Source organism: Euphorbia lathyris, chromosome 1 (assembly GCF_963576675.1).
Source record: "Euphorbia lathyris chromosome 1, ddEupLath1.1, whole genome shotgun sequence".
Classification (NCBI taxonomy): Eukaryota; Viridiplantae; Streptophyta; class Magnoliopsida; order Malpighiales; family Euphorbiaceae; genus Euphorbia; species Euphorbia lathyris.
In genome coordinates, this window is record NC_088910.1 from 116,395,267 (window position 1) to 116,467,355 (window position 72,089).

At 36.6% G+C, this 72,089-nt stretch overlaps 4 protein-coding genes across 8 annotated transcripts; 3 read left to right on the forward strand and 1 right to left on the reverse strand.

Annotated features, from left to right (window-relative positions):
* Positions 1-15,958: 15,958 nt before the first annotated feature.
* LOC136213982 (bifunctional UDP-glucose 4-epimerase and UDP-xylose 4-epimerase 1-like) lies at positions 15,959-18,508 on the forward strand. The gene is made up of 9 exons (XM_066002853.1): positions 15,959-16,358; positions 16,477-16,526; positions 16,714-16,849; positions 17,124-17,225; positions 17,339-17,566; positions 17,644-17,725; positions 17,850-17,932; positions 18,014-18,105; positions 18,213-18,508. The coding sequence occupies exons 1-9, from the start codon at positions 16,170-16,172 to the stop codon at positions 18,298-18,300; spliced, it is 1,050 nt and encodes a 349-aa protein (XP_065858925.1). The 5' UTR covers positions 15,959-16,169; the 3' UTR covers positions 18,301-18,508.
* A 15,916-nt stretch (positions 18,509-34,424) lies between these two features.
* LOC136210747 (DEAD-box ATP-dependent RNA helicase 47, mitochondrial) lies at positions 34,425-38,121 on the reverse strand. Of its 2 annotated transcripts, none has more exons than XR_010678185.1 (3): positions 38,055-38,121; positions 35,823-37,785; positions 34,425-34,733 (listed from the first exon to the last, which is right to left on the reverse strand). XR_010678185.1 is itself a non-coding variant. In XM_066002138.1 (3 exons), exon 2 carries the CDS (start codon positions 37,667-37,669, stop codon positions 35,903-35,905), a length of 1,767 nt encoding a protein of 588 aa, XP_065858210.1. In that variant the 5' UTR covers positions 37,670-37,785; positions 38,055-38,121; the 3' UTR covers positions 34,425-34,733; positions 35,869-35,902. The 2 variants fall into 2 exon arrangements, 1 of the variants encoding a protein (XP_065858210.1); XM_066002138.1 differs by having other exon boundaries at positions 35,869-37,785.
* On the forward strand, positions 34,526-35,713 carry LOC136210748 (CASP-like protein 4A4). Its single transcript, XM_066002139.1, has 3 exons — positions 34,526-34,806; positions 34,895-35,030; positions 35,364-35,713. Exons 1-3 carry the CDS (start codon positions 34,526-34,528, stop codon positions 35,553-35,555), a joined length of 609 nt encoding a protein of 202 aa, XP_065858211.1. The 3' UTR covers positions 35,556-35,713.
* Positions 38,122-50,501: 12,380 nt separating the features above from the next.
* LOC136210750 (probable DEAD-box ATP-dependent RNA helicase 48) lies at positions 50,502-57,719 on the forward strand. 4 transcript variants are annotated; one of them, XR_010678187.1, is made up of 12 exons: positions 50,506-51,648; positions 51,846-51,952; positions 52,294-52,349; positions 52,434-52,658; positions 52,794-53,000; positions 53,100-53,186; positions 53,336-53,431; positions 53,510-53,725; positions 54,373-54,555; positions 54,939-55,228; positions 56,221-56,354; positions 57,424-57,719. XR_010678187.1 is itself a non-coding variant. In XM_066002140.1 (10 exons), the coding sequence occupies exons 1-10, from the start codon at positions 50,615-50,617 to the stop codon at positions 55,167-55,169; spliced, it is 2,442 nt and encodes an 813-aa protein (XP_065858212.1). In that variant the 5' UTR covers positions 50,507-50,614; the 3' UTR covers positions 55,170-55,596. The 4 variants fall into 4 exon arrangements, 2 of the variants coding, with proteins under 2 accessions (XP_065858213.1, XP_065858212.1); XR_010678186.1 differs by lacking the exon at positions 56,221-56,354 and having other exon boundaries at positions 57,424-57,717; XM_066002140.1 differs by lacking the exons at positions 56,221-56,354; positions 57,424-57,719 and having other exon boundaries at positions 50,507-51,648; positions 54,939-55,596.
* Positions 57,720-72,089: the final 14,370 nt, after the last annotated feature.

Genomic DNA, 72,089 nt, shown 5'->3' on the forward strand with positions numbered 1-72,089 from the left:
GATTTTCATCTATTTCTTTTATCCTTGATCTTCTGTTGATTAATTAGAGGCAATCTACTTTGGTTGCTATTCAACGGTTGATACTAAATTAATCTTCCCGTGTTTTATTTCGTGTTTGGGAACTCGAAGAAAAAAAAACAAACAAAAGGGAGAAATTCGTTTTACTACTCCTACATCAGGTCAGTTCATGATTTCGCGGATTCCCGGAGATTGAACCGTCGGATCATCGCGAGGTTTGGACAGGAGCTTCTAGACATATTCTTCCACGTTTCCACCGAAGGGATTGTCGTTCGGAGGTCTGGAAGATCTGTTTCGGATAGGGGAAGATTGGTAGACAGTTTCTATCTCTTTTGAAGTTGTGGGCACTTCGTTTGCAACGGTAGATAGAACTTCTAAAAGATATTTCTTCTTATCCTTCTTTATATGAAATAACGGTTAACGGATCTTGTGGTTAAATGGAAATAGGTTAAAATTTTTATATTTCCGCTGCTATACCTTAGCCTAATTTCCAACAGAACGATCATGATTTAAATTTCGAATTTATCGCTCCCTATCCGTTTGATTTCATCGAGGAAGATAGGCGAAATGAGTGCCTAGGGATATAGGATTAGACGTGTTCACTTTTTCTGACTTTTATTTTGCCGCCCAACTTCCCATGGTAAACCACTTCCTTACTGAACAGGTACATTCGTAAAACTTCACCTTTAGGAAAGGGTGTGAGTTTTACGACTGTGCTTGTTCCCGAGATACTCATTACGGATCAATGCTTGACATAAAGTGAATTTATACTACAATTGATACTACTTAACAAAATTTTGAACATTAAAAATATAATAATTTAAATGCATAGTTACTTGTGCCACAATTGGTGTTTGTAGCGAACACCCTTTTCGCCTCTACTGGCCTGGTGGATCCTGAAAGTGAACTGTGTCGATCTTCCTTGTGTGGTCGCTCTCTAAATATGGTTTTAGTCTTTGCCCATTTACCTTAAAAGGTTCCTGACCTTCCCTACCAATCTCAACTGCCCCATGACCAAACACCTTGCGCACCAGATAAGGTCCCGTCCATCTTGACTTTAGCTTCCCAAGAAACAACCTGAGTCTTGAGTTGTACAGGAGGACTCTCTGACCTTCATGGAATGACTTTGTCTGGATTTTCTTATCATGCCACACCTTTGTCTTGTCTTTGTAATTCACGGCATTCTCATATGAGAATAGCCTGAATTCTTCCATGTCGCACAGTTGCATGCGTCTCTGTTCTCCAACAGCCTGTGTCTCAAAATTTAAGAACGTTAATGCCCAAAAGGCCCTGTGTTCCATTTCTACTGACAGGTGACAAGATTTTCCGTATAACAATCTAAACGGAGATATTCCAATTGGTGTTTTATAGGCTGTTCTATACGCCCAAAGAGCATCATCAAGCTTGTTTGCCCAGTCTCTCCTAGAATTGCCAACAGTTTTTTCTAAAATTCTTTTGATTTCACGATTGGAAATCTCTACATGTCCACTTGTTTGTGGATGGTAAGGTGTGGCAATTCTGTGAGAGACTCCAAGCTTTCCCATCAGCTTCTCGAATTTGGTATTGCAAAAGTGGGTTCCTTGATCACTAATGATCGCTCGTGGGACACCGAATCTGGCGAACAACCTTTTTAGGAATTTTACAACCACACGGGCGTCATTGGTGGGACTAGCCATTGCTTCAACCCACTTGCTCACATAATCTACAGCCACTAAGATATATTTATTCCCAAAAGATGTAGGGAATGGCCCCATAAAATCTATGCCCCAGATATCAAAAATCTTGCAAACAACTATGTTGTTGAGGGGCATAGCATTCCTAGCCGAGATGTTGCCTGTTCGCTGGCACTCATTGCAAGTGCTAACGAACAGATGGGCATCTTTGAAAAGTGTTGGTCAGAAAAAACCTAATTGAAGAACCTTGGCTGCAGTTCTGCTAGCGCTATGGTGCCCTCTAGCTTCACGGTCATGACAGTGGCTTAGAACATCCTGTCCCTCTTCTTGCGATATACATCGTCGAATAATTTGATCAGCGCACAACCTGAAAAGATAAGGGTCATCCCAAAAATAATATTTAATTTTAGAAAAAAACTTCCTTCTTTGATTCGTGGACAGGTTGTGTTGTGTGGCTTGAGCGAACTCGCAAGGTAATTAGCAATATCGGCAAACCATAGCGCAGATTGTGCGGCATATAGATGCTCGTCTGGAAATCTTTCCAGAATCTCTGGTTGTTCCTGGCTGCTTTGGTGAGAGATCCTTAACAAATGATCAGTCGCGATATTTTCAGTTCCCTTTTTATCCTTAATCTCGAGATCAAACTCTTGAAGTAACAATAGCCAGCGGATTAATCTAGGCTTAGCATCATTTTTCGCGAACAAGTAGCGTAGCGCAGCGTGGTCTGTGTGCACAACTACTTTGGATAACACCAAGTAAGGTCGAAATTTGTCGAAGGCATACACAACTGCAAGCAGCTCCTTCTCTATAGTTGTTTAATTCTGCTGGGCATCGTTTAGCGTCTTGCTTGCATAGTGAATTGGCCTAAACTTTTTCTCTATCCTTTCTCCAAGGACAGCCCCCACACAAGTATCGATTGCATCGCACATCATCTTAAAAGGTTGCTCCCAGTCTGGGCCTACCAGTATAGGCGAGTTGATCAGCTTGGTCTTTAAGAGCTCAAACGCCTTCAAACAGTTTGCATCGAAAGAGAATTCGACTTCCTTATGAAGCAGTGCTGACAAGGGAAGCGCAATTTTTGAAAAATCTTTGATAAACCTGCGATAAAACCCTGCGTGCCCCAGAAAACTTCGCAGATCTTTTACATTGGCCGGAATAGCCAGCTTTTCGATTACTTCCACCTTCGCTTTGCCCACTTCCATTCCTTTCTCTGAAATTTTATGCCCGAGGACAACTCCTCCCGTGACCATGAAGTGGCACTTCTCCCAATTTAAGACTAAGTGAGTTTCCTTGCATCGCACAAGCACAGCTTCGAGGTTGTTTAGACAGCTATCAAATGAGTTTCCATAAACCGAGAAGTCGTCCATGAATATTTCTACGGTCCGCTCCACCATGTCATAAAAAATGGACATCATACATCTTTGGAAAGTTGCTGGAGCGTTGCACAGCTCGAATGGCATTCTTCTATAAGCATAGGTCCTATACGGACATGTGAACGTTGTCTTCTCTTGATCTTCACTGTGAATTGCGATTTGGTTGTATCCTGAATATCCGTCGAGAAAACAATAGAATGCATATCCTGCTAACCGTTCTAGCATCTGATCAATGAAGGGCAAAGGGAAATGATCCTTCCTCGTGGCTTCGTTGAGCTTTCTGTAATCAACACAAACTCTCCACCATGTAATCGTTCTTGTGGGCACCAACTCGTCTTTCTCGTTGAGGACTACTGTTGTTCATCCTTTCTTTGGCACAACGTGAACAGGGCTTGTCCACACACTATCAGAGATTGGGTAAATAATGCCAGCATCGAGAAGCTTGATCACTTCTTTTCGCACAACCTCCTTTATGTGGGGATTTAGTCTGCGTTGCGGTTGAACAGTTGGTTTGTGCTCCTTTTCCATCAAGATTCTGTGAACACAAACTGCAGGACTGATTCCTTTTATGTCATCAATTTTCCATGCGATCGCATCCTTGTTTCTTCGTAAAACTGCCATAAGTTGCGCCTTTTGATCAGGAGTTAACTTTGAGGATATGATGACCGGACTTCCGCTGGGTGGTTCAAGGAACGCATACTCGAGGTGTGCAGGAAACGGTTTCAATTCTGGTTTAGTCACCGGCACAGTTGGTATCTCCGGTGGTTCTTGATGAGCAGGAACATTAGGATCGAAAGGAGGTGCCGGTAGATTGGATTCTATGGAACAGCCTGTTCCTCCGCATATGTTCACCTCTTCTCCCAACAAAGTTTCTAGAGTGTCCTGTTCCTGAAAAGTAGACAAACTTTGAAAGTCATCCAAGAAACAGCATGTGTCATCATTATTATTTGCACGTCTCATTGCCTCGTTCAGTTTAAAGATGACTTCTTCCCCATTAATCCTTAAAAATAATTGTCCCTCGCATACGTCTATCAATGCTTCCCCGTGGCTAAGAATGGTCTACCTAGGATGATAGGAACATGCAAGTCTTTATCAATGTCCATTATAATGAAATCAACGGGCAAAATAAATTTCCCTACTTTGACTAGCACATCTTCCACAACCCTCCTAAGATAGCATACTGAACGATCAGCTAACTGAATAGACATACGAGTAGGTTGGGGTTCTCCTAATCCAAGTTTAGCATATACAGAATAAGGCATCAGATTTATGCTAGCTCCTAGATCACATAGTGCATTTTCAATATTTAGCTTTCCAATTGAACAATGAATAGAAAAACTCTCTGGATCTTTTAGCTTCTTAGGTAGCTGCTGCTTGTTTTGCAGTATAGACGAATAATCTCTGTTGAGTTGTATCATGAAAATGTTTTCCAGCTTCTTTTTGTTTGACAGGATGTCTTTGAGGAATTTGGCGTATGACAGCATCTGTGCCAGTGCTTCTACAAAAGGAATGTTGATGTGTAACTTCCTTAAGGTATCCAACACTTTCGAATTCTGTTCTTCCAGCTTCTTGTTGATTAGACGCGTTGGATATGGCACGGGTGGAACATACGGCGGTGGTGGTTTATACATTCTTTCGCTTTCCTCTTGATCCGGCTTACTTGTACAGGTTGTCTTCCTTATTTCTTTATCACTAGGAGCAGCCTGTTCCTTCTCCCCTTCAGCTTCTTTGGACGTTCCTGCACACTCAGCATTCTTATCAGTCAAAACATTTGGTTGAGTTTCCTTACCAGACCTTAGGGTGATTGCTATGATCGCCCTTAGGATTTGGCTATGTGTTGCTCGGCATTATTCCCTTTCCTTTTGACGTGGATGCAGCTATCTGGTGAACCTGTGTTTCCAGACTTTTTATTGATGCTTGTGTCTGTTTCATGAACTGCATCATCATTGTTTTCATATCTGGCTCTACGTCTTCCTTTGGTGGCACAGGTTGCTTGTAGTGCTGCTGAGGCTGTCTTTGGTACTGTCCTCCCTGCTATTGTTGATACCTTAGCTGATCTTGATACCGTGGTTGCCCCAGCTGGTCTGGTTGGCCTGTCCATCCAAAATTTGGATGGTTCCTGGTTTCAGAGTTGTATGTGTTAGAATAGCGGTTAGGCTGGTTCCTTTGATTATACCCTGCGTAGTCACATTCAGCCTGTGCGCTCTTTCCCTGCTTAACTCCGGGACAATTTATATTGAAATGAGCTCCTCCGCAAAAATCACAAATGTCATTGAATGGTGGTTCATTGTGGATCGAAAAAACATTTATCTTTCCCAGCTGTCGAGCAAGCTGTTCTACCTGACTTGTCAGTTTTGACACAACAGCATCATTTCCCATCTTTTTCCCTTCACTTCTGGCTGAGTGCCAATTGTAACTTGTGCTGACTACCTTCTCAATAAGGTCATACAAAGTCTGTGGCTCAAGATCTTCTGGATTACCGTTAGCAATGGATTCGATTTGAATTTTGTAAATGTTGGTCACACCATTGCAGAAATTTTGCACTTGCATCCACATAGGGATACCATGATTTGGCACCCTTCTCAATAACTCTTTATATCTCTCATAGGCTTCTGCTAGCGACTCATCCTCTTCTTGTATGAACCGAGACACTTCATTTCTCAGTTTTATGGCCTGTCGAGGTGGGAAATATTTCATCAGAAAAGCTCGCGCCATCTCTTCCCAACTTGTGATTGTTCCTGGTTGTAAATTTCTTAGCCAGTTCTTCGCTTTATCCCTTAGGGAGAAAGGAAACAGCTTCAGTCTGATAACATCATCAGAAACACCTCTGTTCGATCTGAATATGTTGCACAACGTGATGAATTCTTGAATATGCCCATTTGGATCTTCAGATTGAAACCCATTAAATTGTACTGAGGCCTGGATCATCTGTATCATGGACCCTTTCACCTCGAACATGTTGTTCCCCTCATTGGGTAACACGATACATGAGGAATGTCCCTCTGTGGTTGGCCTCGAATAGTCTCTGATTCTCATAACAGGAGGGTTGTTATTCTCTCCTTCTTCTTCTTGGTTTGGTTGAACTGGTTGTTCGGGTGGTACCCTTCTAGCCATTCTTCTCTCTCTTTGTCTTTCTCTCTGTCTAACACGTCGAGCTCCCGCTCTGTTTCGTCTACACGTCCTCTCTAATTCGAGATCGATAGGAAAACAGGAGGTCCAGCTCTATGCATAAACAGGTTAAGAACTTCTTTGTTTCCTGCACGCCTTAGTAAACGGATTAAAAACACCCTATTTCACAAAAATTTCAGATAAATTTTGTTGCTTAATCCCCGGTAACGGCGCCAAAAACTTGTTGTCCTCTGATGTGACTCTAGCAAGTGTACTATATACAAGTAATAAAGTGATAACTCAAGTATCGTATCCACAGGGATTGAGATCAAAATGATATGAGAAAATCGTTGCTGAACAGAGTGTGTGCGTAAAGGTATCTTCTTAGTAGGATTGATTGGTTGAGTGTGATAGTTTAAAACAACAGTGTGCTAAGTTATGAAAGATATGACAAATAGAAGACAGTTTAAAAGATAGAACAGGCGAGGCACTGCCGAACAGGTTGTGTTAAGCCTTATAACATTCCAACGAATTAGTGATGATGCCAATGAAGCCAAAGTATCATCTTTAATGCCCGCTTGAGTCAACTTTCGTGTGTTCTTAAGTTCTTAAGATTTACTAGAACCTTTAGCGTCCTAAAGATACGTTCGTTCTCGTATTAAGATCGAAGCTGCATTTCTATTTAAGAAAACCCTCAACACAACCATCTAACAGGTCTGCTTCGAGGTTGCGAGATTAATAGAGATATCAGTGAAGATGCAAGCAGTGTCCTAACATTCATCTATCACATGCATAAATGCCGAGGCAAAGAAGTTAAACCCTCATCAATCACAACATTGGCAAAATACTACACATTCATTAAAACGATATAGAACTTACATTACTGGCCCGGACTGGCCTTGCCCATTCAAAATGGATTACTCACTCATATCGAGCAGTGAGTAATCGGTTGTTCTTGATACAACGAGAAGCTCCATTGGAGCTCTAATCTAAAGCTTTTACTAAAATAACTTGTCTATTCTATGAAAACTAAAACTATCCGACCTTCCTATCTTTCCTTCGCTACGCCTACTTAAAGGAGAAAGACAGGGACAAAATTGGTACAAGTAGTACCTTTACAGAAATTAAGTCAACTAATACTAAAACAAAAATAAAGTGAAATGATTCGGAATCCTTTTTGACCCTTGAACACTCAAGGGTCGATACTTCATGTCATCTTGCTTCTTTGAGTAATGCCACCTTAACACTTTTCCACCTGCTGATCTGCCTCTGCCTCTGCCACCTCTGATCTATCACTGTCCGTCATTGAGTATCCGACGTTTAACCACTGGATCAAAATAAGGCTCCACTCCTTCTTGGCGGTAGCGAAACAAGATGTTTCCAGCGAGTTTGGCTTTTATCAATGCTCACCTATAAAAAAACATTAATCAGTCCTTTATCTTGCAATATAATGTAAAAAACACCCAAATTCTCATATAAATATTATGTTAAACTAAGTCAATTTCATGCCTAACAGGGATGCACAAGGGTTTATTAATATTATTGGAAGCGGTACGACAAATCATGGACTAATGGGTTAACACATTTAGGATCTGATGAGGATTGTTACGAGATGCCTTTAGCTAGTGCTGAGTGTGGGGAGATTGACATTTATGTCAAGTCAGTGACTGAAGAGAACTTGTTTACCAATGTTTAACCTGAACCAAAAGACGAAGATGAGTTTGAGTTTATACCAAGTTCTGTTATATTAGAAAAGATTCATGAAGATGATGAATTGCCTAAACAGGGGGGTCTAGAGTACAGTGGAAGCAATTTGTATTTGATTGAATACAACAAGGAATCAGATGAAGCAGCTCCAATTTTACACAATGAACAAGCAGCTCCAAGTGTACACGATGCACCCAATCCAGAAGCTACAACTTCAAATGTACATACTACTTATTATGTTGGTGTAGATGATGCCCCAATGCTGAAAAAGACGATCATGAAGATGAAGGTACTTATGCTGGGGATGATGAAGCTGGGAATCATGGTGATGCAAATGATGTTGGATGTGAAAATGCAAATGCTGGTGGAGGACAAAGTGCAAATAATGGAGAAGAAGATGACTTTATTGATGATGATTACGTGCTGGAGCATGATGATGAGGATCTGGTACAAGGGGTCATTATGCCAGAAGAGGTAGACGTACGATTGCACCAGCTATTCCCATAAGTGCTAGGGATCCCAACAGAACTTCAACATTCATGAAAATTTATCGGAGTATGCGGACTCTGATGTATTATATTCGATGTCAGATTCTGAGAATGAAGGTAGAAGGAGGTATCCAAAATTCAATGCTCTTAGGGATATGGTTGATCGTACATTCAAGATAGGCATGCTATTCAACGACAACGAAGAGTTTAAAACAGTTAGTAGTTGCCAATGCATCAAGCACAGATTTCAGCCATAGTTCAAACTTAACACACCTATCAAAGTGGAGGCAGTTTGCAAAGGGATGATAAGTGACAAAGATAAATGTCCATGGAGAATATAAGCTTCAATGGTGGATAGAAAGGATCCATTGAATCAGACCATACGAGTGATGAGTTGTCACTTTCAACACGAGTGCTGTAAAATACATAAAAAAAAATTCCATATGACTTATAAATATATTGGGAGGAAGTATTTGGAGGATATCAGGAGTGATGCTGACTGGAAGATCCAGGCAATGATTGATGACATCAGAAGGGAAATGCCATTGAATATTGGTAGAATGACAACTTACAGGCCTAAGTGTTTTGCCCTTTCCATTATATATGGTGATGAGAAGAGCCAATATGAGTACATCTACAGGTATATTTGGTTGATTATACTTTGTATTTGTTGTTTATATATGTACATGGTTATGTGATGATTTTTTTTTTAATTATTCTTTGCATTTTCTGTTCATATATTTACATAATTATGTGATGATTTTTTTAATTATTCTTTGCATTTACTGTTTATATAGGTATAGGGCTGAGATAATGAGATCCAATCCAGGTTTTACTTTTATGGGTAGGTGGAAGGAAGGAAAGTTCATGGGCATGTACATGTGCTTGAATGCTTTAAAATCAGCTTGGAAGGCAGGTTGCAGGAATATTATTTCTTTAGATGGTTGCTGGTTAAAAGGTATGTTTGGATGAAAGCTTTTGTCAGCTATTGGGGTTGATCCAAACGACTGTATCTTTCCCATTGCATATGCAATGGTTGAGACAGAAAGCAAGGAAACTTGGATATGGTTTTTGGAACTATTGGCTGAAGATCTGGAAATTGAAGATAGTAGCCATTGGACCTTCGTGTCAGATAGACAAAAGGTATAACTATTATTTAGATATTGTGTATTTATTTAGATAGTCAGAATGCATAACTGTTTCCTTACATGCAGGGATCAATAGGGGTAGTGCAGATGTTGTTCCCTGGTGCTGAACATAGGCTTTGTGTACGCCATATGTATAAAAAATTTAAAAGGAAATTTAAAAGGAAAAAGTTGAAGGATCTAATTTGGAATGCAGTAAGGGCTCCATATATGGCTAAGCATGAGGAATGGTTAAACAAGATTGAACAGATTTCACCTGAAGCTAGAGAATGGCTTAGACAAAGGCCAAGCGAACATTGGGCTAGAGCATGTTTTTCTGAAAGGTAATCTCATAACTATTGTTTATAAATTACGTTGGGCCAGATTATAATTTGGATGTTTAACTTCTATTACAGGGCACAATGTGATATGCTGTTAAATAACTTGTGTGAATGCTTCAACAAGTACATCCTTGATGCAAGGGATAAGGGCATAATCATAATGTATGAGATGATAAAAGTGAAGTTAATGAAAAGGATCAAGAACAAAGCAGATCTTATTAGAAGGAATAACAAGAAATTCTGTGGTAAGATTTTGAAGAAGCTAGAAGTCAACAAAGCTTGGGCAAGACATTATCAAAAAACTTACTCGGGGGGGGGGGGGGGGGGGGGGGGCGTTGGCGGCTAGAGTTAAAATCAATGATTTAGGAGAGCAGTTTGTTGTAAACTTAGAAGATAACACTTGCATATGTCGAAGATGGTAGATGACTGGGATCCCTTGCAGCCATGGTTGTGCTGCTATTATAGGACAAAATGACAACCCATATAACTATCTACCAGATTGCTATTCAATGGAAATATACTTGAAAGTCTATAGCTTCATTATTGAACCAACCAATGGCATGGATCAATGGCCCAATGAAGATCCACCAATTCCAATTGAGCCTCATTTACCAGTGAAGCCTAAACGTGGCAGAAGGCAAAAGGCAAGAAGGAAAGAACCAGAAGAGATTGAGGCATCTAATAAAAGTAGACTGAGCAGGAAAGGCAACATCTACATGGCATGTAGGAAATGTGGAGGTAAAAACCACAACAAGAGGGCATGCACATCACAGACCACACATTCAACTGCTCCACATGTATTAGTTATGTAACATATAGTTATATAATTTCTGATATGGCTCTAATTATTCTTTACATTTGTTTCTTTTAGCCAAAAAGAGCCGGGACAACTCCAAAAGGCCAACAACATCACCATCCATGACTTCTACTGCTCCAAGGCCAGCAACATCACAACCCCCACCATCTACCACAGTCCGCTGGATGATGGGTGTAAGTGGTGTTTTTTTTTTGGTATAATTACTCTTTTAATAATGTTTGTTTCAATTGCTAATGTAGATGGTTTGTGTATGGAACTAGCCAGACAGATGCATCATCTAGTCAACCAACTCAGTCAACCACAGGAAGAAGACAACCTAATGCAAGAATCCAGGTTCATCTAGGAAGGAGACCATGCACAATAAGTTCATCTGCAAGTCAATAAAGATCCTGGCATTAGGATAGTTTAGTTTTTTATTGTTGAATTTTGGATGGTCATGTTATTTATGAATGTACAGTTGTTATTTTATGCATTGGCCATGTTGTATGATAGGAAGATTTTGTGTTATTTTGAGATGGCCATGTTGGCTTAAAATAATGTTGGATTTGGTATTTTATGCATTGGCCATGTTGGCTTAACAATATGTTGCAGTTGGTATTTTTTGTTAATGGGAATATTTTGGTCAGTTGGCAATTTGATCTTAATAACATGTTGAATTTGTATTTTTTGACCATGGTTCTAGTAAAATATGGTATGTTATAATAGTAAAATATGGTTAGATATTTGGCAGTAAATGATCTTATCAGCTGCTATAGAATATTTGCACTATCTCTGAATCTTTAATCTCGTTTTTTGCATTATTACGTGTCCATACCAAATCATAAAAAATACATAAAGAATTGATACAACATAAGGCCCATTTAATTAACACAAATATAACCATTACAAGCCATAGAGGTTAACAAAGCAATCCTCTGTTTTTACATTAAAACAACACTAACCAAACCAACCCATAACACACAACATAAACAGAGCAACTATTACAACAATCACAATCCCTATCTATTTGCAAATCCTTCCCCTGTTTCTTTTTATGTCAATCACCAACTCTGTATTCTCTTACAAATCTGCTTCACAGCAACTTTCCCTTTCTAATTCACGTTTAATAACTCTGATACCTTCTTTTTCAATCCTGTCTAGCTTCCTCAATAATCCAAGAATTACAGTTTTTCCCTTCCATCCATCATTGGTTCCATCCACTCGAAGAAGTTGCAAGCATTGGGTTTCTATTTTAGACATGAAAAGTGAGGAATTAAACATGGTATGCGATGAATATGAGATATAAGGGTAAAAATTCATAAATAAATCAGAGTATGAGATGAAGAGAAGAGGATAGGAGATGATTTCTTACCCCGAAAGTGATACAGTTGAAGTATCTTTTGCCTGGATTTGAATCGCTCAATGAAGCTTTCGTAGGAGCTTCGGTTCCACAGTGGCAGATCCTTCAGCTCCCAAATCGATGGGGATTATGCATGGTTGAAGGCATCATAAACTCCGTTGCATTTATATAGGTTAGGGTTTTTTTTAAGATCTACGTCTGCACCTCAAAATATTTGGAGATGTCGAAGAAGGAAGAAGAACGATCAACAATGGAGAGAGAGAGAGAGAGAGAGGGAGAGAGATGAATATATGAGAGAGAACTTATCTGATATAATAGGGAAGGGAAATGAGCAGTTAATTAGGAGGGAAAACCCAAAAGGGTAATTTAGTCAATACATATTAGGGGGTCGCACATTTTTAATTAGAATAAATGAAATAAGGGTGACATGGCGCGTTGACTGGTGTTGACCGGTTATTTTCATCGGCTGTACACCACAGTGGGAGGTGACCCCTAAGTATGTATATATTAATGTGGCAAATTGAAGGTTATACACCAAAGTGTGATTTAGGGTCCCTATCACCAGTCAGAATGAACTATGTACCATAACACTAAAAATCATGAAAAATAATTGGTTCGATTTGGTGATTGGTTGGATCAGCCTCTGCCTTTCAACAACGTCCTCGACTACTCATACCCCCTCGAGAATAGTTAAAAATGGGAATAACTTCAATAGTGTCAACCTCAAGCTAATTAGGCGATCTGTTGAGCCAATGGCTTAGGGAAAAAAATTATGAAAAAATTATAATTATTGACAAAAAAAAAAAAAATTCATCCTAAATATAAACTTTGTGTGAGTAATTATAAGAATTCCTTAAATAATTGGTTCGATTTGCTGATTGGTTGGATCGGCCTTTGCCTCTGTTGTTTCGACCAGGTCCTCGAGTACTCATGTCTCTCTGTGGTTAAACCAGCCACTATCCGTGCTGTCCTCAGCATAGCACTGTCTAAAAATTGGAAAATTCGGCAATTAGACGTTAAAAATGCCTTCCTGCATGGGGATCTTACTGAAACCGTTTACATGCATCAGCCACTAGGGTTCCGGGATTCCAGGTATCTTGATCATGTCTGTCTGCTACAGAAATCATTATACGGTCTCAAGCAGGCACCTCGGGCCTGGTATCAGCGGTTTGCTAATTTTGTTATTCAAATCGGTTTCTCCAATAGCATCTCTGACAGCTCATTATTTATCTACAGACAAGGCTCTGACACGGCATACATCCTTCTGTATGTCGACGATATAGTGCTAATCACCTCTTCTGACACACTTCAGGCTTCAGTAATGTCACAATTGAGCTCCGAATTTGCAATGAAAGATTTGGGCCCTCTGCACATTTTTTGGGCATATCAGTGACTCACTCTCTTGGCTCTCTCTTCCTATCTCAGCGGAAGTATGCTTCTGAAATAATTGCAAAAGCCGGACTCAACTCGTGCAATTCGGCTACCACTCCAGTTGACACCAAACAAAAGCCCAGTATCTCTTCTGGTTTTGCTTACCATGACCCCACCGAATACAGATGATTGGCTGGTGCTCTTCAATATCTCACCCTTACCCGACCCGATATCTCATACGCAGTTCAACAGATATGCTTGTTTATGCACAACCCAAAAACTACACACATGGCTGCTCTCAAACGCATCCTCAGGTATGTTCAGGGCACTCTTGACTTTGGCCTCACACTTCTAGCATCTTCTCCCAGTCAATTGATCTCCTATACGGATGCCGATTGGGCAGGCTGTCCCGACACTCGCCGATCAACATCAGGCTACTGTGTATTCCTAGGGGACAATCTAATCTCTTGGTCAGCAAAACGACATCCAACACTGTCCCGATCCAGCGCAGAGGCCGAATATCGCGGCGTTGCCAACGTCGTGTCTGAGACATGCTGGAAACGCAATCTGCTTTTAGAACTCGGCTGTCCGATTCAGAAATCTTCAATAGTGTACTGTGACAATGTCAGCATCACCGCACTAAGCATGTGGAAATGGATATTCACTTTGTCCGAGAACGCATTGCAAAAGGAGAAGTCCGTGTCCTTCACGTGTCATCTCGCTATCAAATCGCTGACATCTTCACCAAAGGTCTCCCGTCAACACTTTTTGAAGATTTTCGCAATAGTCTCAATGTTCGCCCTCCGAACCTTTCGACTACGGGGGTGTATTAGACTATGTATTTAGTTATTATTTATCTGTAATATTCTGTTATTTATCTCTAGCCTAGAATATAGGTTCAGTTGTTGACTATAGTTGTTCACTACAGAGTGAACTGTATTCTGTATAAATACGATACTTCATATCAATAACAAACACAGAGAATTACACTCTTACAATTACGAGACAAGAAAGACACTATCTAGCTGAGAACTTTTATTCTATTGCGGAGGAGTCATTCTTATCTTTGATAATATGAGTGATTACTCTACCTTTATACTTGATCAGGTAATGTAAGAAACTTTTTTTTTCTTTTTTTCTTATCATTAATAGAAGTCAAGGGCGTATTTTTACACGGAACTACAGAAAATCTGTTGATCCAACTTAGGGAAAAATAAAGAAAAATTATAATTATTGAAAAAAAAATGTTCGTCCTAAATATAAACTTTCCGGGATTTTCATGGAGGACGAAATCATTTGGAAGTATAAAAATCAACTGATTTGGCTGCAACTTGTGAGTGTAATTAACACGCTAATAAGGCGAGTGGATTGAGATTGAAGAAGATTAGTCATAAGCGCGCCAAAAAAATAAAACTAACCTGCATTTGAGATTCAACTTCTTCATTTTGCTCCTTTATATACTCTTCTTCTAGCCTCTTCTGGAATTCATTCCCTCTTCGAAGCTTTTTTTTCTTCTATTCCTCTCTCGATCGACTGTTTCGTTTCACCAAACTTAGGATTTAAGTACCAAATTAATTTATATTGACATTTGTGTGAATCAATTAGCCAAAATATTAAGGAAAAAATTTAGGTGAGTGTTAACTCGACATTATTTTATTAAAAACGACATAAATAACACGAAGAGTGATAAAAGTGCTAAAATAGAACTGAAAACTAAATAATTGATAGAAGTGAAATAAAACATGCGAAATTGATATAAATTTACTAGAATTAGCGTAAAATTACCCCAAAACCCGTACTAAAAGATAGAAGTTTTCCACCCCTATCACCCGTCAGAATGAACTATGTACCATAACACTAAAAATCATGAAAAATAATTGGTTCGATTTGGTGATTGGTTGGATCAGCCTCTGCCTTTCAACAACGTCCTCGACTACTCATACCCCCTCGAGAATAGTTAAAAATGGGAATAACTTCAATAGTGTCAACCTCAAGCTAATTAGGCGATCTGTTGAGCCAATGGCTTAGGGAAAAAAATTATGAAAAAATTATAATTATTGACAAAAAAAAAAAAAAAAATTCATCCTAAATATAAACTTTGTGTGAGTAATTATAAGAATTCCTTAAATAATTGGTTCGATTTGCTGATTGGTTGGATCGGCCTTTGCCTCTGTTGTTTCGACCAGGTCCTCGAGTACTCATGTCTCTCTATAATAGTTAACAATGGTAGCAACTTAGATAGTGTCAACCTCAAACTAACGTTCCTCACTCAGTAAAGATCATCAAAGTCTACAGTTTCAAATATAACTTCTAGTACCCTAATAAAGGGATGATAACTAGGTCCAAAACCTATAAGAATAGCATCACACAGATCATTAGCATTATATTGCAAAGCGGTTAACTGATCGGTAATTCTCTTTACTCGTTGAACATAAATCAAGATACTTCCATTTCTCTCGATGCAGCCGAAGCAGTTGATTTCTTAGATTCCGAATACGAGACTTAGATCATTGGTATTAAAATAAGGAAACATAATTTTGTTCAATGCCTCGTGAGTTGTACTAGCTCCAACAACATGAGAGTGTAATTAACGCGCTAATAAGGCGAGTGGATTGAGATTGAAGAAGCTTAGTTATAAGCGCGCCAAAAAATAAAACTAACCTGCATTTGAGATCCAACTTCTTCATTTTGCTCCTTTATATACTCTTCTTCTCGCCTCTTCTGGAATTCATTCTCTCTTCGAAGCTTTTTTTTCTTCTATTCCTCTCTCGATCGACTGTTTCGTTTCTTGTAATTGGCTTATTTTCACGATGGCTGAACAAACAATTCTTGTTACTGGTGGTGCTGGGTTTATTGGCACCCATACTGTACTGCAACTCCTGAAAGAGGGGTTTAGGGTTTCAATCATAGATAATCTTGATAATTCTGTCACTCAAGCTGTTGATAGGGTCAGGGAACTGGTTGGTCCTCAGCTTTCTCAGAAACTTGAATTTGTTGAGGTAATTTTTCCATTCTTGATTATATCACTCGATTCGATTCTTTTATCTGAAACTGAAATTGATTCTTTTCTTTGAAATTAGTTTTTTCTCTGAAATCAGTAGTTTGGTGTGGTTGCAGGGTGATCTTAGGAACAAGCATGATTTGGAGAAACTCTTTTCTCGAACCAAGTAAGTGAATTATAGAGTAACTGAAACACCGGTTTAATTTTGTAAAACTATCGAACTTCCATTTCTTTTCTTTCTAGAATGGAAATGGTGAAAATATTTCATGTTGGATTCTTAATAACTCGTAAAAAAAACAGACGTTGCCAGTTTGGGGGATTATCTACTTGCTCTGATATTTGACAATTGACAGATTTGATGCTGTAATTCATTTTGCTGGGTTAAAGGCAGTGGGCGAGAGTGTTGTAAATCCTCGTCGTTATTTTGACAATAATTTGATTGGTACTATTAATCTGTATGAGATCATGGCAAAATACAAGTGCAAGAAGGTACAGATCTTTCTATCCTTTTTGTGTTTTCTTGAAAGATCACTGCTGGTTTGTTATGATCCTGTGAGTTAGATTATTCAATTGGCCAGTAATTTCAATTATAGGCTAGTAAAGCTTCCTTACTTTTTCTCGTTGTGTCGTCTATGTCCTTGAATAAACTCACACCAAAACCACTCTTCTTGTGGGATTATTTCAGTTATTTAAAGTAATCTGGCTATATATGGCTTTCATTTAGTATTATATTCTTATGTTTGTTCTTGATGTTGACATATAGATGGTATTCTCATCATCTGCAACTGTATATGGGCAACCAGAAAAGATGCCATGCCTTGAAGACTTCGAGTTACGAGCAATGAACCCTTATGGGAGGACTAAGGTACATACTCATGTATGCTGAGAGATGTTTGTTATTTTTTTCAAGTTGAAGGTATCTTTCCTAAAGTAAACATGTTTCCTTGTGATTAATATTTGTCTACTCCTTCTTTTTAGCTTTTCCTCGAAGAAATTGCTCGTGATATCCAAAAGGCTGAACCAGAATGGGAAATCATCTTACTGAGGTACTTCAATCCTGTAGGAGCTCATGAGAGTGGTAAACTTGGTGAAGATCCAAAGGGTATTCCAAATAATCTCATGCCTTTCATCCAACAAGTTGCGGTTGGCAGATTGGACGTACTCAATGTATACGGTCATGATTATCCCACCAAAGATGGTACTCCGGTATGTATAGTAGCACTAGAAGTTGACTGTCATTTGGCAAAACACTATTCTAAATATCAACATGCTTCTATAAACAGGTCAGGGACTACATCCATGTTGTTGACTTAGCAGATGGTCATATTGCTGCTCTTAGGAAACTTTTTACAGCTGAGAAAATAGGTGAGCCATTGTCCTCATGCTTTCACTTGAATATTACAGATGGTATCAGGTCTTGAATCTTTCTTTAGATTTATTTCTCAAATGTGTCTATCTATTCAATTCAATTCAATTCAATTGTATGTAGGTTGTGTAGCATACAACTTGGGAACAGGACTTGGAACATCTGTGCTTCAAATGGTTGCTGCATTTGAAAAAGCTTCTGGCAAGGTAACTGTTGTTTCTCTTATGCTTCTTGTCTCCTATGATATCAATAAGTAGAATGATATTTTTGTGAAACAAAAACTACAGGAAATTCCGTTGAAGATGTGTCCAAGAAGGTATGGAGATGCTACTGAAGTCTATGCTTCAACAGAGAAAGCTGAGAGAGAACTTGGTTGGAAGTATGTTCTTTATCTATTACTCTTAATTGATTATTGATTACTGAATATGATTCTGGTTCTGGTTCTGGTTCTTTATCCATGTGGTACTGAATATGTCAATTTTTCAGGGCAAAATATGGTGTAGATGAGATGTGCAGAGACCAGTGGAAATGGGCAAGCAGCTACCCATGGGGCTACCAGTCAAAGGAGGCTTGAAAACTTGATGCAATTGTTTGTAAAATGCAACATTATACTTGCCCTCTGAAGGGGTTATAAGAACAAGTATAGAATAATATACACATTTAATATACGTACATTTTATGTTGTTCAGAAACTTTCTTTCTTGTATGAATTGTTTTGCAATTCCATAGAAGGTGAGGTGATGTGCTAATATACACAACATTTGGTTAAGATTTTAATGCTCTGTTTTAAGTCTAAACATTCCATTTCTTACTACTGATTTTTTTAATTTTTGGATCAAAGAAATGTTCTGAGTATTGTTACCTAAAAGTACTTGACAAAATAAATCATTAATGAATTATAAAGATCAATTTGATGTTTGAAATTGGTTAGAACGATTAATTTAGTTTAAAATTAATTTGGCTTTTTAATTTTACATTTGAGATCAAATTAGTCTGAAATGATATGTATCAACATGAGAAAGTAACAAATGTAAAAAAAAAAAAAAATGCCAATCATATATTTATGTGTCATTTTGGACTAATTTGATCATAAGATGCAAAGTTAAAGGGTCAAATTGACATTCATACTTGATATTAGACTAAATTATTCATAATAGCCAACTTGACGAGTCAAATTCATCCTTCATTCAATTATTGATTAGCACTTGAGAGAATTTTGACACATGTCAACACGCTTGCTTCTCTTATCAAGAACGCAATGTAAGTTGCTTTCAGAATGATTAATATGCACGTTGAATTTTATTCGGAATGCCAAGCTGATTAGCAACCGTCGGCGAGATCCATGAATGCGTCCAGAAATTCAACGCACAATTGTCACCAAACCACCAAGTCACGTCCTTACTGATCTGATAAAAAATCGACCTAATAGAGGCCCAAACTGAGGAGTTTGAAATGTAGTGCTTAGGCATACCTGATTGATAAAGAAAACGATTGCGAAACAATGTAGGAATATAGCCATTTATTTGAATCAAATCCCAGCTGAACTTCCCTAAAAGTGCTTTATTGAACATGTCGATATCCTTAATTCCAAGCCCACCGAATTCATTCAATTGACAACATTTCTTCCATTTTACAGTGATAAACTTTCGTTGGTCTTTGTCCCCAGTACAGAGGAAGTTTCTAAGAGCTTTATCAATCATTGAGATAAGAGAAGTCAGCCACTTGTAAATCATAAATGAATGGATTAGAGCACCGGTTAAAGCAAATTTGATCAGAGACAGCCTACCTGCTAATGATAGCGTACGCCCCCTCCAAAGACTAAATTTAGCTAGGAACCGATCCATCAGGAGTGGCAAAAATCGGACCTTTGGCGCCCCTTGAAAAATAGGAACCCCAAGATAAATGAACGGCAGCCTAGTAACTCGGATTCCCAGGATACCAAGAAGCTTATTCGTACGGTGGGTACTGATATTGTTCCCAAAAGAAATTTCATATTTATCCCAGTTAACAGATTGACATGAGATAGCAACATAAAAATTGAAAAGCTCCTTGATGCATTTCATATTTTGTAAAGTTGCCATGCCAAAAATTAGCATATCGTCCGCATATAAGAGGTGAGAAGGGAAGAGTGAATGATTGTTATATACCATGGGTTGATATTTTCCTTCATTCACCAGCTTAGCCAGCCACCAACTAAAGAAATCCTCTGCAATACCAAACAGAATTGGAGAAAGAGGATCCCCCTGATGAACCCCACATAAGCAACCAAAATAACCCTTGCTTCCTCCTCTAAACGCAATGGAGATACGTGCCAAAATAACCCTTGCTTCCTCCTTGAGACAAAATGTAATCTAGGTATCAAAGTGTGAGTTAGGATATAGTTTAGGCAGCTTTAGTGTAATTTACCCATAGAATAATATACACATTTAATATACATACGATTAATTTAGTTTAAAATTAATTTGGCTTTTTAATTTTACATTTGAGATCAAATTAGTCTAAAATGATATGTATCAACATGAGAAAGTAACAAATGTAAAAAAAAATGATTTATGTGTCATTTTGGACTAATCTGATCATAAGATGTAAAGTTAAAGGGCCAAATTGACATTCAAACTTGATATCACACTAAATCATTCCTACTAGCCAACTTGACGAGTCAAATTCATTCAATTATTAATTAGCAGTTGAGAGAATTTTGACACAGGTCAACACGCTTGCTTCTCTTATTAACAAAACAATGTAAGTTGCTTTTAAAATGATTAATTTGATGCTTGAAGTTGGCTTTAATTTAATTTAAAATCAAGTTTGTGTATTAATATAAAAAAAATGACACATATCAAATAATTGTCTATCATATATTCATATGTGTCATTTCTAACTAATTTGATCATCGATATAAAGTTAAAGCATCAAAATTGACATTCAAACTTGATATCTAAGTTTGTGTGAAAAAATAACGATCATGAGTTTAATTTTTAAAATCTTAAGAACTCAAAAGCTAAATTATATATTTTGACATTGTTTATTTAATCATCTTATTATTTTTAAAAGATAATAAAGGATTAATTTTTGTCTATTTTTCTTTTAAAATTTGAATGGATATCAAAAGCTAATGCTAGCTATAAATAATATTGCAACTAATAACACAAGATATACAATCGGTAATTTATATACAACCATGACATGGAACCTAGCCATGGGCAGGGATGGTCGGTCGACCCTCCGGCCCATCGAGAGGTTTTTCTCCTTGACTCCGCCAGAGCCGGAGCCCCTCCAGCCATGTCGGTTTACATGCAAAAGATAAGATTTTTGTATATCTTCTGCGGGGTTTTTAACAGCTGATGCAAAAAACGACGTTGGTTTGGTTTGTGCAGCAACAAATTATATCATTTCAAGTTGCAACTAGCGGACCCTCTCTTTTCACAAGCCTTCTCTTTTTTTTCTTTCTCTATCATTCTCATTCGATGGAGAAAGAAAAAGAGAAGAAAGGCAGGCAAACAAGCAGAACCCCACATTTTAGGGAAAATTCTCTAAATCTCTCAATGCTTCTCTTCAAAATTCACTCACCCAACCATTTTCTTTTCTACACTTACTCAATTTCTAAGTAAGTTTTTTTTTTATTTTCTATTGTTTGTTTTATGTCTAGGTTTTGTTTTATAATTTCTAAATTAGGGATTTCTAAATTGAGATTTTTTAAGGATTTTTATTTCGGGATTTCTAATATGTTGCTTGCTTAGAGATTATTTAGTAAATTCTAATTAATTTACGGATTTTTAATTTATTTTAATTTAAATTATGCTTTATTTACTATGTTTGAGATTTCTAATTTCCTTTAATTCCGTTGATTTATTTATTTAGTTGAATTATGATTTACTTTAGTTTATTAATTTAGTTATATTTGTTTTTATTTTATTTAGGAACACGTAAATTTTTAAAACGATTGATAAGGGCCAAAATAGTGAGTCTTCATCAAATAGTAAGAAGAGACAATGTGTGGAAATATCAGATGATGATATTATTTATGATCTCGGAAATAGAAAACAAATTGTTATGTATGATAATATCTTTCAAAATGAATTAAGGCGATGTTACTTATTAAAAGGCTCAGTCAACAAAAAGGTCATATATTTCCTCGAACTAATTTTTCTAGAGTTCAAAGGAGTTTTCAAACAAGTTGGTTTGATATATTTCTTTGGGTCATTTGGGCTACTTGATTGCTCAAGTCTTTGCAGAAAGTTTCATTGTTTACAAGCCTGGCTGACATCTCCTTGAGAAGGGTTAACACTAGCCAAAGCTTGATACTCGACTTCAGTGGAGTAGCGAGCGACAACGTTTTGTTTCCGTGATCTCAAAAGATAAGATTGGGGTCAACGTACACGACAAACCTAATGGTGAACTTTCGATCATCCAGACAAGTAGCCCGGTCAGCATTAAAGTAACCTTACATGCCTAATAACGGAGAACCAGCTATAAAACGCAAGTCATAGGAGGAAGTCCTTTTGATATATCGAGGTATCTGTTTTACTATTGTCCAATGAATCTGAATCGGAGCACTAACCGTTGGAATATGCTCTTATCTCGAGACGTTACACACAACATTTGGTTAAGATTTTAATGCATGTTTTAAGTCTAAACATTCCATTTCTTACTACTGATTTTTTAATTTTTAGATCAAAGAAATGTTCTAAGTATTGTTACCTAAAAAGTATTTGACAAAATAAATCATTAATGAATTATAAAGAGCAATTTGATGTTTGAAATTGGAGTTTGAAATTGGTTAGAACGATTAATTTAGTTTAAAATTAGTTTGGCTTTTTAATTTTACATTTGAAATCAAATTAAATGATATGTATCAACATGAGAAAGTAACAAATGTCAAAAAAATGCCAATATATTTATGTGTCATTTTGGACTAATTTGATCATAAGATGCAAAGTTAAAAGGTCAAATTGACATTCATACTTGATATTAGACTAAATTATTCATAATAGCCAACTTGATGAGTCAAATTCATCCTTCATTCAATTATTGATTAGCACTTGAGAGAATTTTGACACATGTCAACACGCTTGCTTCTCTTATCAAGAACGCAATGTAAGTTGCTTTCAGAATGATTAATATGCGCGTTGAATTTTATTTGGAATGCCGAGCTGATTAGCAACCATCGGCGAGATCCATGAATCCGTCCAGAAATTCAGCGCAGAATTGTCACCAAACCACCAAGTCACGTCTTTACTAATCTGATAAAAAATTGACCTAATAGAGGCCCAAAGTGAGGAGTTTGAAATGTAGTGCTTAGGCATACCTGATTGATAAAGAAAACGATTGCGAAGCAATGTAGAAATATAGCCATTTATTTGAATCAAATCCCAGCTGAACTTCCCTAAAAGTGCTTTATTGAACATGTCGATATCCTTAATTCCAAGCCCACTGAATTCATTCAATTGACAACATTTCTTCCATTTTACAGTGATAAAACTTTCGTTGGTCTTTGTCCCCAGTAAAGAGGAAGTTTCTAAGAGCTTTATCAATCATTGAGATAAGAGAAGTCAGCCATTGTAAATCATAAATGAATGGATTAGAGCACCGGTTAAAGCAAATTTGATCAGAGACAACCTACCTGCTAATGATAGCATACGCCCCCTCCAAAGACTAAATTTAGCTAGGAACCGATCCATCAGGAGTTGCAAAAATCAGACCTTTGGCACCCCTTGAAAAATAGGAACCCCAAGATAAATGAACGGTAGCCTAGCAACTCGGATTCCCAGGATACCAAGAAGCCTATTCCTACGGTAGGTACTGATATTGTTCCCAAAAGAAATTTCATATTTATCACAGTTAACAGATTGACATGAGATAGCAACATAAAAATTGAAAAGCTCCTTGATACATTTCATATTTTGTAAAGTTGCCATGCCAAAAATTAGCATATCTTCCGCATATAAGAGGTGAGAAGGGAAGAGGGAATGATTGTTATATACCATGGGTTGATATTTTCCTTCATTCACCAGTTTAGCCAGCCACCGACTAAAGAAATCCTCTGCAATACCAAACAGAATTGGAGAAAGAGGATCCCCCTGATGAACCCCACATAAGCAGCCAAAATAACCCTTGCTTCCTCCTCTAATTTTTGGATCAAAGAAATGTTCTGAGTATTGTTACCTAAAAAGTACTTGACAAAATAAATCATTAATGAATTATAAAGATCAATTTGATGTTTGAAATTGGTTAGAACGATTAATTTAGTTTAAAATTAATTTGGCTTTTTAATTTTACATTTGAGATCAAATTAGTCTGAAATGATATGTATCAACATGAGAAAGTAACAAATGTAAAAAAAAATGCCAATCATATATTTATATGTCATTTTGGACTAATTTGATCATAAGATGCAAAGTTAAAGGGTCAAATTGACCCTTTAACTGGAGGATTGCCGATGTGGTGGACTCGGAAGGGGACTGGATCTGGTCAAAGTTTGATACCTTCTTTAGCCTTGAGACTCTCCTTAGAATTCGGGGATTGAAGGTGAGTAATCAAGAGGAAGACATGGATAGGCATTGCTGGGCGCTGACTAACAATGGAGTTTATTCTTGCAAATCTGCCTTTGAAGCTTTCTCTCTCAATAGATCTGATCCTCCCTCGGATGTTTGGAAGTCCATTTGGGCCCTCAAAGTCCCTTACCGTATTAGGAGTTTCCTGTGGCTGGGCGTTAAGGACAGGCTTCTTACTAATTCGGATAGGCACAGAAGGCATTTGACTGATTCTGGAGCTTGCAGTAGATGCAGAGGCCATGTTGAGACTTTGTGCCATGCTCTTAGGGATTGCTCTAATAGTAAAGAGGTTTGGAGGAAAATTCTTCCACACCATATTTTCTCTTCCTTCATGGCCCATTCTGAGGTCGACTGGTTCTCTGATGGTATTAGTGGTAAGTTACTTCCATACATGGAGCATGGTGACATTTTCTTTGTGATTATCTGTCACCAAGTTTGGAAGTGGAGAAATGAGGAGATATTTGGAGATAAAACTGTGTTTATGACTAACTTAGCTGAATTCTTCTCGAAAAAACTTTCCTCTATTATTGATAGTTTCAAAGGAGAGTCCCTTGCCAGATCCTCCCAGTCTTGTGATGTCCATCTCGTGGGATGGTGCAGGCCAAGAGAGGGGGTTGTGAAGCTGAATACTGATGGTTCCTGCCTCAGTAATGGTAAGATTGCGGCTGGAGGTGTTCTTAGAGATGCGGGGGGCGCCTGGGTCTCTGGGTTCACCCAGAATTTGGGGTTGGGTTCTTCCTTCTCTGCAGAGCTCTGGGGCATTCTCACTGGTATCAATCTTGCTAAAAGGCTGGGTGTTAAGAGGCTTTCTGTGGATTCTGATAACATGGAGGCCATCAAAATGATTTCTGAGAATCATACTATGGGTCTTAATAGTCGCAACCTCATCAAAGCTATTAAAAGGCTTGGCTCCTCCTTTGAGTTCTTAGAGTTCAGTCACATTTTTAGAGAGCAGAACCGAGTTGCAGATCGCTTGGCGGCGGTGGGCCATGAGGGGACGTTAGGTGTTACTACCCTTTCTGTTTCCCCTAGTTTCATCTCTCCTCTTCTTTTAGAGGATGGGATTGGGGTTAGCTTCCCTAGGCTAATCCCTGGGTAGTTGTTGTTTTTGTTTTTACTTTTCCTTTTCTACCAAAAAAAAGGGTCAAATTGACATTCACACTTGATATTAGACTAAATTATTCATAATAGCCAACTTGATGAGTCAAATTCATCCTTCATTCAATTATTGATTAGCACTTGAGAGAATTTTGACACATGTCAACACGCTTGCTTCTCTTATCAAGAACGCAATGTAAGTTGCTTTCAGAATGATTAATATGCGTGTTGAATTTTATTCGGAATGCCGAGCTGATTAGCAACCGTCGGCGAGATCCATGAATCCATCCAGAAATTCAGCGTAGAATTGTCACCAAACCACCAAGTCACGTCCTTACTGATCTGATAAAAAATCGACCTAATAGAGGCCCAAACTGAGGAGTTTGAAATGTAGTGCTTAGGCATACCTGATTGATAAAGAAAACGATTGCGAAGCAATGTAGGAATATAGCCATTTATTTGAATCAAATCCCAACTGAACTTCCCTAAAAGTGCAAACAACAAGAGCAAAAAGAAAGGACAAAACTAAGCAGACACCCGATGAGGGAAGGACACTCCAACTAGGTCGTCTCTTAGGATTTGGGCAATATCCCTAGGGGGTCCATTAGGACTGTGAGGCCGGAAGGGTGAAGATGAGCCGCTCTGGCCATAAGATCAGCACAGCTATTCTGCTCGCGGAAGACGTGAGTAAACTTAGAAGAAATACCCCTTGAACTAAGGTCCTTGATGGCCGAAATCAAATTTCTAGCCGGATGGTGCATGGGAGAGGGTCCTATAATTAGGGAGATTGCCTCTTTGCAGTCACTTTCAATAATTAGGTTCGGGATGTCCAGCTGACGGGAGACAATGATTCCCGAATAGATTCCCCAAAGCTCGGCTATGAAGGAGTCAGCAGCAGCAAGATTGTGAACAAAACCCCGCATCCAGCTCCCTTGGTCATTCCGGATGACCCCGGCCGCCCCAGCAGTTCAGTTTAAACCAGTTTGGAGGTGGGCGGTCCCAGGCTAGAAGGATATCTGTTTTCCACCGAGGAGGTAGCAAAACAGCTAAAGGGATTCTAGAGGAGTCAAACTCCGTAAAACGAAGATGAAGAAAGCGTACCTCATCATGTGGAATGTCAGCAGCTTTCTCAAAACAAAAAGAGTTCCTCCACTTCCAGAGATAGTAGCATGTGGTGAGGAAGATAGAGTTCCAATCTTGTAAATCCGCCTCCAAGGCTTTATTGTTAAACCCCCACTCGAACCAATGAGCCATGTCGACATTAAAGAAGGAAGTGTGTAGAGATGGAGGGATGAGTTTAACCCAAACCTGGCTACTAGAGATGCAGTCATGGAGAGCATGAGTAGAGTTTTCTATAGGTCCCAGACAACGACTACAGTGCTCAAAATCAGTCAGATGACGCCTTTTGCGCTCCAGGTTCGTAAGAAGGCCGTTCTTCGCACACATCCACCCAAACATGCAGATTCGATAAGGGACTTTAGCTTCCATATGGTATTCAGAATCTTGGAGTTTGTGTCTAGATCCTCAGTTCCCCTAACCAAAGTATAGGCTGAATAGGTAGAGAAATTGCCATTGCTACTCCCCACCCAGTTGATAACATCACGAGAATCTTCCCTAGTGTCTACTTTGACGCTAAGAAGTTTTAGCTTCCACTCCAAACTGAGGAAAGGATCTAATAGGTGCCACTTCCAACAGCCATCCTCATCAACATAATCTGCAACAGTTTTATGCCAAACATTTTGAGGGGGCGGTTGTTAATCAATTCCACGATCGGGGAGTTTGAGAGCCACTTATCGGACCAAAAAAGTGTGTTTCTCCCATTCCCTATGTTGATGACTATACCTTCATGAAAAATCTCCATCACAGCCTGAATACTGCGCCAGGTATGAGAACGCTGACTGCATTTTTTAAGAATATCCTTGAGGTCTCCCATCTGCCAGTACTTAGCCCTAAGAGCACGGACCCAGAGTTTGTTCGGTTCTTGGATAAGCCGCCAGATGATTTTCAGAAGTAAGGCTTTATTATTGTCAATGGCTTTCCTCACTCCAACCCCACCAAGCCGTTTAGGCTTGCAAAAATCAGACCAGGGAACAGTATGAATTTTTTTTGTATCGCTCCGATGACCCCAAATGAACTGGCGATTAGCTTTATCAATGTTCTTTAACATGCCAACCGGGAGCAGGTTATTTTGCATAACATGGTTTGGAATGGCATTAGTTATAGATTGAACCAAAGTGATTCTGCCCGCCATAGAAAGGGTGTTCGCTTTCCAACCCGAGAGCTTTCTAAAAATACCATTCAGGGTGCTTGAGAAGGTAAGCTTTCCAACTCTATTATGGAGAAGGGGAACCCCGAGGTATTTTCCAAGGTCAGAAGACAAGGGGATGCCACAAGCCTGGCTAAAGTGACGAGCCAAGCTTGGTGAGATGTTCTTAGAGCAAAACATTCTTGATTTGGAGAGATTCACTTTCTGACCCGAGGCATTGCAGAAGGACTGGAGGATCTGCTGGAGAGCTATAATCTGCTCAATATTGCCCTCCAGAAAAAAGAGAACATCATCAGCAAAAAAAACAAATGGGAAATACCTGGGCCTCCCCGACAAATTTTGACAAGGTTTAGAAGCCCTTTATCCTTGGCTTCATTAATTAGGTGCCCCAATCTTTCCATGCAGAGAATAAATAGGTATGGAGATATCGAGTCCCCTTGTCGAACTCCTCTAGTCGGAGAGAAAGGGTCAGAGATCTCACCGTTGATTAAGACTCTCATTTGACTAGAGGAGATGCAGCTCTTGATGATTCTGATCCAATTGTGGGGAATTTTAGCATCCCGCAGAGTTTCTAAAATAAAGTCCTAATTCAGACGATCAATGGCTTTCTCTAAATCCAGCTTTAAAGCAACGATCCCTTTTTTGCCTTTTCTAGTTCTCATCGTGTGGATCATCTCTTGAGCTAAAATGATGTTGTCTTGGATTTGTCTACCCGAAACAAAACTGCATTGATTCTCAGTAATGATGGAGGGGAGGATGAGTTGGAGACGTGAAGAGATTACCTTAGTGATGATTTTGTAGATCACATTGCAAAGGTTGATAGGCCTCATCTAGGTGAACGAGGTTGGGTCTGAGACTTTTGGGATTAGAACAAAAAGAGTCTCGTTGATTGAGGCAATGTCTGCTGAACCAGAAAAAACTGAGTGACAAAGGCCTTTACCGTTTCCCAGTGACTTTGGAAGAAAGCAGTCGGGAGACCGTCGATACCTAGAGCCTTGGAAGGACCTATACTGAAGATAGCCTTTTGGATATCCAAGTCTGAGATTGGCCTGAAAGCGTGATTCGACAGAGAGACATCCAACAGAGGGAAGGTAGGGCAGTCAATAAGTGGCTGCTGGGGAGCAGTGTTTGAGCTAAACAGGTTTTTGTAGAACTCAACAACGGTAAGCTTTATCTCATTCGGATCCGTAAGAGTCGTGCCATGAAGGTCCTGGATCGTTTCAATTTTGTTTCTCTTCCGACGAATAATATACACAACATTTGGTTAAGATTTTAATGCTCTGTTTTAAGTCTAAACATTCCATTTCTTACTACTGATTTTTTTAATTTTTGGATCAAAGAAATGTTCTAAGTATTGTTACCTAAAAAGTACTTGACAAAATAAATCATTAATGAATTATAAAGATCAATTTGATGTTTGAAATTGGTTACAACGATTAATTTAGTTTAAAATTAATTTGGCTTTTTAATTTTACATTTGAGATCAAATTAGTCTAAAATGATATGTATCAACATGAGAAAGTAACAAATGTAAAAAAAAAAAATGCCAATCATATATTTATGTGTCATTTTGGACTAATTTGATCATAAGATGCAAAGTTAAAGGGTCAAATTGACATTCATACTTGATATTAGACTAAATTATTCATAATAGCCAACTTGACGAGTCAAATTCATCATTCATTCAATTATTGATTAGCACTTGAGAGAATTTTGACACATGTCAACACGCTTGCTTCTCTTATCAAGAACGCAATGTAAGTTGCTTTCAGAATGATCAATTTGGTGCTTGAAGTTGGTCTTAGTTTAATTTAAAATCAAGTTTGTGTATTAATCTAGTATTTTGATTTTACGTTTGAAATTAAGTTTTTGTATTAATATAAGAAAATCACACATGTCAAATAATTGTCCATCATATATTCATATGTGTCATTTCTAACTAATTTGATCGTTGATAATAAAGGATTAATTTTTGTCAATTTTTCTTTTAAAATTTGAATGGATATCGAAGGCTAATGCTAGCTATAAATAATATTGCAACTAATAACATAAGATATACAATAGGTAATATATATATACAAGCATGACATGGAATCTAGCAAGGGGCAGGGAGGGTCGGCCAACCCTCCGGCCCATCGAGGGGTTTTCCTCCCTAGCTCCGCCAGGGGCCGGAGCCCTTCCTACCATAGCGGCTTACATGCAGAAGATAAGGTTTTTCTGTATCTTCTGCGTTTTTTTTTAAAACAGTTGCCGCACAAAACGACGTTGGTTTGTGCAACAACAAATTATATCATTTCAAGTTGCAACTATTTAAAAAAAGGATGGAAAATGCCAAAATGCCATTTCCATCAAGCGGACCCTCTCTTTTCACAAGCCTTCTCTCTTTTTCTTTCTCATTCGACGGAGAAAGAAAAAGAAAAGAAAGGCACGCAAACAAGCAAAATCTCATATTTTAGGGAAATTTCTCTAAATTTCTCTTTTTCATTGTTTTTTATGTCTAGGTTTTGTTTTATAAGTTCTAAATTAGAGATTTTTAAATTGAGATTTTTTTAGGGATTTCTAATTTACAGTTTTATTTAGGGATTTCTAATATGTTGTTTACTTAGAGATGATTTAGTAATTTTAATTAATTTAGGAATTTCTAATTTAAGATTTTTAATTTAGGAATTTCTAGTTTACTTTAATTTAAATTATGCTTTATTTACTATGTTTGAAATTTCTAATTTACTTTAATTCCGTTTATTTATTTATTTACTTGAATTATGATTTACTTTAGTTTATTAATTTAGTTATATTTGTTTTTATTTTTTTTAGGAATACGATGCGTAAATTATAAAACGATTGATAAAGGTCAAAATAGTGAGTCTTCATCAAATAGTAAGAAGAGACAATGTGTGAAAATATAAGATGATATTATTTCTGATCCCGGAAATAAAAAAACAAATTGTTATGTATGATAATATCATTCAAAATGAATTAAGGCAATGTTACTTATTAAAAGGCACAGTCAACCAAAATGTCATATTTTCCTCGAATTAATTTTTCTAGAGTTCAAAGGACTTTTCAAACAAGTTGGTTTGATATGTTTATGTGGTTCATCTGGACTACTTGATTGCTCAATTCTTTACAGAAAGCTTCATTGTTTGCAAGTCTATCTAAAATTTCCTTCAGAAGGGTTAACACTAGCCAGATCTTGATACTCGGCTTCAGTGGAGCAGCGAGCGATAACCTTTTGTTTCCGTGAGCTCAAAAGATAAGATTGGAGCCAAAGTACATGACAACCCCAGTGGTGAACTTTCGATCATCAAGAGAAGTAGCCTGGTCAGCATTAGAGTAACCCTACAAGCGTAATAACGGAGAACCAGCTACAAAACGCATCATATGAGGAAGTCCTTTTGATATATCGACGTATCTGTTTTAATGTTGTCCAATGAATCTGAATCGGAGCACTAACTGTTAGAGTATGCCCTTGTTTCAAGACGTTATATCTGATGGGACATTAACTGTAAAGCAATAATCTCTTAACTCAATTCACTTGTACAAATTGGTTAACATATGTATATGAAATTATATCTTTTACGATTTGAATTAATGTTTTTACAGTTTTCCTCCCACCACTCCTATCAAAAAATGTTTTCATTAAACCGTGAAAAATATAATAAGTAAAATGAATAATACTTTGTTAACCGGGTTTTATGTACAAAGCTAACTTTTTTTTCATCGAGAGCTTAATGTGACAAAAAATAAATAAAAGATTAAGGGTTTAATATATCTAAATGAAAGATTAAGGGCTTAATGATAATCTTAAAAAATTGAAAGATCATGAATGATCATGATGCTTTTTAACTTTTTTTATGGCTTAATACGTCATTTGCCCTTGAACTTGTCCAAAAAGCATGATTGCCGCTCTAGACTTTCAAAATGTCATGATAGTCTCCTCAACTTGCATGTAATCAATTAATTACTCAGTTACAAATATAAAAAACTAAGTTAATGTGAAAGGTGTGTTATACGCACCTCAAAAAACTAAAATGACCAAAGTTGAGATATGCAGTTCTACTATAAGAGAGGACAAGCTTTAGAATTGAGGAAGTAAAGACTTCCTTTTTAATATGTTTTAATCTATTATGTAAATTATGTAATAACATTCTGAGACACGTGCGACACACCTTCCACAGGCAATTTACTTTTTTACAACGAAATTATTAATTGATTAAATTTTAAGCAAGTTGAGAGGGATTTCGATACATTTTAAGTAAATTGAGAGAACTATTGGAACGCTTTAAAAGTGTAAATGTCAATCAAATTTTTTGGACAAGTTCAGGAGCATATCAAGCTTTTTTTTTTATTAAGCCCATATTATTTATAATGTTTCTTGATTAAACCCGTTGATTAGAGAAAGCTTGTAAATGTCAATCAAATAATGTTTCTTGATTAAACCCGTTGATTAGAGAAATTCAAAGGTTCGGACCCTCTTTGGAGCCGTGTTTGGAAGCTTGGTCTACCTCGTAAGATTAAGTGCTTCTTATGGCAGGTGCTACACAATGCTATTTTATGTAATTGGAACCGAACTCGTCGCCACCTAACGATGAATGACCGGTGCCTGATGTGCGGACAACAGGAAACAGTGATACATATTTTGAGAGATTGTGGTTCGGCTAAGAGGCTTTGGTGTGAAGTCGTTCCGCTGTCTGACCAACTTACTTTCTTTTCCCTTCCGCTACGCAGCAGGATTCAGGGAAACATTGAAACCCCGCGGAAATTCAAAGACATCCCGTGGTCGACCTTTTTTGGCTTCGCCACTTGGTGGCTTTGGAAATGGCGGAATTAAGCAGTCTTCAGGGACCGCCGGAACTTCCCCAAGCTTGCACAGGTGGCTTATAACTACGGCTGTGAATTTATTAATGCACGGGACTTAGCATCGTTGCACAGCTTGACTCAAAGTCGTATGGTGTGGATAGCCTGGCAACCGCCGGAACAAGGTTGGGTGAAATTGAACACGGACGGTGCTTGCAAGGGTAACCCTGGGCTTGCCTCGGTCGAGGGGCTAGTGCGTGATTTGAATGGAACTTGGCTATGCGGGTTTGGGGCCAACCTTGGTTAGAGCATGTCCACCTTGGCGGAAATTTGGGGGCTTTACTTCGGGTTACAGATTTCTTGGGATAAGGGGTATCCGAGAGTTTTTGTTGAACTTGATTCTCAAGCCGTGTTGCATATTATGAACTGCCCTGTTGCACCTCATCATCCTTTTGCCTGGCTTATTTATCGTTGTATTGATCTTCAGGATAGGGATTGGGTTTTGCAGTTCAACCACACTTATCGGGAAGGAAATAAGGCGGCTGACTGGTTGGCAAATTTCGCAGGATCGTGTTCCTTGGGTCACCATGAGTTTGGTGTGCCTCCTGCAGGCCTCCTGGAGATTATCTCAGCCGACAGTAGAGGCTGTTTAGACAGCAGATTAGTTTGTTCGTAGTTTTTCCGTTTTTCCTCGGGCCCCAGGCCTTCTTCTATTATATAAAAAAAAAAAAGAAATTCAAAGGACATAATTATGAATTTAGCCTTATTTATCTTTATTTTTAGGGTAAATAATTTATTAGTCCCTTAGTTTTATCTAACACACTGTTTAGTCCTCCTATTTTGAAAAACACATTTTAAGGTCCTTAACTTTTACAAATATTAATTTTGTGGTCCTTTTATCTATTTTTTTTAGATTTTTAACCGAACATATCTTAACTTTTAAGACAACCACAGTACAATACAAGTTGACCACATATATATATATATATATATATATATATATATATATATATATATATATATAAAATATAACCATTATAAGTCTAAAAAAACTAGACAAAAGGACCAAAAGGTTAATATTGGAAAAAGCTAGAGACTTTATAGGGTAAATTACACCCATGGCCACTGAACTTTACCCATTTTCACATTATGGCCACTGAACTTCATTTTTTCCCGGTACGGTCACTGAACTTTACACTTTTTAACACCGGTGGCCATTCAATTTTAACTAACTTCTCAAAATGACCGTTAACGATTGTTAAAAACCTTAAAATGAAAATATTCAAGAATTAAAGTTGTTCAGAACGAAATTTACTATGAAACCACATTTTTTATTTTCAAAAATCACATTTTTGGGAGCTTTCTCTCTCTAAAAATTCACTTTGTCTCTCCTAACCAAACAACACCTAAATGACTTCAAAACAAAATTTTTCAAGAATTAAAGTTCCTTAGAATATCATTAACGCTTTGGAATTTTTATTTTTAGCCGTCAATGGTCGTTTTGAGACGTTTAGTGGCAACCGGTGTTAAAAAAATGTAAAGTTCAGTGGCCATACCGGGAAGAAATGAAGTTCAGTGGCCATAATGTGAAAATTGGTAAAGTTCAGTGGTCATGGATGCAATTTACCCAGACTTTATAATGTGTTTTTCAAAATATGAGGACTAAATATTGTGTTAGATAAAAAGCAAGGGACTAATAAATTATTTACCCTTAAATTTTTTTTTTTTTAATGTTCACACGGAATAGTAGAATTAACAAAGTTATTTAAAAAGATAAAGTTTTCACGCTATACAGTTAATCATTTAATCATTATGTAAGTGGAATTTTATTGAGTTATTATGAGGTCAATCTTATCTTATTTGTTGTGGTAGATCATTTTAGTCTTTTTCATGCTTACATGGCTTAACAATAAAATAATTAGTCTTTGAGTTTTAATTTAACAAAAAAAAAAAATACTATCACTGCCAGGATTTCTTCCTTGAAACTCCTTAAACATTACCAAGTAGACTGCAAACTTAAATATAAAATCCAAGTGCCCATATATTTTGAGAAAAGGAGCAGTTAGAACAAATATTACAAAACAATGAAAAAACAAGACCAGAAGCTAGTTGTTGCTTCTTCTACACCTATGGCTTCTTCAGCTCAATCACCTTACCCAACTCCTTCACCATTTTCATTCTCTGTTACCTCTTCTAGGTGGAGCTCTAGACCTCCGATTGATCGAACCACCCTCGTTCTTCGTTCTTTCGCTTTCCTTTTATCTTTTCTATCTGCAGTTTTACTGGCTTCTTCTGCATCATCAAACAAGAATCATCACCATCAGGATCATCTGCCTTATAATTTCACTCGATGCACGAAATTAATGTAAGTTTGCGCCTTCGATTTTAACAGAATTGTGGTGGTTTTTGCTGTTTTAATAGTTTGTGTTAATGTTGATTCATTGTTTATGTAGGTATTGTTTTGTTGTGTACATTTTGGTGTTTGTTTACTCTGCTTTCCAGCTTTTCAAAGGCGTTTGTGACATTGCTCACAGAGGCATTCTTATCTCTGATCATGTCTCTGATTACTCTACCTTCATACTTGATCAGGTAATTCTATAATAAACCTTTATAAAGGCCAGGGGCGAACGGAAGATCCATTGACCCCGACTTAGGGGGAAATAAAGAAAAATTATAATTATTGACAGAAACTTTCATCCTAAATATAAACGTTCTGTCAGTAATTATAGTCTATTCTGGGATTTTGTAACAGATTTAGTATCAGTCACAGAATCCAGGACGGGAAGTGTTGCTGCTGATGCTTAGGTGTTAAAAAATCTACAAATTTTTAACACCTTTTCACCCATTAACCCTCCGAGACTCTGAGCGTTTTAATCGAGCTCCGACACTAATAAAGGCTAATTCATTGTAAATGTATATCAGTTGACAGGTTATTTTCTGGTGTCATCTTGCTCGGTAGCAATAATGGCCATTCAGCAGAACATTGGCAGAAGAAACACATCGTTCTGGAATGCAATTGTGGCTTCAACGAGCATGTCATTTGCAACTTTCCTAGTTATTGCAACTTGCTCTGTTTTATCAGGCTACAAGCTTTGTAAGAGAATTATCTGGTGATGTCAATTTCACCGGCCGAATGTCAACACTCGTAGCCTGTTTAGTTCAGTTGGTAGCTGTTAGCTGTTGCAAGAATTAGTTGTTCGGTATCGTTGTTAATAATTAGCAGATTGATTGCTCTTAACTCACATGAGAAGCGAGTTTTTCTTTCCTTTCCAGATTTTGAAGAATTGGTGATTCTTTTTCGTTCTCCGTTTTAAGCATCAAATTGTCTTAAACTTCATAACAAAAGATTAAGAAAAAAAGAACTGAGAAAAATAAAATTACCGTATCTCGGACAATGAAGTTACAAGAACTGTATCCATCAACTCACCAAAGAAAGTTATGCTGGTAAATAAGATGTCCAATCAATTTAGAACTTCTGAAGGTTTCTTCTCTTTTTGCTCTTCTTCCTCTACTTCTTCTTTTTCTGTCACTGTAAGCTTGCCATCTGTAAACTCACAAGCAAGAAATGTTATCCCAAGCTGTTTCTTCAACTTTTTCACAACAAACACTTCTCGGTCCTCGCAGATCGTTACCACATTGCCTTTCCTACCAAGACGGCCTGTCCTGCCAGCTCGATGTGCATAATGAATAGAGTCAGTTGGCAATTCCAGATTAACGACAAGATCACATTCTGGCACATCTAAACCCCTTGCTGAAAGTTCATTTGTTACTAAAATTCTGATATCTCCGCTTTTAAATTTCTTTAGAATGGTGGATCTGCCTAGCTTGCCGAGATCCCCATGTAGCTCTGCGGCGTTTAACCCACGAGCCTCTAGCTTAAAGACAGTATCTTTTAGCTGCTTAGTGTGGTTCATAAAAACTATCACAGAGTTAGCATCAAGAGCATGAACACATCTTCTTAACATATCGACCTTGTGCTGTAACCTTGTGACACAATAGTAGTGTTTCAAAGCTGGGGGAAGGCTCTGTACTGCTGTCTGCGGTTGCAAATTTGAAGTTGAGCTTGAACCGGATGCAGGCCCTGATGGATTAACAGGTCCAGGGACAGCTATCGATTCGAGTGGGATAACTTTTTTTGCCTGTACGAGAAGTGGATCGCGTCCCCAACTCCTAGCAGCCCTTATGACAGAAAATGGAACTGTTGCAGATACCATGACTGTCTGACGCTCCGCTCGCCTAGCAGTTGAGCTTTTTGATCCATTAGAGTCCGCACTTGATCTCCTACCTACATGGTCCAAAATCCTGTGCATATCCTCCCGGAAATTAAATGAAAGGAGCTGATCAATTTCATCTAAAACCAAATAGCGACAACCATGGGTGTGAAGTTTCCCAGCTGCACTTATCTCTGCAATTCGTCCAGGAGTACCAACAACTATTGATGGCTTGTTTTTCTTCAGAGCATCTTCTTGTCTCGATCGGTTTGCACCCCCAACGAGTTGCTGAACCTCCTTCTTGTTTGCTGGCCCTAACAACTTCTCAACCTCCCTCACAATTTGCATACCTAGCTCCCTAGATGGAGCAACAATAACTGCTTCTATATCTGATCTTTTCCCAGTTTCTTCATTCCGATTAGGAGACTTGTTCCTAAGCGGCCCAACTTCTGATAGTATCGGAAGGAGATAAGCCAACGTTTTACCTGATCCGGTATAAGATTGTATTACAACATCATGACTCTTGAGAATAGTGGGGATAGCTGCAGACTGAACATCTGTAGGAACTTTAAAGCCTTCACGCTCTAACCTTTCTATCAACGGAGATGGAAGGCCAAGCTCCGAAAATGATTGGGCAGAAAAAGGAGCGGATTCTATTTCAATTGATTTTTTCACCCTAACAGCTCTACTTGCATTGCTTTCAACTACCTTCACTTTACTTCTAGGAACTTCAACACTTGCATTGCTTTCAACTGCCTTCACTTTACTTCTGGAGACTTCAATACCCGATTTTACCTTAACTTTGTCATGTTTAGTTGTACTGATTGTGTCTGCTCTTTCAAACTCACTCCTGAATCCCAAGCTAGCAAGAGTAAGAGGCTCCTTGTCTAGCCCAACCCGAGTTGAAAAGCGTAGGTTTCGATTGCACCAAGCTATTCTAGACCCACGGGAAAGCTTCTGCAAGGGTAATGATTCTCCAAAAAGGAGGAGCAACCGCGTAGATGATAATACAGGCATATTTGATTGGTTTAAACTAATAAAACCAATTCATAACAGCTCAAGAACTAACAAGGAAACAACTTTGCGCCAAAAAACCTTGAAATCAAAACAGACGAGCAGAGTTTTCCCTCAATCTGCAATTTCAAGTAGATGAAAAATATAAATTCAAAATTCAGAAAAAAGGAAACTGAAGCTATGTAAAGATTTACAAAAACAACAGCGGCATTTTTCTAAGCCCCATGTGGTTGAGGCATTTCGTCAAACAGTATGAAAGCATAATACTAATATTCCACGGAATCAAAACATATATTGAAAGCTGAAATCATTTCAATAACTGGATATTGTCAATCAAATTAATTTGCGCTACAAATTACTATAATAAATAAGAGAGTGAAATTCTAACCATGTGAGAGGTATGTTGCTTTGATGAACTGTGGCTTCTTCTGGTAGGATGAATATTAGACTGGATGTGGCTCTGCCTTCCCTCGAGGTCGTTTTGCTATCTTATGTGTTGCGGGTCGGGTCGGCCCGGCCCTAACTTCACCTACAATCCATAATCCACATTCAAATCATCCCTGGTCTCAAAGTCAAACCTATGAGTTGACCCCAAGTAATTGGAAAAAATGTTCAAAAATAATTTTATTTATTATTAGTGGAAAATTTTAGAGTACTTCTAGAGTAATATTCCCGACCAATAAATTCATGATATATATATATATATATATATATATATATATATATATATATATATATATATATATTTTCCACCAATCATGTCCATATAATGGTATTCAAAACGATTTTCATTAGTCAGAAGTATTACTCCTGAATTACTGTAAAATTTCTCTTATCAGTTGTAAATTTTAGCTATCAGTGAGGGCACAATAGTAGGAAACCCTTTTTTACATAGTCAATCTGGGTTCAATTTTCACTGGTATCATTGGAGTCTCCATAAATAGAAGAACGAGCCCGCTAACGGGCATCCTGGGGGCGCTAGATAAGAAAAATAATTGGAATTAATTGCTACATTGAAAGAATAAATAAAAGGATGTCATTATTGATCATTAATCATTTTTTTTACTAATTGATCATTAATCATTTTTTTTACTAATTGATCATTAATTACTCCATTTTATTCCCACCAAACATCTCATTCTCTCTATTTTCTATTCCCACCATTTCACCTTCCTTTGGAAATTTTATAATTTTAATTGAAAGAATAAATAAAGTAGTTATTAATTCATTAGAAAAAAGATAATAAATTATAAAAGAATAAATAAACTTGAGTTTCTCATCATCCCATTTCATCTTCCGTTAAGAAAAAAACTCATTCCCTCCATAATATTTTCCACCATTTCACCTTCATTTTGAGATTTTTTCTTTCAATTTTCGCATATTTTTTTTTTCAATTTCTGAAGATGAAATGGTGAGAATAGAAAATAGAGGGAATGAGATATTATGGTGGGAATAAAATGAAGTAATTAATGATCAATTAGTAAAAAATGATTAATGATTAATTAGTTAAAAAAATGATTAATGATCAATTAGTAAAAAATGATTAATAATCAATAATTACATCCTTTTATTTATTCTTTCAATTTAGTAATTAATGATAATTATTTTTCTTATCTAGCGCCCCGGGGGCGCTCGTTAGCTTTTTCCATAGAACAATATGTAAATTTTATCGTAAATTTTAAAACTTTTTCTAACATTGGACCGAATATAGGCCTTGTTTGGAAATTAGTTGTTAGCTTATTACATTAGTTGTTAGCTGTTAGCTGATTACATTAGCTGATTTGATTAGCTATTTGTGTAGACCTGTTTGGTAAAAATTAGCTGATTGATAATAGCGGTTTGTGCAAAAAGACGAATAAGGACATTAATTTTGGCGCAGGAGAAGAAGGAGTCTATCTATTAGGGTTAAAGAAGTCCATTAATTTTAATATTGCAAAACGCTAATTGAAAAAAGCTCCTTTTAAAAGCTTTTTCTAAATTAGCGTTTTCATCCCAAAACTCTCTCCCAAACCTCTCTCCACCAAACACTTCAATTAGCGGTTTCAATGGTCAAACCTCTAAAGTTGGTCAAAACCGCTCTTTTTATCCCAAAACGCTCTTTACCAAACACGGCCATAAGCCTCAACTAGTTTTTTTCATAAAAGTTCTATACAAATAATTTTTAAAATTTTATTATTTCTATAGGTTCCATTTGACTTAGCAAATTCATCTTGAGATATTTCCAACTCTAACTAGTTTTTATTTAACTCTTTAAAATAATCTAAAATATTAACTAATTAAAGTTAATTAGTTAAGTTTGTATTTTGCTCCGATCATGCTAATTATCTTTTTTTGGTAGAAACAGGAAATGAAAAACAAACAACCAAAAGAAAACCTAACCCGGGATCAGCCTAGAGAAACTGACCACAATCCTATCCTCTAATTCTCTATTTGAATATTTATTATTAAAAGTAAATAAAATTTAAAAAAAACAAAGAAAGAAGAAAAAAAAAAGCAATGAAAAATTATAGATAGATAATCAATGACACTACTTAATTTTATTAAAAAGGTAGCTAGTTAAATATTCTCAAGAGTGAGAATCTCATTAAAGTCATCTTGTGGCTTCGTCCTACTTTCGATTCTCTTACCTTCTCCCATATTTATAGGGAGCAAAACCGCGTGGCGGATCGCTTGGCAGCTGCTGGGCATGGGGGGATGTTAGGTGTTTCTACCCTTTCCGTTCCTCCTTCTTTTCTGTTACCTTCTCTTCTTGAGGATATGATTGGGGTCAGTATTCCTAGACTGATCCCGGGTTAGGTTTTTGTTTGTTTGTTTTTGTTTCCTCCCTTCTTACCAAAAAAAAATATTCTCAAGAGTCATATTTTTTTTAATCAACGAACAAAGTCATGTTACTTTCTTAGATATACTCTTAAATAATTAAATGATGTTGTTTATAGAAATAATACATAAATTAGAATTGGTTGAAAAATATTTCCTCATACAATATGCTATTTTAATTGAATAGTTAAAATAACTCTATTTAAAACGACTTGAGCATCATAAGTAATTGTTTCATTATATTTTTATTTTTAGTATTCAGATCGGATTATTTAGATCAAGTTATTTTTAATTTTAATATTCAGATCAAGTTTTAGGTACGGGTAATACAGTAAATTTTTTGTTCAAAGGTATTTTTATAATTTCCTTTTTCCGTAATTTTCATATTGGAAATTGCTTTTATTTCATTGAAGTAGAATTCTCATGAAGCAATTACTTCTACAAGCTATAAATATAATACAATCACATCATCTATATATAATATAAAACAGTAATGATGGATCTGAGGTGTCACTTCCTCCTTTTTTAGTGATAAAAAATGGGTGTTGTTAAACCCAGCCCTATTTTCCCACTCCTAGCCCCGTGAAAGGACGAAATTACCCTTTCATAGGTTTTGGGGTAGAAAATTCACTTTTTTTTCCCTCTCTCAATGCAAGGGCGTATGGGCATCACGCCTCACCACATGGTGGGGCGTGTGAAGATCACGCCTTCCCGTGTGGCCGGGCGTGATAGCCCTACGCCTCACCGAGTGGTCGGACGTATGAGTATCACGCCCGACCACTCGGTGAGGCGTAGGGCTATCACGTCCGGCCACACGGGAAGGCGTGATCTTCACACGTCCGTGTATCGAGAGAGCAAAAAATTGTGTTATGTATCCCGTAAAATTGTGTTATGTATCCCGTATATATGCCGTTAAACCCGTAAATAGTCCGTTAAATGTACTTAACAAAAAAAATTTAAAAACATAAAAATTAAAATAAACATTAATAAACATAAACATTTATAAACGTAATATATACAACAAAAAGTGTTCAAATATATGAGTATCTAGTTCGCCCGACGCCACGCATCCATAAACGCATCCATCTCCCTCTTAATGCGTGGAACATCCTCGTCAGATCGGTGGGTAGCCGCTAGTTGGGTGACACGCCACAACCAGCTAACCCACTGCAAAAAAAAATGTATAAATAAATATTTAAAATTAAACACATATAAACCAATATAAAATAATAATATTAAAAAATAATAAACTTACTAATTCGCTGTTGGCGCGAGAATGCTGTACCGGTCTAGCCTGTGGTGCATGAAGGAGATAGGGATGCGAATACTGCATATACCAACCCATATAAGCAGGATCACAGGCAGTGGGATCGTATCCGACTGGTCGGCATCTCCTCCGATCGATGCCCCGAGCCGATGGAAATCTCCGCCAGGTATCCTCAACTGTGACTAAGGAATGCGTGAGCTTGTACGATAACGACTTCCATGGTCGTACTGCTTTATCAGGTCTAATACGCTCAGCTGGGATAGGCTGAGTATATCCGACCTGTCGCAGCGCTCGGTCGGGCATATACGGCTCGACGATGTCTCTACACCGTATCCAACCGGCGTAGGACACCCGAAGCCGATCATCATCAGCGACAGGACCATAAGGCAACCACGTCACCTGGAAAAAAGTAATACTCAATTATAAAAATAATATACTATAAATAATAATTAAATAAATTCTAGAATTTTATAAATTACCTCTGCCGCCGTCATACGATCCAGCTGCCCCCGAAAGGTATCTAGTCGGGCGGTCGTCTTGCCTGGGACCCCGACCTCCCATCTCAGTGCACGGGCATGGTCAGCTGGGATCAGGTGAGCTCCTCTATGCGGCCGGAAAACCGGAAAATACTCATATATCCATGCCTGCAGTAGGGTCAAACATTCGCATATACCGGAGCAATCTCCTCTGCTCGCTATCCCCAGCTGCCGGTACAACATGGCTAATGTGGCAGAACCCCATGATAGTCCAGCTGCCCCGCTGACACCGCTGTAAACCTCATGAAGATGGGCCGGCCTAATCCTATCTCCACTCTTATCAACAAACAGAGTGGATCCAAGCATAAGCCACATCCACGCCGCTGCCCGAGTAGCGTCATCCCTACCCTCACCCAGTAGCCTCTGTACAGCCGCAACAAATACACCTCCACCTGACCATAAACGACTAGTCGGCAATAGAAGCTCAGCCTGACTCACCCCAAACATCATCATGCACATGGCATGAAGCGAGTCAACAGGGGGAGACTCGGACACCATCTGACCGTCGATCGGGATCGGAAGAATATGCCACACATCATGCAGCTGGATAGTCATCTCACCGAACGGCATGTGGAAGGAGTTCGTATCGGGCTGCCACCGCTCAACGAACGCAGTCAATAACGGAGTGTCGAGGTTCCTGAACATGGCACGTGGAAGGTGGGACAAACCAGTCCTCTCGATCATCTCCCTCAGCTGTAAAATGACACATAAAATTATAAAATTACAGAATGTTTTGTATGTTTATAGTTAAAAATACGAATTACAATAAATGTTGACACACTATATTATGCTTACCTCGGGTGACGCATCAGAAAACCACTGACACAAATCTTTGCATGCTGCTGATCTATTATAGCATGTCAGAAACGACCGAATCTCCCCTCCCAACATCCGTGAGGCAACATGTCCTAGAAAACTAGGAATCACGGAACCATCAACGGGACCACCAGCAACCGGTCCGGTAACTACCCAGCTCTCGTCCTCACTAGCTTTGGAACGTTTGCTTGTCCCTGATAATTATACAAAATTATACTAAATTATACTAGATTATACTAAATTATACTAAAAAATACTCAATTATACTCAATTATACTAAAATTACACAAAATTATACTCAATTATACTAGATTATACTAAATTATACTCAATTATACTAGATTATACAAAAAATACTAGATTATACTAAAAATACTAAATTATACTAGATTATACTAAATTATACTAAATTATACTAAAAATACTAGATTATACTAAATTATACTAAAAAATACTAAAAAAATACTAAATTATACTGAAAAATACTCAATTATACTAGATTATACTAAAAAATACTAGATTATACTATAAATACTAAATTATACTAAAAAAATACTAAAAAATACTAAATTATACTAAAAAATACTCAATTATACTAGATTATACTAAAAAATACTAAATTATACTATAAATACTAAAAAATACCTGTACCCGCAAAACGACCTCCTACGCGCTGGGTCGGCTGTCTCCCCGGGGTCGGCTGCTCATCGCTCTCCTCAACCTCGGGATTATGTGCAACAGCGGACTGTCGCACTGCCCGGGCTGCCACATCGAGGTAGTCCTGCAAAGAATCGCTACCGGACTCTCTGTCATCAAAATCAGTCGCCCCCTCTACGTCATGAATATCGGCCTGATCCGCAATCGGCCCTCTCCTCAACTGCTCCGTCGCAGCCCCTCTCCGCCTACGACCAGATATATCTATACCACGCAATCTCGTATGCCGTGGTGTATCATCCTCGTCCTCCATATCTAGACGACGAGCAGATGACAGGATGGATTTTCCACCCCTAGTAGGCCGCTCCGTCTATATAAAAAAATTATACTAAGTTAATAAAATTGTAAATATACTATAATTATAAAATTATAATAAATTATACTAAAGTTTTAATCAATTTATACCAAAATTATAAAATTACCCTAAATTAATAAAATTGTAAAAATCATGGTAATACTATACTAAAATTAAACTAAAATTAATAAAATGTTAAATAATATAAATTAAACTAAATTAATAAAATTTTAAATAATATAAAATTTAAAAACCCACGTGGGCGTAAGGAAATCACGCCCGAACCATTGGTCGGGCGTATGAGAATCACGCCCTACCAATGGTTCGGGCGTATGAGTATCACGCCCTCCCTACGGTTCGGGCGTATGAGTATCACACCCTACCGTTGGTGAGGGCGTATGGCAATCATGCCCTCACCATTGGTAGGGCGTGATTCTCATACGCCCGAACCGTAGGGAGGGCGTGATACTCATACGCCCGACCTGCGATTCCGGCGAATTCCAACAAAAACCAAACAGATTCGTTACGAGCTCGAATTCAACGAAATAAAGCAGTGAATCTTACCATTTTATCTTTTCCTTTACGTCTTCTCTCGCCATCCATGATTCGGTTCAATGTGTTGTCCGGATTTGAGCAAAAAACGTTTAGGGTTCTAGAGAGGTTTTGGAATTTTTGAAATTTAGTCCAAAGGGTATTTCGGTCAATTCTAAGGGCTAGAGGTGGGAATTAGTGGCTAGGTTTAGTAATCCACTAAAAAATTTAATATATTAATTTTAATTTTATTATATATATTTATCTATAAAAAGATTATTGTATCCGTACTATATCTAAGAGTTCTACAGAATTTAAATTAATCCCTAAAATCTCTCTAATTCTCTACACATCTATATATAATATAAAACAGTAACGATGGAACTGAGGTGTCACTTCCTCATTTTTTAGTGATAAAAAATTTAATATATTAATTTTAATTTTATTATATATATTTATCTATAAAAAGATTATTGTATCCGTACTATATCTAAGAGTTCTACAGAATCTATATATAATATAAAACAGTAACGATGGAACTGAGGTGTCTCTTCCTCATTTTTTTTAGTGATAAAAAATTTAATATATTAATTTTAATTTTATTATATATATATTTATCTATAAAAAGATTATTGTATCCGTACTATATCTAAGAGTTCTACAGAATTTAAATTAATCCCTAAAATCTCTCTAATTCTCTACACATCTATATATCTATATATAATATAAAACAGTAACGATGGAACTGAGGTGTCACTTCCTCCTTTTTTAGTGATAAAAAATTTAATATATTAATTTGAATTTTATTATATATATTTATCTATAAAAAGATTATTGTATCCGTACTATATCTAGGAGTTCTGCAGAATTTAAATTAATCCTTAAAATCTCTCTAATTCTCTACACATCTATATATAATATAAAACAGTAACGATGGAACTGATGTGTCACTTCCTCCTTTTTTAGTGATAAAAAATTTAATATATTAATTTTAATTTTATTATATATATTTTATCTATAAAAAGATTATTTTATCCGTACTATATCTAAGAGTTCTACAGAATTTAAATTAATCCCTAAAATCTCTTTAATTCTCTACACATCTATATATAATATAAAACCGTAACGATGGAACTGAGGTGTCACTTCCTCATTTTTTAGTGATAAAAAATTTAATATATTAATTTTAATTTTATTATATATATTGATCTATAAAAAGATTATTTTATCCGTACTATATCTAAGAGTTCTACAGAATTTAAATTAATCCCTAAAATCTCTCTAATTCTCTACACATCTATATATAATATAAAACAGTAACGATGGAACTGAGGTGTCACTTCCTCATTTTTTTTAGTGATAAAAAATTTAATATATTAATTTTAATTTTATTATATATATTTATCTATAAAAAGATTATTGTATCCGTACTATATCTAAGAGTTCTACAGAATCTATATATAATATAAAACAGTAACGATGGAACTGAGGTGTCTCTTCCTCATTTTTTTTAGTGATAAAAAATTTAATATATTAATTTTAATTTTATTATATATATATTTATCTATAAAAAGATTATTGTATCCGTACTATATCTAAGAGTTCTACAGAATTTAAATTAATCCCTAAAATCTCTCTAATTCTCTACACATCTATATATCTATATATAATATAAAACAGTAACGATGGAACTGAGGTGTCACTTCCTCCTTTTTTAGTGATAAAAAATTTAATATATTAATTTGAATTTTATTATATATATTTATCTATAAAAAGATTATTGTATCCGTACTATATCTAGGAGTTCTGCAGAATTTAAATTAATCCTTAAAATCTCTCTAATTCTCTACACATCTATATATAATATAAAACAGTAACGATGGAACTGATGTGTCACTTCCTCCTTTTTTAGTGATAAAAAATTTAATATATTAATTTTAATTTTATTATATATATTTATCTATAAAAAGATTATTTTATCCGTACTATATCTAAGAGTTCTACAGAATTTAAATTAATCCCTAAAATCTCTTTAATTCTCTACACATCTATATATAATATAAAACCGTAACGATGGAACTGAGGTGTCACTTCCTCATTTTTTAGTGATAAAAAATTTAATATATTAATTTTAATTTTATTATATATATTGATCTATAAAAAGATTATTTTATCCGTACTATATCTAAGAGTTCTACAGAATTTAAATTAATCCCTAAAATCTCTCTAATTCTCTACACATCTATATATAATATAAAACAGTAACGATGGAACTGAGGTGTCACTTCCTCCTTTTTTAGTGATAAAAAATTTAATATATTAATTTTAATTTTATTATGTATATTTATCTATAAAAAGATTATTTTATCCCATGTATCTAAGATTACTACAGAATTTAAATTAATCCCTAAAATCTCTCTAATTCTCTACATATCTATCTATATATAATATAAAACAGTAACGATGGAACTGAGGTGTTACTTCCTCCTTTTTTACTGATAAAAAATATAATATAATATATAATATATTAGTTTTTATTTTATTATTATATTTATCTATAAAAATATTATTTAAAGTAAATGTGAAAATCAAATAATAATATTTAATTTATATAACACATTTATGTCATTAATTGTAATTATTAGATTGTATTTTTATTAATATTTATATATTAAGATGAATCTGTGCATCGCACGGGCCAAAAACTAGTTTACAAACTACAACACAACCAATCCAATTAATCAAACCAATCAATGAAATTAAATTCAAAAGTCTCGATCCAAAAACAGATGACAATGATCTTGAACTTTTATTTAGTCAATTTAGCAAGCATTTAGCTCTCCTCAACATCAATTTGACATCGAGATACTATTTACTTTAATAGTCATTTATATTTTCTTTTTGTAAGTTTTCTATTTTTCAAGCTCAAAAAGGTTCGTGCATCTTTTCAATACAATATTTATCAATTCGCTTAATTAATTCTCATTCAATGCGAAATTAATTTCGAACCTAATTGTTTCTATATTTTTTACTCTCACAATCCTCTTATTAGAAGTGAACCACGCTTCAAACAATCAAGTAGCTTACACGTTTTGAGATACAAGAATCGTTAATACTCTCGCAAGTTTCCTTTATTTCAAAAAAAAGGAAAAATATATTAATCCATTACCACAATCTCACTCGTACAAGCCTCCTCACTTTTCCTCCAAGATTCAGAGTAAATAGGATCAGGGTTCCAATTAAGGTGGAAGAGGAAACCTTCTAGATGAAGGCTGCTAGGGACATTTTTGTTTGGCCCACCTAGAACCACTTAATTTAAAAGCCTTGAATGCTTTCCTTCTTCTTGGTCAGAAAATCCTTTCTCCGAGAACTCATATTCTAATAGAAAACATCATCAATCTTTTTCTTTATAGGTCACCATAACCTACAAAACATAGCTCCGGTCAAGTTCAAGTTCAAGTCCTTGCAAATCTTCGTACAATTCTAGCTAAGAGTTGGGTGATATCTGAGTAGGTCTCGAATTGAAATCTTGGAGGATGTCTATAATACTATGTGGAAGTGGAAACCTTATGCCCCACTCTAATAACAAAGTGAAGAGTCATAGGTGCCCATCTAGTCCGGAATCGTGTTGTTGTCCTAAAATGATAAATATATCTCCATCTTCTTAAGTTATGGGATTGTGTCTTAAACCTAGAAGCCGATTGACAGTCAAAGTAGAGGGACATTCCCAGACATGGGGATTTGATTGCTCAGTGGGGTTCATTTGGTTAGTAGAAGTTTGTTTCTTAGGAGCCATTTTCTCAAAATCACTAGAAGAAAGATCATTAGTAAGCTCAGGCATTTGAGATTTATGAGAATTATTTCTAATCAAAACTTTCATACAACAAAGAAAAAAGAAAGAAAGAAAAAAAAAGAACACTTACTAGTTAAATTTTTTTGGTAAAACCTATGAAGAGAATGAGAATTTGGAGAAGATAAGAGCGTGGAAGAAAAGACGAGAAAGAAAATTCCTTCCCCTTTTTATTAATTACTGAATTTAAGAAGTCAAAATGGTAGCTTTAACGAGTATCATTACAAGCACACCGCTCAATAAACCCCCAAAACCCTTTTGTTTCCTTCCATTTCGAAGCGATGTCATGCTTCCCAGTACAACTATTTCTAATGGAATGACATCTTTCATTTAAAATGGCACTCATAAAGGATCACGTGTTCTGTTAGATAACGTCAACACGTATTGTTTCTCAACTATCTAAATGGAGGAATTAGACATCACATGCGAGAAGAAATATTCATTTTTCGATGAATGTTGCAACACCCTTAACTTGATCCACCCATTTTACTTTAGCTTCCATTGAACTGAAAAATTACATAAGACATTGCTTCTCTGAACCACAAACCTAACAAAGTCCTCAAGAACTTCGGCTGACCAAAGGGAGAGACATATGATAACAAACGAACAATCACACCGTTCATGGATCAATGACCGCGTCTCGACTAGTGCATAACTGTCATTGCCATGTGGATCAATAAGAAGGAGTCATGGATTCGTAAGATATCAATCTCTATATTCATGTTTTTTTATTACTATATAACAACTTTATCTGCCAAATCTCACCAGGCCCATTAGAGGAATTTTCCACTAATGGTCTTACACGTGTCCTGAGTTTTTATCAACGTGCACAAAATGCCAAATTACTAGGATTATCCCTTACACCCTTATAGATAGAAAATGTAGTTACGAAATTACTCTTAAGCGTTCCTCTTCGTATTTTCCACAATATTATTCATTAGTAATCAATCATATATATATATATATGAAAAAAATGATATGTGATTCTAAAATTTAAAATCCAAATATTTCTTTCAATTTACAAAGAGTCCAACCCAAGTTTATTATGAAAAAATATATAATAATGATGTATATATTAAAACTAATTGATATACAAGACGGAAAAACAGACAACAAAGTATTTTTTTTAAATGATGTATGCAATCCACACAATTTTTTTTAGGGAAAATTACACAGAAATTCCTATTTTAAAAACTATTTACAACTATGTTAAGTCATAATTTTGGATTATGTCAAATTAGTTAAAATCAGTACTTTTAATATATTTAAAGATTAAAATTTATAAATTTGAAGTCTATAATATATTGTTTACGGTTTATAGTTTATGAATTGGAGTCTAGAATCTTTAAATTACTATGTAAAATCATAATATATAGAAAATAATGACATAATAATAATTAAGTTTGGTGATATGATTTAATTGTAATTTTGTATTTAATTATGATATTCATGTAATTGACCCTTTTTTTTATGGGACAATCCACACAATTTGAGTACGCAGGAAATAAAATTAGGCAAAAACTATTATTATCTTTTATTTGGATATATTAAGTTCCTAATTATTATTTTTTTTTGTCTCATTAAACCATTGATGACCAAATTAGTAAGTTATGAACATAAAATTCGGTTAACAGACTGTTATTTGTTATACCTGAATTCGAAATTTATATATTTTAATTTGAATGTGTAATGTGTCTATAGAAAAACTATAGAAACCTTAATTGAAACTGTAAAAAATATTTTTTTAATAATTTCAAATACAGATGAAGTTAATAATATATTTTTAATAAAATTAAATGTTCACAATTTACTAATTAGATCATAAAAGGTTTAATGAGACCAAAAATAAATGATATAGAGTATCCAAATAAAAAATTAAAAGCTTAATGAACAAAAAAATCAGGGCCTAATAATACTTTTTGCCATAAAATTACACCATTTAGCGGTAAAATTAGGTTATTTCTATATATTTTCTTTTTATTTCTCATTTACTGCCACGTCACGGTAGAAGGACTGGACAAGAATTTGACGGTAGAAGAACCGTAGAAGAATTACCAAAGCATTACCGGCTTCTTAAACCCTAAACCCTTATTTCCCTCATTTTCCGTCCAGCCGACTAATCATGTACTTACCGATGCTAATTCAACGATCCAGAACTCTATCGGACCATCTCCCAAGTCGAATCTTCACCAGGCTTATGGGTGGGGGGCCACGGACATTTCCCGGCGGCCTCAACAAGTGGCAGTGGAAGCGCATGCACGAGAAACGAGCCAAAGAGAAAGAAAAACGACTCCTCGAACAAGAGAAGCAGGTCTACCAAGCCAGAGTCCGTTCCCAAATTAGAGCCATGGTCGCCGGAATTCCTGACCCGGCTTCCGACCCTGATACTGACACAGCGTCTTACAGCCCTATGAGCCCCAATGACCATGTCAAAGCCCTGGCTGATCGTTTCATGAAAGAAGGCGCTGAGGACTTATGGAATGAAAAAGATGGTCCGTTGAAATGCCATGAAAGGCCTGCACCGATTCTGTCGAATCAACGGCCTGGGTCGATGAATTCGCCGGTTGATTTGAGAAAATTGACTGAAGGGCGTGAGGGCGTGAATCCGAGCTATGGTTTTAATTATACAACAGCAAGGGATTATTCAGTGCAGAGAAGCTCGTATTTTGCCATTAAAAGTAATTCGGTGAAGCCATTTACCAAATTTAATACGAATGAGAGTTCTCCAAGTAATGATGCTTTAGAAAATGGCTCCAGAAATCTTTCGGTGAAGAATATAGCAACTGATTTGGCTAAGAAGCGTGACAATGCTAGTAGTTCTATTAAGAAGAGAAGCATTTCTCCTCAGAAATTCAAGAGTTTCCGGAGAAATGAGAGTTCTTCGAGTGATGATGAGGATGAGGATTATGGGTTTGAATCAGATGACAACAGGGAAACCCGAAGGAAAAGTGTGAGAGAGATCGGAAGTAGAGCTGCTTTAGGGAAGTACGATGTGAAAACTACAAAAAGAGTGCCGCTGAAGGAGCTTGAGAAGGAGAGGGATTTCGAAAAGGAGTTGGAGTTGATTAGGCATGAACTTGGAAAGAAAAAATTGGTTAAAAATGAAGCAGAGAGGAGTGATACAGTCCGGGAGGAATCTGTTCTCAGCCAGAAAAGGTAAGGGTTCCCCCTCCTCCTTCTTCAGTATTAAGCTGTTTAAAAATATAAGTAATTTTCCACTGTTTTGTTGCTATGGAAAAGGATTTTGAGGAGACCTCTGTAGTATTAGGAAAAACAGTGGCATCTCAACTGTGGGTACTCTATATATTTGGTGATCTATCTGTTAATAAGTGATTCCTGTCTTGTCTTTTCAGGTTTGATGAATGTGGTTTATCTCCATTGACTGTGAAGGCGCTCACAGCAGCTGGATATATTCATATGACCAGAGTGCAGGAAGCTACTTTATCTCTTAGCCTAGAAGGTGTGTTACTGTGGCTAATGTTTTGTCTTCAATTTTGCAATTTATCTATAATAGTGTAGTCATTTAATTCATAATTGGGAGTGTAAATTGTGCCTGATATTCTCATTTTTTTTTTGTTACATGGAAGGAACCAGCATGATAATGAACAAAGACAACATTCTTAAAAGGAATAGAATTAGAAATAGATTGAACCTTTTATCGATTGATATATGTGATGGCGTCTGTTTTCAGAAATTGATGCAAAATTTATTAATCTGATTACCTTATTTTGTTAGAGTAGCATTGTTATTTTTCAATAATGTGAATTTATGAGATATATTTCTTATTTGATGCTAGAGCAGGCAAAGATGCTTTGGTTAAAGCCAAAACTGGCACTGGAAAAAGTGCAGCTTTTTTGGTATGTTGCAACTTCCTTGGCATTTTCCATTGAATTAACCTGTTACATTTAAGGTTATGTGTATTCGCTGCTAAACACAAACAGCTTCCTGCAATTGAAACAGTTTTGAAATCAAAAGGTGGCACTAGACATCCACGGAAGGCTCCAATATATGTTCTTATTCTCTGCCCCACTAGAGAATTGGCAAGTCAGTTAGCTGCAGAAGCAAATGCAATGCTGAAGTACCATGATGGCATAGGTGTGCTGACGCTAATTGGAGGTACACGTTTCAAGGATGATCAGAAACGTCTGGAATCAGATCCTTGCCAGGTTGGGCCTTATTTTATGTTTGATTCAACTGAAGACTCATTTCATGAAGTATGTTCATGTGCATAAGGGAAATAATATGTTAGTTTTCTAATTGATAGCACAAACTTATATCATTTTCTCTGAACCTTTTCATAGATAGTTGTTGCAACTCCTGGTCGGCTGCTGGATCACATAGAGAATGAAGGTGGTCTATCTATGAGTTTGATGGCATTGAGGATGCTTATTCTTGATGAAGCTGACCATTTATTAGACCTGGGCTTCCGGAAAGATGTGGAAAAGTTAGTTGACTGTTTGCCCCGGCAGCGGCAATCCTTGATGTTCTCAGCAACAATTCCAAAGGAGGTCTGAGATTCCTTGATCCCTTTCTTGATGGTTCAAATCAGATATCTATATGCTCATGACTGTATTCTGATAAGATATTGTTGGACCATGTGTACACAGGTTCGCCGAATATCTCAGCTTGTATTGAAAAGGGAGCATGATTTTGTTGACACTGTAGGCCTGGGTTGTGTAGAAACTCCTCTTAAGGTATATACTAGACCATTCTTGCTTGCCTTGTAAGCTTACAGCTGGGAAGTTTATAGTAAATGTATTAGTTTTAACAACTTAACATCCAGATGCTGGTTTCATAGCAGAAATTTTATGCCGTGAAGTGAATGTGGACTTTCTAAATGCAGGTCAAGCAGTCTTTGCTGGTCGTTCCACATGAATGGCATTTTCATATAGTGCATCATATCTTGAAAGAACATATTCTACAAACTTCTGAGTACAAGGTATTGTTTTTTTCTTTCTAAATGACATTTCTTTCGGGTATGTATTTTATAAGGCTTTGACATTTAAATTGCATTCAGGTCATTGTTTTCTGTACAACTGCGATGGTAACATCACTTATGTACATGCTTCTCCGAGAAATGAAACTGAATGTCAGGGAGATCCACTCTAGAAAGCCTCAATTATATCGAGCTCGTGTCTCTGACGAGTTCAAGGAATCCAAACGTTTAATTCTTGTTACGTCTGATGTATCAGCTCGTGGAATGAATTATCCTGATGTTACCTTGGTCATTCAGGTACTTATCAAGCTTGAGAAATTTATTTACTGCCTGAATGCTTAAGATCTTAAACATGGTATAACAAAGGCTTGTTGTGGAATGTTTTATATGATTACAGCTACAAGTTTAAAGAATTGGACTGATGTTGTGATGCTTCTCAAGCGATAACTTAATTGGCTCAATTTTTCTGGTTATAACTACTAAAATGTATAATTTATGACGACACAAGAAAGCAATTAACTTTGTAATTCTGGGAAAAATGCATGGACTTGCATGATGTTTGGAGGCATTTTACCATGTTTTTTTTTCCTGAGAGAAGGTTGTATTAGTATGATATGGAGCTAAAGAAAAAAATGGCTTACCATATGAAAAACTGGTTGTATTCTGCATTTTACTATGCATACCTCATTTATGATTTCTGTGAAATAATGTGTTTGTCATTATAAGAGGGCGAGCCTTGGCGCAACGGTAAAACGTTGTTGTCGTGTGACCAGAGGTCACGGGTTCGAGTCTTAGGAGCGGCCTCTTGCCAATTAAATTGGCAAGGGAAGGCTTGCCCCCAATACACCCTTGTGGTGGGACCCCTCCCCGGACCCTCGCTCAGCGGGGACGCGTAATGCGACCGGGCCGCCAGAATGAAATGTGTTTGTCATTATAATAATCAGGTTGGTGTCCCCGATGACCGGGAAGAATACATACATCGTCTTGGGAGGACAGGACGTCAAGGCAAAGATGGAGAGGGGATCTTATTGCTTGCGCCTTGGGAAGAGTATTTCCTGGATGAATTAGAAGACCTGCCCCTTGATAAAATTTCTTCACCTTTCATAGATCCAGAAACTAAACTTAAGGTACATTTCTAACTGATGTATTTCTGCTTGTGCGGATATATACTGAATTCTAGTCAAACATTCAGGTGTTGGATTTTTAAACTGAAATAGAACAGTGGCATTTTTATTTTGAAAGAGTATATACTATCTACGTGGCATTTAGAAGTTCATTGAGGCCACCCATATCGTTATGCCATTGAACTTCGGAATAGATTTAATTTTTTCAAATGGCCCTTGTTGACAGATACAACATTTCTTGTATTTCTTAAGTTGAATATGCATCAATAGTTAGCATATTGATATTGGATATTACCCAACATGTTTAGTTCTTCACGAAAAACTGATAAAGCACTGCAATTCATATCTGTGCTTGCTGACCTTTTGGAGATTATTTACTTTCTCAGGTGGATGATTCAATGTCAAAGATCGACAGTAGTACCAAAGAAGCAGCATATCATGCTTGGCTAGGTTATTATAACTCAATCAGGCAAATTGGCAGGGATAAAACCATGCTCGTTGAGCTTGCCAACAAATTTTCCGAGTCAATAGGTTTGCAAAAGCCTCCTTCCCTGTTCAGAAAAACAGCACTAAAAATGGGATTGAAAGATATTCCTGGTATCCGAATCCGACCATAATGCTTACTTACTAACAGCCTGATGAAGCAGCTGCTGATTACAATGGTGCAAAGATCCAGGTTCAACTTGAAAACTCGTGTATATGCTTAGTCGTATGCCATGCGTTTAATGTTTAGTATTGCATTAGTTTCACATGAATTGGCTTCACATGATCATATTCTGAGTTTTGATTAAGGAACAAAGGATCTGATAGCAGGCTCACATCCATAGGATTTATGCAATTTGTAAATTGATCTCTGTTGCATTCATTTATTTCATACAATTTATACCCAAAGACTTGGGCTCTGCAAACCAATATAAGAGCCGTGCTGTGATTTCTTCGTCACTTTGATGTGCCTTGTCATAATTGCAAAATGTTACGATATAACTTGTACAACTGTTCGATACGTATTAGCGAAATGAGCACTCAAGTAGTTGTGTTCTTGTGTTTCAGAAACTCAATGATCTAGTAGTACAAATATGCTGTTTTGATGTGAACAAATTAGGGAGCTGCAAATATCTTCTTTTCTATAATGAAACTGGTCTGAATTTCAACAGATCTAATCATGTTGATACTACCTATTCAAACATAAAATAAGTTCGTTCTGCTATTGATAGGATAGCTGATAATGTACGTTGATGGACTTTGAATATAATCTATTTAAGAAAGATTAATTTTAATCTACCTTTTCTAAATTGGGTTAATATACATATTTGTCCCTGTATTTTTCCGTTTTAGCACATATATCCCTGTATCAGAAAAACACATAAATATATCCTTATATTTTTCAAATACCACCAAAAATACCCTAAACTAACAGATTAAACTTATTTGACTAACGGTCAACACGGTCAGCCTCCTTATTAAAAGGACCTTCCATAGATTAGTTGACACCTGTTTTTCATTTAACCCAGCTCATCAGTTTAAAAAGCTCATTAACTGATTTTTTTCTTATAATAGAACCTTGTATTAAATATTAGAAATATCTTTGAGAATACAAGATGAAATAGAAGCAGGGACATGGTTCAACAAAATATGAGGAGAAGATAAATTAGCATCCCATTTTGCAAGGTTGTGTGCTGCTGAATTTTGAGTTCTTCCTTCATGGCTGAAAACGGCTTCTTCAAAGGATGATGCAGCTTGGAGAATAATTTGGACAATTGTGTCAAAGTAACTCACATCTTTGGCCCCATTGATAACTGCAGGTGACCTTTCATCATCTTCCACATATAATAAATGCATCGTCTTCCACGCAGAAAATCCCAAAAACACACACCATAAAATCAAACTTTGCAAAAAATCCCAAAAACATAGACCATAAAATCAAACTTTCTCCACCTCCACCTCCACCGTTCTCCGATTTCTATTGCTGCTGATCTCCACCTTCGTATGTCGTTTGTCACCGGCCGTCTCTCATTGGCTCACCTATGAATTTTAGTTCTGGCTCTTCTTCCTTCCTACATCTTTCAACCAATTACATAGGGCTGTAATCGAGCCGAGCCGAGCCGAGCTTTGGTCTGTTCAAGCTTTGCTCGCTATAAAATTAACGAGCTCGAGCCCGAGCCGAGCTTGTTATAAAATTAACGAGCCGAGCCCGAGCCGAGCTTTGGCTTGCTCAACGAGCTTGAGCCGAGCTTCGAGCTTGTTTCGAGCCCAAAATCCTCTTTTGGACTTAGTTCATTAAGAAAATTATCAAACCATGAATTGTTTGTGAGTAAATTGTTAATTATATTTGTGAAGTTTGCTCGCAAATAACTCTTTAATTGTGTACATGAACAAGCTCACAAGCAAAGTTCGTGAATAAATAAACAAGATGCTTACAAATAGTTCGTCTATTACTCATTTATTATGTTTGTGAACGAACTCATCTAATAGCAAATGAAATAATATTAAGTTTAGATATTTATGAACTAACACAAAACTATATAGTTTTCTACAAAACTAAAATTTGTTCATAAATGTTCTAATCGAGCCTGCTCGCGAGCTTTCGAGCCGAGCTTTGACCTGCTCAAGCTTGGCTCGTTTACGAACCGAGCCAGTAAATCGTGTTCACGAGTGGCTCGTTTACAAATCGAGCCGAGTCGAGCCGAGCTTTTATCGACCGATCACCGAGCCACTCATGAGCGGCTCTGTTCATTTACAGCCCTACAATTAAAGAATAAAATTAACAATCAAATTTTAGTTATGATTTGTTGTAATATTAAAGAAGAAACTTAGCAGAATTTCAATTCTGGCAATACAACTAAACACACATGTTGGTTTATTTTTAATTAGGATATGAAAGAAAGAATTTTCTTTATCACGAGAAGAAAAGCAATGGAGAACGGAGGCGGTCTGGAAGAGCTGCGGTGGAAATCGGAAGCGGCATTAGAACGACGGCGGTATAGATCGGTGGCTCTGGATTTTGTATCAAACTAACAGGAAGAACATGGAAGAATATATTTTATGTATAGGTGTCAAACAATGAATGAGAGATATTTTTTATATGTAATAAAAATATTAAATTGATTAAGTGGAGTACAAGTGTCAAACAATGAATGGGAGGTATTTTCTGTGTATTGGACCGTTAGTCAAATAAACTTAGTTTGTTAAATTAGGGTATTTTTGGTGGTATTTGAAAAATATAAGGATATATTTATGTGTTTATTTGATATAGGGATATATGTGCTAAAACAGAAAAATACAATGACAAATATGTGTATTAACCTTTCTAAATTTGACTGTCACATTATACCTTTCAAACAACTTTATCTCAATAAAATAGAGCTAAAACCGATTTACTAATGTTAGTTAAATTAAACCTGCATTTCTTTCTAAAACGTTATCATTAAATTTGTCCTATTTCTTAAAATAAAAAATAGTAGTTTCACATGCATATGTTTTTCCAACTTTTTAACATTTTGGCTTAAATGTTATTTAGTCCTTTACTTATTTAAATTTTTTTATCATTTAAACCCGAGATCTATTATTAAGTCATATTTGGTCTTTTTGAATTATTTTAATTCAATTGGTAAAATTTTATTCAATTTGAATGGAGAAACCACAAAATTGTTATCTTCTTGATATATGTTGATATTTTGACACATGAATTTGACACATTTTATGTATCAAAGTTTATTCGCCACGTATGTAGATTTTTTTTATGTGAAAATATTTAATAGGTCTAACATTTTTAATGGAAGTTAATTTTCACATTTTAACTAATGCATCAAAAAAAATAGGGTAAATTGTATCAATTGTCACCAGTTTTTAAAAGGTTAGTATATTTTATTTTGTTTTAATAAACTCAATCAAATTTGATTTTTAATTTGATAAAGTAGATAGAAAATAATTATCGGGAAAGACCTGACAACCACTTGTATGGAAGTTAAAAAACGAGTATGTACTTTTTTGTTTTTTCTGGTTGTTAGATAATAATTTCAAGTATGTGAATTAAATAAATAAAATATATAATTTTTTAATTTTTGTACAACATTTAATTGTTATGTTGTACGGTCAAAGTCAAATCATTTTCAATTTGATTATCATATTACTATTTAGATATTTTTTTTTGTTTGAAATGAACAAAATGACTTTTTTAAAATGAAAATAAATTTTTTATTACATTAACATTTGTGTTTTACTCGTTGGGCAAGAAAATGTAACAAAATATTAGTCTACCTACTATTAAAGAAAGGGTTAGTTAAGAAAAACTGTGGTTATACTAATTTACAAATGAAAGGCTGTTGCTAAAACAAAGACTGTACTTGTCGATATTTGCAAATCGATGACTTTTGGGTTTATATTACCAATTTGGCATTAACGGCCTCAATATTTCAATTTGACAAATTTTTCATTTTTTAGTAGATTAAGTCTCTGATCTTTTATTTGGACATATTGAGTCCTTGAATTTTTTTTGTTCTCACATTAAGCCACTACTTGTCAAATAAGGTTAGTTGTGAATATCTAATACAACAACAACAACAACAACAAAGCCTTAGTCCCGAAATGATTCGGGGTCGGCTAACATGAACCATCATATAAAACCGTGAAAATCAAGTCGTGTCAGCGACACAGATTCGCTCCCTCCACTCCGTCCTATCCACTACCATATTTTCCTCAATTCCCAATAAACTCATATCACTCTCGATCACCCTCCTCCAAGTTTGCTTAGGTCTTCCCCTACCCCTCACCACTACATCCCTTTGCCACTCTTCGGTTCTCCTAACCGGCGCATCAAGCGCTCTACGTCTCACATGGCCAAACCACCTTAGTCGGTTTTCTCTCATTTTATTCTCAATAGATGTGACCCCTACTTTTGTCCTAATTATTTCATTACGCACCCGGTCCTTTCTCGTGTGACCACACATCCATCTCAACATACGCATCTCCGCCACCGACATCTTATGGATGTGGCAGTGTTTCACTGCCCAACACTCCGTACCATATAACAATGCTGGTCTAATTGCCGTCCGGTAGAATTTTCCCTTCAATCTATTAGGCATGCCGGGATCACAAAGGAAACCCGTAGCACTCTTCCACTTCGACCAACCAGCTTTAATCCTATGGGCAACATCTCCATCTACTTCTCCATCCGTTTGGATAATAGATCCTAAATACCGGAAGCAATCCGAGGCCTGAACAACTCTCCCATCTAGGGTGATTGTCCCTGCCTCCCTACTCCTACGGCCGCTAAACTTACACTCCAAATATTCTGTCTTACTTCGACTCAACTTAAAGCCTCTAGATTCTAGAGTTTGCCTCCATAGTTCCAACTTCATCTCCACTCCTTCTTTCGTCTCATCAACCAACACAATATCATCTGCAAACAGCATGCACCATGGTATACCATCTTGAAGTGAACTTGTTAGTTCATCCATAACGATGGCAAAAAGAAATGGGCTTAGTGCGGAACCTTGATGCACTCCAATCGTAATAGGAAACTCTTCAGTTTTCCCAACACTAGTACGTACACTCGTGCATACTCCCTCATACATGTCCTTTATGATGTCAATATATTTCCGCGAAATGCCTTTCCTTATCAAGGCCCACCAAAGTACTTCCCTTGGTACCTTATCATATGCTTTCTCCAAGTCAATGAAAACCATATGCAAGTCTTTCTTCTTATTTCGATAGTGCTCCATTAATTCTCTCATTAGATGGATGGCTTCCATAGTTGATCTTCCCGGCATAAAGCCAAACTGGTTTTCCGAGATCTTCACCGTCCTCCTTAGCCTTTGTTCAATCACTCGCTCCCAAAGTTTCATAGTGTGACTCATTAATTTGATTCCCCGATAGTTGGCACAATCTTGGACATCGCCTTTGTTCTTATACAAAGGGATTAAGGTACTTTTCCTCCATTCTGATGGCATCTTATTGTTTCTCCAAATTTTGTTGAAGAACGTCGTCAACCATTCGATTCCTCTTTCTCCCAAACATCTCCAAATCTCAATAGGGATGCCATCAGGTCCTACTGCTTTCTTCAACTTCATCTTACTTAATGCCATTTTGACTTCACCCTTTTGAATTCTCCGCAGGCATTCATGATTTATCATATCGTGATGGATACTTATATCTCCAACATCTTGTTGGCGATCTCCATTAAATAAGTCATCAAAATAGGACCTCCATCGTTCCTTGATATCCTTATCTCCAACTAGGACTTTCTGGTCCACATCCTTCACACATTTAACTTTTCCGAGATCTCGCGTCTTCCTATCTCTCATCCGAGCAATTCTATATATGTCTCTTTCCCCTTCTTTCGTATCCAATCTTGTATACAGATCCCGATTCACCTTTGCTCTAGCATCTCGTATGACCTTCTTTACTTCCCTTTTAGCCTCTTTGTATTTTTCGTAGTTCTCGTCACTCCTACATTTCCCCAATAGTTTATAGGATTCTCTCTTACTCTTTACTGCTTGTCGTACTTCTTCTGTCCACCAAGATGTGTCCTTACCCGGTGGCATGCTACCTTTAGATTCCCCTAGAACTTCCTTCGCTACTTCCCTTATACTATGCTCCATCTTATTCCATATCGAATCTATATCTGAATCCATATTGCAAGTCCAAATATCTTTTTTGGTCATCTCATCCACAAATTTTTGTTGATTCTCCCCTTGCAATTTCCACCACTTAATCTTAGTCTCTACTTGAGGTGTTTGTTTTCTTATACATTTCCTACTTCGAAAATCTAGCACCACTACTCTATGTTGGGTTGTCGTACTCTCACCAGGGATCACCTTACAATCAATATAACTCTTTCTCCAAGCACTCCTTACTAAGAAGAAGTCAATTTGGCTCGCATTACCGCCACTCCGATAAGTCACTAAGTGGGATGTTCTCTTCATAAACCATGTGTTCATGATACTCAAGTCATAGGCTGATGCGAATTCCAAAATATCATTTCCTGCTTCATTCTTATCTCCAAAACCATACCCTCCATGAACACTCTCAAACCCATCTCGCCTAGAACCCACGTGTCCATTGAGATCACCCCCTAGTACCATTTTTTCATCCCTAGGAACCTGTTGCACCACTTCCTCTAAGTCATCCCAAAAAGCTTGTCTTATAGACACATCTAATCCTATTTGTGGCGCATATGCACTAATGACATTCACAACCTCATCCCCTATCACTAGCTTAACACTCATAATTCTATCGCTCTTCCTAGACACCGCTACTACCTCATCAATATACTCCCTATCAATAAGAATACCTACTCCATTTCTACCCTTATCCTTTCCTGAGTACCAAAGCTTATAACCCCAAGGAGCTATCTCTCTAGCCTTGGCTCCAACCCACTTGGTTTCTTGTAGGCATAATATATTTATTCTCCTCCTCTTCATAACATCTACAATTTCAGCTAATCTTCCTGTCAAAGAACCTATGTTCCATGTCCCAAAGCGTAACCTACTACCCTTACCCCTACCCCTACCATTACCGTGGACTAGCTTATTTACCCGCAACCCTTGCATATTTGACACCACCCCCGGGTCCTGGGGTGGCGCGCCGCTTCGGGGCGACGACCTAGCAACCCTTGCACATTTATCACTACACCCGGGTCTAAGAAGTGCAGCGCGTCGCTGAGTAGGGAACGCCCCAACGGTATTTATATTATGGTTCATGTCATAAGATGTGGCTAAGTTTTACGCTGGCCGCCACAAACCTACCGCAACCCTCCTCCTTTGTCCGGGCTTGGGACCGGCTGTAAAGGCCACCAAGTGACCCTCACAGGCGGAGTTGTTGTGAATATCTAATACAATAAAAAAATGTTATTAATTTTATTTGTGTTTGAAATTATATTTTCTTACCACTAGAAAATGTAACTACATATTAGACTACCTACTATTAAAGAAAGGTGTTGGAATTAATTGGATTTGGATCCAATTAGGGCTGTCCGAAATGGAACGGGCCCAAACCCAATAAGAATTAGGGTTAGACGATTTATTTATTCAATATAAATAGAAACCTTAATCTATCATAATTCTAAGAGAATCAGAAGAGAGTCAGAAATTAGGTTTTGAGATACAGGATCTCCAGAGAATTTTTTCTCTCCTCTTTTTCCCTAAGCCGCCGCCCCTCTCTCTATTTTTGGGATTCGTCGTCGCTTTAGTTCGTGAACCAATTGTATTTCTCTCCCAATTCTATTGGCGTGGTTGAAGGCTTGACCGGTGATACTAGATCGGGTGATTGATCCGAAATCCTTCCGCTGCAAATCAAGAACGGGATCTGCGCTACAAGAGGTAACCCGTAAACCCGTTTACTTATTCGGATAAATATATATGTGAATATATGCTTATCCCAACATTGTTATCAGAGCCATTGGATCTAGTATTCCGTCTTTACCGCGAATCCGTTTGCGTTTGAATCTTTTTTGAAAGATTAAAACTAATTCATTGTTATTTTTTTTATGAATATACACTGGGATTGATTGATTGCGTGATTAAATTGAATTAGGGTTCGATTTAAACGTTTTTTACTCAATTAAACCCGTTTTAGGTTTCTGTTACCTTCTGATTTTTCGTTCCGCTCGTCAAATCGAAAAACCGACCACACCATCGAGTCCAGAGATCCCGAAAACCCTAAGTTCCATATATTTTTCGTCACCGGAATCGGCCGGGAAGGTGGCGCGTGGCCTTCACGCGCCACCTTGGGGGGAGAAAACGCGTGTCTCCCCCCAGCCCGCCACGCGACAGGCGCTGGTTGGCCAGCCGGTGCCGCGCTGGCGCCAGCTGGACCAACCAGCGCGCGCCACGTGGCAGAGGCCCCTCCACACGCGCTAGGCGTGTGGGCGCGTAGGGCCTCTTCCCGTGACCAATTTTTTCCCTTTTTTTTTACAGAAACGCGTTTCTAAATTTTTCTAATTTTTGGGTATTTTTTCAAAATTTTTGGATGAGCAGTTTATACAATCTCTTTTAATTAGGGTATATTAAATATTTTAAATGTGTTATAAATGTTTTATAAACTCTTTAAAAATATTTTATAAAATTGTTTATGTGTTATAAATGATTTTAAATCAGATGTAAGGAGGTCCCTACCACTATGACAATCGAGATATGTTTTGATTGGGAAAAGGTCTATGCATGTGGCACTAACCTTTTCTGGTGTTTCTTTGTTTTTGGATAGTCATGGCAATCATTAGATTCACCCCAGTGGAGCCTGTAACGGACAATCAAGTGGCTATCAGGGAGATATTTCGCATTAGACTTTTGAAATGCAGAATGTCTAAGGAAGTGCAATGGGATGATGTAGATGCTATTGTGCGTCACCTGATCGAGGTACATGACCTTATGCAGTGCCTCATCCTTGTGGGAGATTTTGACGGAGGTCATGATCAAATAATATTATTCTCCGGCCTTCTTAAAACCCTAAAGTCCTCTCCAAGACTCCATAGGCTATATTTGCACAACTTTAACAGTTCTGGCTTGAATTATGAACATTCCGTGTTATTGTTCTTAAATGAGCTAGATGAGCTGAATGTCATCTTACCTGTAAGTGACGATGGAGTGAGACTGAGGTCCGGGAGACAACTTAGGTTTGTCCAATACATGAGAGTTTTTGGGGAGATGCCTGAAATGTTAAGGAGATCTATGATTCGTTCCTTCCCTCGCCCGTTCCGTGTAGGAGAAATTCCCTACATGGAAGAGATGGAAGATTTTTATGTTGGTTAAATGAACCATTTTTGTTTTTGGTGTGGTTGTGGATTTAATTTTTGGAACAAATTTTTTCTTTGGGGTTTATTATTCCAGTGTTATAATTTTTGTTAGGATTTCTATTGGAATTTTTGTTTTCTAATGGATTTTTTAATCAAAATTTTTTTTTTCAAATATGTTTGGATAATTTTTTATTTATGGTGTGATTATTCAAATATGTTTGGATAACCATTGAGATCCTAATTTAATTATTATTCGATTTTGATTGGATAATTTTTGGTATGTTGGATTGGAATTGATGAGCTTGAATAATTTTATGTGAGCATTTAATTGCGATTTATTAAATCAGTGATTAGTTATTATTGATTTAATGATTATCTTCGACCTTAGTAGTTAAGATTAGTCAACATTAAGATTGAAATAATAAATCAAAAGTCATCTTAATTCCTTACAACAAGCATATTTTTGTAATAAGTTGCAAAATCGTTACTTGTGAGTAACAAAATTCTCTAAGCATTAATGTATCTAATTAGTTGGATCTAATACTAAAGTGTAAAGGGTAATTTGAGCCACTTCGGTCTCATTTTCGAATCGAAATTGAGAATGAAAATTTGATTGATTAGATATAAGTTGTCTAGAGAATTAATGCGTGTATTGAACCTTTAATAACTTCTTACTAAGTCGTGCAATACCATTATAGATCAGTCATCAATGGCAGCAGCTAGAAAGTCTATAGTTGCTGAACTCAACAAAGACCTGAAATTAAATGGGGATAACTATGATGTTTGGTCAATAAAAATAAAGTATGTGCTTGAAGAGCAAGATGTGCTTGCTCACTTGGATAAGGTTATGGCCGAACCTGAGGATGGTGCAACTGCTAAGCTTCGCTGAGATTATACGGCATGGAAGAAAAAGGATTCCACTGCCCGCATCATCATGCTGAGTGCCATGGATGATGAGTTCACTAGGCAATTCTGTAAGATTGAGTCAGCCAAGGGCCAATGGGATGCCTTGAAGGAGAAATTCGGAGGTGTGTCTCTGACTAGGCTCCGCTCATTGACAATTAAGTTTGACACTTACAAGAAGAGGCTTGATCATATAATGAAAAAGCATTTAAGAGAAATGTCCAACATGATCAGTGAACTGAATGAAGCAGGTCATCAGTTGACCAATGAGCAGAAAGTGCAAGCTGTTATTCGCTCTTTGCCAAACAGTTGGGAGCACATGAAGGTGCACCTAACCCACACTGAAGCAATTCAAACCTTCGATGCTATTTGTCGCCACCTTGAGCTAGAGGAGGATCACCTGGCATCGATTAAGATCAATGTTGAAGCCCATTATGTGGGAGCCCACTCAAGTGGGAGGCTTTCCAATCCTCTAAGGCAAAAGCGTAAGCGCTTCTATGGCCAGGGCAAAGAGTAAGCCAAAGAGCATGTGAATATAGAAAATAGAAAGGGAAAGAGAACAAAGAACAGAAAGAAACCGAAGCTTTCACGTGTGAAATGTTTCAACTGCCAAGAAAAAGGACACTATGCAAATGATTGCAAAGTTCCTAAGGTACACTACACTAACTCATGTGTGAGTGAAATAAATGTATCTAGCATTGTTCTTATAGCTGAACATGATCCTTTGTGGGTTGTTGATTCAGGTGCAACAGACCATGTGACGAAGGAAAGAGAGACCTTTGTCGGGTTCCGATGAATTCCAATCGGTTCAAGATGGATCTATGTGGGAGACAACTCGAGAGTTGCAGTCGAAGGGATTGGCACATGTAGATTGAGTCTACGTGGCGGTCAAACTCTCCTCCTACAAGATGTTCTCTATGCTCCGAATATTCGGAGAAACCTTATTTCTGTGAACTCTTTGTTAAGAATTGGATTTGCCTTTCTTTTTGCTAATAACAGTTTGCATTTAAGTTTGGATAATGAATTCTATGGTTCAGGATATGTACTGAATGGTTTGACTATTTTGGATGTTGAATTATATGACTCCAATAATTTTTCTGTTACTACTTCTTCTTCTGTGGATAAAGATGTTAGTTTATGGCATGCTAGGTTAAATCACATTGGCCAAGATCGCATGAATCGTTTAGCCAAAGAGGGCTTACTAGGTAGTTTAAGAAAAGTTGAATTACCTCCATGCGAACCATGTCTTAAAGGAAAAATGCATAGAAAACCATTCGGGAAGGGTACTAGGGCAGAATTTTCTCTGCAATTAATTCATTCTGATGTATGTGGTCCAATGAATGTGAGGGCTAGGCATGGGGTCTACTACTTCATCACCTTCATAGATGACTATACAAGGTATGGTCACATCTACTTGATGTCTCACAAGTCTGAAGCTTTGAGTTGTTTCAGAAAGTTTATGAACCTTGTTGAAAATCAACTAGATAAGAAGTTCAAAGTTTTGAGAACTGACCGAGGTCGAGAATATCTTTCAGATGAATTCAAAGCTTTATGTGATAAGAAAGGGATAGAGCATCAGTTGTCTATCCCATACACTCCGCAGCAAAATGGTGTTGCCGAGAGGAGAAATAGAACTCTCCTTGATATGGTTCGATCTATGATGGCTGAAGCAAACTTGCCTATTTCCTATTGGGGAGATGCTTTGCTAACAGCTACATATGTTCTAAACCGAGTGCCCTCCAAGACTGTCACTTCCACTCCTTATGAGCTGTGGACTGGTAGAAAACCCGATTTGAGTATGCTCAGACCTTGGGGTTGTACTGTTTTTGCCCATGATACCTCTAGCAAATTTGGGAAATTAGGCCCAAGAGGTAGAAAGTGTGTCTTTATAAGATACCCTGACGTATCAAAGGGATATGTCCTAGTGGGAGAAAATAGTGAAGGCCGAGTGACAGAATTTGAATCACGAGACGTCGTCTTCTTAGAGAATGAGTTTCCTAAGCTAGGAGAAGTTGACACTGATCTCACTCTGTTTGAGGAAATAGATTCAAACGGACCTCTCCATTCGAGTGGGAGGAATTTTGAGGATCAAGGTAATGATACCGATCACTACCAGGAACAAGAACAAGGTCAAAGTTCCGAACCTCAAAACGTTTCGAATGTGACAGATCCTTATTTAAGTCGGAGTTTGATTCTTGATTCTTGTGAGAATTTGGGACAAAGTCTAAGAGATAGGATTCCGGGTTATGATGAATACATGAGAGAAGTTTATCAAAACTCGGAACCGCGCCATACTAAAAGGCAAAGAGTTGATAGTCGACGATTTGGTATCGAAGGCACATCTCTTTTAGTAACTCCAAATGATGACGCGGAACCTAGAAATGCTAAAGAAGCTTTCACTTCTCCGGAAAAAGACAAATGGACTATAGCAATGCAAGAGGAACTAGATTCTATGAGATCCAACCATGTTTGGGAACTGGTTGATCTGCCAAAGGATAGAAAAGCTGTTGGGAGCAGATGGGTTCTCAAAGTGAAGCGAAGGGCTGATAATAGTATCGAAAGGTACAAAGCTCGCCTTGTCGCTAAAGGCTATACACAACAGGAAGGAATAGACTTCGAGGAGACATTCTGTCACATCCGTGTCTAAAAGTATTCGATATACATTTTGGAGTAGTAATTAATTACGATTTTAAATATACTATTAAGTTTAATTTTATGTGATTGTGTGAAAATTAAAAATTTAAAGTGTTTTAAAATAAATTATAAATTAAAGGACCTTAATTAATATTATGTGACTTTAGAAAATGAAGCTAAGCTATATATATATATATATATATATATATATATATATATATATATAAATATTTTGATCCCAAATATCCAATCAATTCTTACAATTTTATTTAATTAAAATTTTTCCAAATTTTATAATTTGGTTTGTGAGCATTATATTGTTATTATTATAAAAATAACATGTGTCATATTGAATGAAAAAAAAAGTGCCATGTATTAATCCATGTGTCAACTTTACATATTTTTACTTACATGTGTCACATTTTTATATTATCATGGATGATTCGTCATCCATGACTATAAATTCATATATTTTTGGGAGGAAAAATGGGGGATTTATGAAAGTTTTGGTTTTGTGGAAAAAGAAACGTTTTATATTTTAAATGAAATTTCAATTTACAAATGGTTTTCTTTTTACTAACAAAATGATTTATTTTTAGTTCTATAATTTTTAAAGAGTAAAAATAACGGACATCGTGTATTAAAATAAACGGTTTTGTGTGAACGGGTTAGAAGCAGCCATAATATGTTAGGCTTTGCGACAGTTAAGCCGCCATAATGTGCAGGCCCGTCTTAAACATTTACGAGGCCCTGTACGAATTCAAGCAAATCTTAATATAATTTTAAGCTAATATAAAAAAATTACTTAAAATTATTTAAGCTTATTTTTGTAATTCTGAGGCCCTGTACGAATTCAAGCAAATCTTAATATAATTTTAAGCTAATATAAAAAAATTACTTAAAATTATTTAAGCTTATTTTTGTAATTCTTTTGGAACTGTAAAAATAATAAAAAAAATGAAAATATCTAATTGAGTTCTATAAATTATAAAAATAGTTCCAGCACAAGGCATTACTTTTATATCCCAAAAAATAAATAAATGAAAAAGCAAGAGAAAATAAGAGATATAGTTAGTCAATTAATTAATAGTAAATCACTTTCCATCATTGCTAATTCCAGAGTTAATAATCTCTCCCCACACAATATCATATAGCCCAACTGTTATTAGTAATATAAAAAAAGCAAGATATATATTGTATATAAAAAATGGGCCCTTTCAAATTTGGGGCCCTGTGCTTCAGAACATGTTGCACACCCTTATGCTACGGGCCTGATAATGTGTCAAGCTTTACGACAGTCTACGAGAGGTAATATTATTTTCTATTTTCTTTTTAATAGGGTTTTATTTAAATAGTTACGTATTAAAACAAACAATATTAGACGTTTCGGTTTCAAAAAGATTAACTAGTTGTCACGGTCTAAATTTTTATATATTCAATAATAATAATAATAATAATAATAATAATAATGCAAAAGTTTGGAATATAAAATTTATACGGATAGACTTCTGACAGTGTCACGAGTCTAACTGAACCTTTGGTCATAATTAACGATACTAGTTTAGTTTACACATTACAATTTCGATGACAAACGAGAATAGTGCGATAAAAGTGTGTACTTTAAAATTTAGATTTAAGTTATTTTATATAATAATTAAGTGACGTCAATTTATCGAATTAAAATAAGTTATAAACTAGAAGGACTAATACTGATATTTGCCAATTAGAGTCGATATAGTAAAATATATAATTGAATGTACAATTGGTACATGAATTTGAATATAAAATTAGTACAAATAGATTTATGATAATATAACGAGTCTAACGATATATGCGGTCTAAAATAGATATTTTGGTGACAGATAAAAGTTTCAGTTTTGAATTATTTAAGTGGTTTTGAATATGTTTTATTAAATTGTTTAAGATATATTGTTTAGAATATTTATATGCTTTTGATTTTGATTATTAGAAGAATAATTATTTAGTATCGGGGTATTATGGAAATTTGATCGAGAAAATGAATTTGACAATCTTATGCGAATTATTTTTGGAGTAAGAAAGTTGTTGCGGTTATTATTGTTATTATTTCTGTGATTTGGATTGAAGTCCAAATATGATTTTATCTTATTTTGAAAGAAAGATAAAATGGTTTTGTCCATCTAGGATTGCCCGGGGTAGGAGTTGTAAGTTGTAAGACCATACCTAAGGGCGGTATGGCCAGAGTGCAAGGCTGGTAGTCCTAACGTTAGGCAAGGCGAGATATAAATGAGATATCTCGATTATTGATATGATTGATGTTATGATAAGCTACACGGGTGGAATTCGAGGATGGACACACACATACGAGTTTCATATTACGTTTTTGCAATGTGTGATGATTTGATTTGTTACAGATTTTCATAAAAAGTTTATTTGATTACGAGTTGGTTTGATAAAACGATTATGGATTGGTTTGAATAAAACGTATATTTGTTTACTATTCAGTTTGATAAAACGTTTATTTGTTTTGATTCGGTTTGATAAAACGTTTATTTATTTTGATTCATTTTGATAAAGTGATTTATTTATATAGTTATATACTAATAAAGTGAAGTATGCGGTTAAATCATTAGCGAGTTAATTAACGTCTCAATAAGTTAAAACGAGTTAATAAGTCAAGAGAACTACCGAAGTTAAGAGAACTACCTAAAATAGGTAGAACTACGTGGCTTTGATTCCCGGTTTAAATATTAAAAGACGTTCGGGATACGTAGGAAGCTTGATAGAATTATCGAGTCCAAGCCAAATAATTAAATAAAACTTTAGGTAGTCCAAATAAATTTTTATTTATTAGAAAATAGGTTCGCCTTTTGACAAATAGACTATCGTTATCCTATTTTTCCTTCATGCCCGATGCCGTTTAGGGTCGGGTGTGACACATTCTCACCTATTGTAACATCTATTAGACTAATCTTAGCTATCGTAGCAAGTTTAGACCTAGAGCTACATCAGATGGATGTTAAGACTGCTTTTCTCAATGGAGAATTGAGCGAAGAGATCTATATGTCACAGCCAGAGGGCTTCATGGTAAAAGGCTCCGAGCATAAGGTCTGCAAATTGAAAAAGTCAATTTATGGCCTTAAACAGTCCTCTAGGCAATGGTACCTTCGTTTTCACAATCAAATGATTTCAAATGGCTTCAAGATGCTTGAAGAGGACCATTGTGTCTACACAAAACGGTCGGGTAGAAATTTTGTCATTTTATCTTTGTATGTAGATGACATACTGATAGCAAGAAATGACATAGAATTTGTAAACCAAATCAAAGCTTGGCTAAACTCAAGTTTTGAAATGAAAGATATGGGCGAAGCCGCATACATACTTGGGGTTAAGATTTCAAGGGATCGATCAAAGAAACTATTAGCACTGTCTCAAGAGACTTATGTTAACAAAGTCATTGATCGTTTCGGTATGCGTGGAAGTAGGCCTGTAGATAGCCCAATGACTAAGGACATCACCATAAGTACCAAAATGTGTCCAAAGAATCCAAACGAAAAGAAAAGGACGGAAAAAGTTCCATATGCAAGTGCCGTAGGTAGTCTAATGTACGCCATGTTGTGTACAAGACCTGATATCTGTCATGCCATTGGGATGGTGAATAGATATCAGTCCAACCCAGGACTAGCACATTGGGCAGCTGTGAAGAGGATACTGAGGTACCTCAAAGGAACAGCAGATTATTCTCTATGCTATCAAGGTAAAGACCTAAATCTGAGAGGATACACGGATGCTGATTGGGCAGGAGACTTGGACGAAAGAAAGTCCACGTCAGGCTATGTGTTCTTGCTAGGAAATGGCGCGATTTCCTGGAGTAGCAAGAAACAAACTTGTGTAGCCCTGTCCACCATGGAAGCTGAATACGTATCGTATTCATCAGCAGTTCAAGAGGCTCTTTGGCTGAATCGGTTCCTAAACAACTTGAATGTAACCAATTGTCAAACCCAAGTCATAGTTAACAGTGACAGTCAATCTGCTATAGCTTTTGCTAAGGACCAGAGGTTCCACAGCAAATCAAAGCACATAGAGATTAAGTATCATTTTGTCAGGGACTTAATTTCACGTAAAGAAGTTAATGTGAAGTATATATCTACTCATGACATGGTGGCAGATCCCCTCACCAAACCAGTCAAGAGAGATGTTTATGTTAAACATGTTAGATCCTAAGGATTGTTTAGGATCTAAGTATACTTCTCATTCTTCATTGTTTTATTTGTAAGACATGAATTATTAA

What these genes read in the sequence shown, in the direction of transcription:
- LOC136210750 (XM_066002140.1), top strand. Translation starts at nt 50,615, where the DNA reads ATGTACTTACCGATGCTAATTCAACGATCCAGAACTCTATCGGACCAT. An exon ending in TTTATCTCTTAGCCTAGAAG is followed by an intron (nt 51,953 to 52,293) that starts GTGTGTTACTGT and finishes ATGCTAGAGCAG; the next exon opens with GCAAAGATGCTTTGGTTAAA. An exon ending in TACAAACTTCTGAGTACAAG is followed by an intron (nt 53,432 to 53,509) that starts GTATTGTTTTTT and finishes AATTGCATTCAG; the next exon opens with GTCATTGTTTTCTGTACAAC.
- LOC136210748 (XM_066002139.1), top strand. Translation starts at nt 34,526, where the DNA reads ATGAAAAAACAAGACCAGAAGCTAGTTGTTGCTTCTTCTACACCTATG. An exon ending in ACTCGATGCACGAAATTAAT is followed by an intron (nt 34,807 to 34,894) that starts GTAAGTTTGCGC and finishes TTGTTTATGTAG; the next exon opens with GTATTGTTTTGTTGTGTACA. An exon ending in CTACCTTCATACTTGATCAG is followed by an intron (nt 35,031 to 35,363) that starts GTAATTCTATAA and finishes AATGTATATCAG; the next exon opens with TTGACAGGTTATTTTCTGGT.
- LOC136213982 (XM_066002853.1), top strand. Translation starts at nt 16,170, where the DNA reads ATGGCTGAACAAACAATTCTTGTTACTGGTGGTGCTGGGTTTATTGGC. An exon ending in ACCCTTATGGGAGGACTAAG is followed by an intron (nt 17,226 to 17,338) that starts GTACATACTCAT and finishes CCTTCTTTTTAG; the next exon opens with CTTTTCCTCGAAGAAATTGC. An exon ending in CCACCAAAGATGGTACTCCG is followed by an intron (nt 17,567 to 17,643) that starts GTATGTATAGTA and finishes TTCTATAAACAG; the next exon opens with GTCAGGGACTACATCCATGT.
- LOC136210747 (XM_066002138.1), bottom strand. Translation starts at nt 37,669, where the DNA reads ATGCCTGTATTATCATCTACGCGGTTGCTCCTCCTTTTTGGAGAATCA.